The sequence below is a fragment of the Haliotis rufescens genome, unplaced genomic scaffold (genome assembly GCF_023055435.1).
Source record: "Haliotis rufescens isolate VD_foot unplaced genomic scaffold, xgHalRufe1.0.p SCAF_1, whole genome shotgun sequence".
Classification (NCBI taxonomy): Eukaryota; Metazoa; Mollusca; class Gastropoda; order Lepetellida; family Haliotidae; genus Haliotis; species Haliotis rufescens.
This window is the reverse complement of record NW_025963779.1, coordinates 38,935,010-38,995,957: the sequence shown is the minus strand read 5'-3', so window position 1 is coordinate 38,995,957 and position 60,948 is coordinate 38,935,010. Positions and strand designations below refer to the sequence as shown.

Sequence of the window (60,948 nt, the reverse complement as noted above, 5' to 3'; positions counted from 1 at the left end):
GACACTACTATTTTTTTGTTTTCCTGAATACAGAATATTTGCCTTTGATAAACATGGGTTGATCCACTTTTGGAGTTATTTTCTTGAGAATTTGCCCGTTTCTGCCGGCATCTGTCACCACGCGCGTTGTCCTGAAAGACAAAACGTCGACTCACAAAGGGTGTCAGTGTGTTGTCCCGATAGTACTGTCCAGTGACCCTTCCTTGCGTAAATGGAATGAGGTTCGTTCAGCCATAGTGGCTCCATAACCGATCCACTGCCAAATCTGTCATGAGGTCTGAGGTTGACATTGGCTTGACGTCCATTTCGAAGTCGCAAGACACGACCAAGCCTCTCAAGAAAGTGCAAAGTGATCGAGAGTCATCTAAAAAAATGACGTGAACATTTTCCTCAGTTTCGACATTGTGTACACAATTGACGTCTGTTGGCAATATGACGATTTGTAAGGGGTGGCAAAACGTGGCCGTCGAGCATGGAGATGAGCTGCATGTAGACGATTTCTAATCGTCTGACCCGTAACTCGCACTCCAGTAGCCTGATGGAAGTTTGCAGCAATTTATTCGCCGTTTGAGCTCAATTTCGTTGATCTCGGTTGCACTCTTGACGTTGACATGGGACGCCCGAACGGGGTCGATCGTCAACATGTTGGGTTTGTTAGTACCTGTTCCATAGGATGCTAATCACATTGTGACTGTAAAACATTGAACAATTCCCTGAGCCCACACTGCCGAGAACACAGAGTGTTAGTGAGTGTTGTTTTTCTAGTTTAAACAATATGCCAGCTATATCACGCCGGGGGACACCAAAAATACAGGCTCCGTACTGTGTATTTATACGGGATTCGATACCGGGTCTTCTTGTGACGAGCGAATGCTTAACCACTTGACTACCCCATCACCCCTATGCCACGGTTCGGAACTTGCTCATATAATTCGGGATAGATAAACCGTAATTCCCCATAGCTCTCAGCTTAGTAACAGTAATACCGTCCCGATTACCAAGTTGTGTATAATAAACACATCAGGCAAATGCAAATTGCGGTAGTTGTCATCTGTGAGCACAGATGTTCTACCACATACAAAATCGCATCAAAACACGGGGCTGTGTACTCGCGGGCAGATGACCATGGAGTACGCTGATCACCGTGTCGGATTAACGAGACTGATTAATGAGTGATTTCAGCAAATCGTTGCAAATTAGGTGTGTCTGAGTCGGAGTGCGTGACTGTCGGATTAACGGGTCTAAACAGCACTGATTTAATCGGTTCCCATCATTTGTGTCGGATAAAGCCGATTGTCGGATAAACGAGACTTGACTGTATATCTGCGACTGCCGGCGTGACATACTGCCGGTTAGTCAGATAACTATTGACTCCCGTAATCAGATATATTAAATTACCGACGATGTATTACCCTATAGTACTCCTTCCATCCTTCAGTGGCTTCACCCTAGTGAGGCTTGTAGGCAGTTATGTGAACCCTGCAATATTAGAATCACAGAGGATATGGAAATATTTATTTACCCGGTGACATTTAACAAATCATTCCTCAAAGGGAAATTGAACTGTATCTAAGGCAACCATCTCAAATCAGGTCTAATGCCTTGCAGACATATATAACCCAAATACTTATACCAGTCACCTAAACCACGTTGTTTTTAACATAGGATACGATTTTAAAATAAATAAATTTTAAAATGATAATACAATTAGCTTAAGACACATTCGTTATATAAACTTTGATTTTGTAAATTCTCATTGTCGCTCAGAGCACCTTTCAAACACGACTTATTTAATATATGTAAACATCAACAAGTACGATTAACGATCGATTTGTTCTGTCTGCAGGAAATCTGATCTCACTCTCTACACAGATGTTAATTAAATGTCATGTGTGTATCTTATGAAAATGAACTCTGAATATAAGAATACACATTTGCTAGAGTTATCAAATAAATGTCATGAGAAAGTTAGGTGTATTAAAGTCAGCCTGAGCGGACAAGGCATGTTGGCGAGCACACTCTATGAACAACGACAATACTCAGTGCATGCTGGCTCAGATCGATACGGGGATGTTCTGAGTCGACTGATTAACCTCACATCACACCTGTCATCGCACACAATTGTTTAATAAACCCTTACCAGATAACCGAACGTTAACAATTTGCCCGCTCTTTTATCCTCCTCCCCGAATCATAAACCCAGGAACCACTTGGTTGTTATACTAGTAGACTTCAAGACAACCAGGAGAGATTGCATCGATTTTTCATTGACAAGTTTAGAGAGGCGTCATCTCCGATTGGCCGTTGCCAGAGCAACGGGTTGCGTCAAATATTCATTAATTCCGTGTGGCTCTTCCTTCATAGGGCGGAACCCTGGGGTTGTACGACTGTGACACAGTGGACGAAGCACGCTAACCTGCACGTAGCTGGGACTATATAATCTCGTGTTGTGTTGGAAACATCTGTTTGTCAGTTAAAGTCAGGAGATTACCTTTATCGCGGATTATTATCTAGGCCAATCAGTTGCAAGTCACTTCCAAAAGACAGGTGAGTGTATGGCAAATCTATGTGGTAAATAATACAATGGTGGTGAGGTTGTTTGTGTTGATTTCCTAACTCATGTTATTGAATTGACTCTGTGTATTATGAGAAATTGAACACCACATAGTGGCAGATAACCCTAGCTGTGTACGAGGGCTGGGACAGAGGGCGATAGAGTCGATGTTGCCACCATATGGGATCTTTTCTGACGTCTGTTGCTATATTGACACTGTCAGTTGACTGTTTCCATAAGGGGTAGTCACTGACATAGACGTTCATTCTGCACAAAAAATTGCCTGATAAGGACAGTTTTTTTATGATGATGTCAAATCAAAACAGTACGTTAGTTGGTTTTTCTTGTCATAATTTTGATTTCCTAGTCTACTTTCGCCTGACGTGTTACCGAGTAGAAGACATTTATAATGATGTCAAATCAAAACAATACGTTAGTTGATTGTTCTTGTCATAATTTCGATTTCCTAGTTTAAGTTTACTTAATATGTTCCTGAATAAGACAAGTGGTATTGTTATTATTCAGTTCAAGATTATGTCAATTGAAACTTTTAAAATTTTGATTTCACAGTAAATTAAGTGAAAAAACCTTGTCATCGTGTGTGTTGGGGGCGGTGGGGGTATAGTCACTCCACGTTTTTTGTTAGTATTCCATTATAACCCCAAAGACTAAAATTACACTGCAATTTCACTGAAATGTAAAATAAAGAAAGAAGGTCCCAGTGTATAGGCATTTAAATGTACAACTTAAAATATAACCTCAAGATGGTATGGGACAGATTTCCACAACCCGACCAGCCCCACCCCACGTGACGTTACTGTACAAACAGTTTAGTTTGAAAATGTCATTTCTTTCAAACATGCTGGAACAGTCTTACAGACTTTTGGGGCGATAATTTCAGTACACTGTTATCGTCGCATTGATTCGATTGTTTTCCTTCCTCGCATGATATACATTGAAACGTTCTTTATACATTTTACACACATTCTGTAGTCTATGTAATCTGAAGTGTATATATTGGAAGCATATCACCGCTACTCTTCAACAAACCTGGCTGAATATTTCCTCATCATGACGGCATACTTTAACATAAACTTATATTGGCTGTAAGTGGTGTTACGATGTGATAATCAAAACAATATCTTATACGTAAAAATACATTTTAGAACTATTAATTGGTGATGGCCCGGTAAAGAGGCTCATTTGTCGCGTAATACGAATTCGGGAAAATCCAATCGCTTTCCATCGCATCCTAAACCGAATGTTGCACACCCAGCTACTGTTCCATCAGTTGTTGCCAGGTACGCCATGTTGTACGGGTTTTAGTCAGGAAAGGTGTTAACACCAATATTGTATACATACCTTTTCACAATAATATATAACCTGCCACATTCCACCCCACAACTCCGGGCTTGGTTGATACCCAACCATCGCTTGATTGCAAGCTTGCAAACATATTGCAGATCTTTACAAGAATTTAGTCTCCGTACTTCAGCGCAATAAAACAATATAGGGTCGACTTTAGCAATACAAACCTTTAATAATCGTTAGTATGGAATGGGTTCAGGTTTCCCAAGAGGTTTTAATACACAGTACTGTGTTAGCGTAGCTTGCAATGCTGTATTGGTAGTGTGTCCAGGAAAAAGTCACATCCACGTATTTGTAAGATGTTACACGTAATACCATCATTCCTTAATGCCACAACAAATTGTAGTGTTTTTGCAAACGCATATAAAAAATCCATCCAGCATATCTACATTTTAAGTTAGAAGTGGCAGCGTACGACGTACAAGTAAGAAGCAATGTAACATCACCATGACACCAAGTCTCTGCAAACGTTATCTCTGACTGACATACTGTTACAGTTATTTGAAACCAATAAATGTCACGAACAACTCCACCCAACATTAAGAACATTAGAATTATGTTACCAGAGGCCCAACAACTGTATTGCCTTCAGCGTGAAATTATCATCTACTCGCCACACAAATAAACTGTGCACATAGGAAATCAATGTATAAGGTAATTTTTAATCATTAATGTCAAAAGAAGGATTTTAATTAACGGTGGTAACCATAATTTGTTCCAAGCACCTACGGTATTCGGTTATAACATCAACAGTTTAAATCATAAGTCCCAAGCACGAAAATCTGATGGTACACAAGTCATGTAGCGTGTATGGCCACCATGTGCGTTGACAACTGCCACACAACGCCTCCACATGGACCTTGTGATGCTTGTGAACACATGATTGGGAAGACGACGCCATTGTTGCTGCAAAATGGTGCCAAGATCTTGCAAATTCTGTGGTCGGTTCTGGAGAGTGCGCAGACTTCTGCCAAGAGCATCCCAGACGTGTTCGATGGGATTGAGATCGGGAGACCTTGACGGCCAGTCCATGACGTTGACTCCCGCATTCTGAAAGAAATTCCTTTGTCAAAATTGCTGTGTGGGGTCTGGCATTGTCGTGTTGGAAGATCAAACCGGGTCCGTGTGCTGCCATAAAAGGCAGAAGTTCTGGTGCCAGTACCTGGTCGCGGTAAGCAGCAGCGTTGAGGTTGCCACGGATGACAAGAAGCCTGGAACGTGCATTGCCACCCCACACTATGACACTTCCGCCTCGAAATCTGTCAACTTCCTGTACACAACACTGGGCGTAACGTTCATGACGGCGCCTCCACACCCTCGCCCTACCATCAGCAAATCGAAGATTAAATCGGGATTCATCACTGAAGACGACTTGATTCCAATTCCTCTGAGTCCATCGTAAGTGTCGCTGTGCCCACAATTGACGTTGACGTCTGTGTAATTGAGTCAGAATCGGCCCGCAGTATGGCCGTCGTGCTTGAAGGTGAGCAGTTCTCAGACGGTTTCGAACAGTTTGCACACTCATTCTACCCCTAAACAGTTCATTTCTGGTTGATGTAGCCGTCAAAAATCGGTTACGGAGGTGACGTAAGACAATCTGACGATCCTCTGCATGTGACGTCACACGTGGTCGACCTGGCCGAGGGCGATCAGCAGTGGTACCCGTTTGCTGTAGACGCGTCTGTAAATGATAAACAGTCCGTCGACTACAACCCATCGTCCTTGCGACTTCAGCTACGGACGTTCCCGTCTGCAACATGCCGATGGCACGTTCACGTTGCACAGTTGAAAGGCGTGGCATGACAAATGGCCGTAAAGACTTTTGTTTTCTTGTGTTTTTCTTTTTTTGTTAATGACTGCTTACAAGTATGGCTGAAAACACGTGCGGTATTATGGCCACGTGACCAGTTGCACGTGAAAAAACACTTTTGCAACTATAGTGCGGTGCACATGATTTTGATCGATTCACCTGCACAAAAACGGGTGTTATCTGAAGACAATACGTGGCCATTACTGTTTAAATACACAATAAGGGCCCACAATGATAAATGGTCAAAATGTTAAAATTTTATATATATATTGGAACTACACGTATACACAAATACAGATGTAAACACGGTAATTAGTGACATGAACTGAACAAATATGCGTGTGTTACGTTTTGTGACGTCAGTGGTTTCCGTATGGGCACGTGCAACACGTTTGTGTATGTGCATCTCGATACACTGCGTGGAGCACATGCATGTCAAAAACTGCTGTCGATTTGGGAAGCTTACTTGTTTGACGTTTGATCGTTCAAAAACCTAAATGAACCGCACATCATGCCACGACTCACGACTGCACAACGTCACGAGATTGTCCGTGGGGGAATGTCCCAACGTCAGGTAGGAGCGCTTTTCTATTGCCACCGAAACACCAATTCAGCACTCCTGAGACGTTAGCAGAACAATAATGAAGTTGCCGATCGCCCATGTGCAGGACGTACCAACGCCAAGACAGGACATGTGCACACGGATGACCCATCTCCGGCACAGGTTCCAGGCTCCTGCCCAGACCATTCCAGGACTTCGGTCTATCCACCCCAACACTGCCAGGAACCGCTTACGTCATTACGGGATAAGACCTTTCCTGACGCAACGTCATCAACAAAACCGTCAAAGATGGTGCCGAAATCGTTATGCTCAAGCCTTTATCATGGAGAGAAACCGCTTTAGGGGTGGTTCCATGGTGATTTGGGGTGGGAAAAGTGCACGTCAGAGAACCCCTTTAGTTGTTGAGTTTGGTTGTTTGTTGTTTTACGCCACACACAGCAATATTCCATCTATATGACGACGGTCTGTAAATAATCGAGTCTGGACCAGACAATCATGAGCATCGATCCACGCAATTGGGATCAACCAAGTCAGCGAGCCTGACCACCCGATCCCGTTAGTCGCCTCTTACGACAAGCATATTCGCATTTTACGGCAAGCATGGTTTGCTGTAGACCTATTCTACCCCGGATCTTCACGGGTCAATTGTTGTTCTGGGCAATTTGACAGGTGTGGGCTGAGATCAGATTCTCAGACCAGTGGCAATTCTGTTTCTTCAACGTCATGTCCCAGGATTGCCATTCCAACAGGATAATGCCCACACGGCAAGTGTTGCTATGGCCTGAAAATTCAAAGGATCTTTCCCTTAAGAGCATGTGTGGGATGAAATGGAGCGACGTCTACCCCGTGTACCAAATCCGCCTGATAACGTTCGTTATTTGGCAGCAGAGTTTCAGGTAATATGGCAAGCCATACTACAAGCCCTTAATGCCCATTTGTGTCGACGATGCAGTGCTGATATCGCTGCTCACGGTGGGCATACCAGTCACTGAGTTTGTGACATTGTTGTTTGATACCTGCCCCTCCATTTGTACTCGTAACGTCAACGTCATGGACATTATACATGTTGTTTTGCCGTCTTCTTATGATCTCAATATCCACCTATTAAGGTTTACATGGAAACTTTCCATTGTTGTTATATTTTCACATTTAGAAAGAATTCTAACAAAGCACAGTTTATGCTATTCCAACCCTAGGTTTATTGGCATAACGTAATTATGCTGGAGAGAAACTCGCATGTCAGGTATGATCAGGCTGCTAATAATTATTGCATCCAAGAGTAGAGTCGTGATAACCCCTGCAGGAGTTTATTAGTTGTTCGTCCTTCATTGTTTCCTTGGCCATGGATTGTGACTGTCAGTTAATATCCTATTTTGGAAAATATACAGACTTGCATGTATTGCTGCGTAGCTCTATCAAAGCCAGGACGATACTTCAATGACTGTTTATGATGTTAAGATCAATGTGAGATCAAACATTAATCTCAATCATGTTTAATCAGGTTTCATTATAAAGGTGTATCTGGAATCGCTATTTTTCATTCCCCTGCCCGCCGTCATCAGTTGGGGTCTCGCTATTGTGTTTGTGTATTCTATCCGAGTGTTCCATCCATAGGTTCTATCTTTATTTCCGTTATTGTGAGTGTGTTTGTTTGTTTGTTTCAGCCCAATGGCCTTGGTGGTCATCAGTCTGGTGTTGGGACTCTGTGTGGGGGCCTTTTCAGCTCCTGCCCCCGACACGCCCAAGCAAATCGACCTGCTCATGCCCCACGTACAGCCTAAAGTTGTAAGTAGAACATACACACAGTACACACACGCCTGGAACAATCCAAGTCACTTTAAACATGTACTATGCTAAGAAAGATTGTGTAAGAACCAAGAACATTTAATTGTTTTAGCTCATACAATATTCTTATTACGACAATAATTAGGAGATAAGGGGCAAGTAGTAACTCACACACACTATTCCCGCATGTGAACAATAATTGGGAAGATTGTCCAAAGTGGTGTAACAATCATATCACTTATCCGTTTTGCTAGACGCTATTGGAACTACAATGGTTACAATGCTTTACCGATGGCGTGTCTCCGCACCCAGACGTTGTGTAGTCAGTCACGGGATTACCTAGCCCAGAACTAATTGTGGAGGAAATAGTAAAGTAATACAAAATTCACTCGATAACTCACACTTACTCAACAAGGGTGAGATAAGAACCCTGTTTCCTTACACTCGGGTCAAAGATTGAGTCTTGGTATGACACATCCATATAATCCAAGTACATGCTAATCGGATATTAACACTGTCTCTGTCTCAGCCGGACACGTACCTCTGTCACGGGATGAAGCTGAATTCATCGGCGACATACATAAGTAAGTTGAAACATTTCCACTCCACCAAATCATTGCTTGTGGTCGGCATGATATCAATGTTCTAGCTTCGCACGACCAAAGGTCGATGTGAGCTTATGGTATGTCTGTGGACTGTCTGTCCGTCTTTTACTATGAAACTTTCAAAATGTATTATGATGAGTAGAAGGACAATGGAACCTTTCACAACAGTTAATAGGGAACAGGTTACTTAATCGTTCTCCAAAACCACATGACCCAGAGAACTGGCACGTCACGAGGATTTGTAGAACCCTAATGCGACCTGGATGAAACAATATTGTTCAAACTGTGGATAATCTTTAGGTTTCATAATCTCAGAAACCACAATGCCAGCTTTTTTCTTATTCAATTGCTACAGACTTCACTGCATGTGACGCATGTGACGCATGTCACCCATGTTGTGGAGAGCTACAGTGCCTTGGCACTTTGTTTAAATTTCTATTATTCGGTTTTCCCCAGCAGTATGTTATTACAACACGCTATGCGTTGTAACAGGGAAGAAATTCGATTAATTCATGCATTATATGTTTATTGTGTACCCAGTATTTTCAGAACCTCACATATGTAAGCCTCCCTACATTAATCTGCCCCCTCTCACCCCCAGCTGGCTTCATCCCCAACGCCAACATGAACATCGCCCACCACATGTTGCTGTACGGGTGTACCTCGCCAGGGATGAAGAAGCCGGTGTGGTAGGTATCTATATCTTCACGTTATATCAAACTGTAGACCGGTTCAGTTAAGTTTCTTTGTTGTCTAACGCCGCACTCAGCAATGTTCCAGGTACACAGTGGTGTAGTGAAGGATACACGGTGGTGTAGTGAAGGATACACTGTGATGTAGTGAAGGATACACTGTGATGTAGTGAAGGGTACACAGTGGTGTAGTGAAGGTTACACGTTGATGTAGTGAAGGGTACACAGTGGTGTAGTGAAGGGTACACGGTGGTGTAGTGAAGGGTACACAGTGGTGTAGTGAAGGGTACACGGTGATGTAGTGAAGGGTACACAGTGGTGTAGTGAAGGGTACACGGTGGTGTAGTGAAGGGTACACAGTGGTGTAGTGAAGGGTACACGGTGATGTAGTGAAGGGTACACAGTGGTGTAGTGAAGGGTACACGGTGGTGTAGTGAAGGGTACACAGTGGTGTAGTGAAGGGTACACGGTGATGTAGTGAAGGGTACACAGTGGTGTAGTGAAGGGTACACGGTGGTGTAGTGAAGGATACACTGTGATGTAGTGAAGGATACACTGTGATGTAGTGAAGGATACACTGTGATGTAGTGAAGGGTACACGGTGATGTAGTGAAGGGTACACAGTGGTGTAGTGAAGGATACACGGTGGTGTAGTGAAGGATACACTGTGATGTAGTGAAGGATACACTGTGATGTAGTGAAGGATACACTGTGATGTAGTGAAGGGTACACAGTGGTGTAGTGAAGGTTACACGTTGATGTAGTGAAGGGTACACAGTGGTGTAGTGAAGGGTACACGGTGGTGTAGTGAAGGGTACACAGTGGTGTAGTGAAGGGTACACGGTGATGTAGTGAAGGGTACACAGTGGTGTAGTGAAGGGTACACGGTGGTGTAGTGAAGGGTACACAGTGGTGTAGTGAAGGGTACACGGTGATGTAGTGAAGGGTACACGGTGGTGTAGTGAAGGATACACGGTGGTGTAGTAAAGGGTACACGGTGATGTAGTGAAGGGTACACGGTGGTGTAGTGAAGGGTACACAGTGGTGTAGTGAAGGGTACACAGTGGTGTAGTGAAGGGTACACAGTGGTGTAGTGAAGGGTACACGGTGATGTAGTGAAGGGTACACGGTGATGTAGTGAAGGGTACACGGTGGTGTAGTGAAGGGTACATGGTGGTGTAGTGAAGGGTACACAGTGATGTAGTGAAGGGTACACGGTGATGTAGTGAAGGGTACATGGTGGTGTAGTGAAGGATACACGGTGGTGTAGTGAAGGTTACACGGTGGTGTAGTGAAGAATACACGGTGGTGTAGTGAAGGGTACACGGTGATGTAGTGAAGGTTACACGTTGATGTAGTGAAGGTTACACGTTGATGTAGTGAAGGTTACACAGTGATGTAGTGAAGGGTACACAGTGGTGTAGTGAAGGGTACACGGTGATGTAGTGAAGGGTACACAGTGATGTAGTGAAGGTTACACGTTGATGTAGTGAAGGGTACACAGTGGTGTAGTGAAGGGTACACAGTGATGTAGTGAAGGGTACACGTTGATGTAGTGAAGGTTACACGTTGATGTAGTGAAGGGTACACAGTCATGTAGTGAAGGGTACACAGTCATGTAGTGAAGGTTACACGTTGATGTAGTGAAGGTTACACGTTGATGTAGTGAAGGTTACACGTTGATGTAGTGAAGGTTACACAGTGATGTAGTGAAGGGTACACAGTGATGTAGTGAAGGGTACACGTTGATGTAGTGAAGGGTACACAGTGGTGTAGTGAAGGTTACACAGTGATGTAGTGAAGGTTACACAGTGATGTAGTGAAGGGTACACAGTGGTGTCGTGAAGGGTACACCTTGGTGTAGTGAAGGGTACACAGTGGTGTAGTAAAGGGTACACGGTGATGTAGTGAAGGGTACACGGTGGTGTAGTAAAGGGTACACGGTGATGTAGTGAAGGGTACACGGTGGTGTAGTGAAGGGTACACAGTGGTGTAGTGAAGGGTACACAGTGGTGTAGTGAAGGGTACACAGTGGTGTAGTGAAGGGTACACAGTGATGTAGTGAAGGTTACACAGTGATGTAGTGAAGGGTACACAGTGATGTAGTGAAGGGTACACAGTGATGTAGTGAAGGTTACACAGTGATGTAGTGAAGGATACACGGTGATGTAGTGAAGGTTACACAGTGGTGTAGTGAAGGGTACACAGTGATGTAGTGAAGGGTACACAGTGATGTAGTGAAGGGTACACAGTGGTGTAGTGAAGGGTACACGGTGATGTAGTGAAGGGTACACAGTGATGTAGTGAAGGGTACACGGTGATGTAGTGAAGGGTACACAGTGATGTAGTGAAGGGTACACGGTGATGTAGTGAAGGGTACACAGTGATGTAGTGAAGGTTACACGGTGATGTAGTGAAGGTTACACAGTGATGTAGTGAGGGTTACACGGTGATGTAGTGAAGGGTACACGGTGATGTAGTGAAGGTTACACGGTGATGTAGTGAAGGGTACACAGTGATGTAGTGAAGGTTACACGTTGATGTAGTGAAGGTTACACGTTGATGTAGTGAAGGTTACACGGTGATGTAGTGAAGGTTACACGGTGATGTAGTGAAGGGTACACAGTGATGTAGTGAAGGTTACACGTTGATGTAGTGAAGGGTACATGTTGATGTAGTGAAGGGTACACAGTGATGTAGTGAAGGGTACACAGTGATGTAGTGAAAGGTACACGGTGGTGTAGTGAAGGGTACACGGTGATGTAGTGGAGGTTACACGTTGATGTAGTGAAGGTTACACGTTGATGTAGTGAAGGGTACACGTTGATGTAGTGAAAGGTACACAGTGATGTAGTGAAGGTTACACAGTGATGTAGTGAAGGGTACACGTTGATGTAGTGAAAGGTACACAGTGATGTAGTGAAGGGTACACGTTCATGTAGTGAAGGTTACACAGTGATGTAGTGAAGGTTACACGTTGATGTAGTGAAGGTTACACAGTGATGTAGTAAAGGGTACACGTTGATGTAGTGAAGGTTACACAGTGAAGTAGTGAAGGGTACACAGTGGTGTAGTGAAGGGTACACAGTGGTGTAGTGAAGGTTACACGGTGATGTAGTGAAGGGTACACAGTGATGTAGTGAAGGTTACACGGTGGTGTAGTGAAGGGTACACGTTGATGTAGTGAAGGTTACACGTTGATGTAGTGAAGGTTACACGTTGATGTAGTGAAGGGTACACAGTGATGTAGTGAAGGTTACACAGTGATGTAGTGAAGGTTACACAGTGATGTAGTGAAGGTTACACGTTGATGTAGTGAAGGTTACACGTTGATGTAGTGAAGGGTACACAGTGGTGTAGTGAAGGGTACACAGTGGTGTAGTGAAGGTTACACGGTGATGTAGTGAAGGGTACACAGTGATGTAGTGAAGGTTACACGGTGGTGTAGTGAAGGGTACACGTTGATGTAGTGAAGGTTACACGTTGATGTAGTGAAGGTTACACGTTGATGTAGTGAAGGGTACACAGTGATGTAGTGAAGGTTACACAGTGATGTAGTGAAGGTTACACGGTGGTGTAGTGAAGGGTACACGTTGATGTAGTGAAGGTTACACGTTGATGTAGTGAAGGGTACACGTTGATGTAGTGAAAGGTACACAGTGATGTAGTGAAGGTTACACAGTGATGTAGTGAAGGTTACACGTTGATGTAGTGAAAGGTACACAGTGATGTAGTGAAGGGTACACGTTGATGTAGTGAAAGGTACACAGTGATGTAGTGAAGGTTACACGGTGGTGTAGTGAAGGGTACACGTTGATGTAGTGAAGGTTACACGTTGATGTAGTGAAGGTTACACGTTGATGTAGTGAAGAGTACACAGTGATGTAGTAAAGGGTACACGTTGATGTAGTGAAGGTTACACAGTGAAGTAGTGAAGGGTACACAGTGGTGTAGTGAAGGGTACACAGTGATGTAGTGAAAGGTACACAGTGATGTAGTGAAAGGTACACAGTGATGTAGTGAAGGTTACACGTTGATGTAGTGAAGGGTACACAGTGGTGTAGTGAAGGGTACACAGTGATGTAGTGAAGGGTACACAGTGATGTAGTGAAGGTTACACAGTGATGTAGTGAAGGTTACACGTTGATGTAGTGAAGGGTACACAGTGGTGTAGTGAAGGGTACACAGTGATGTAGTGAAGGTTACACGTTGATGTAGTGAAGGTTACACAGTGGTGTAGTGAAGGTTACACAGTGATGTAGTGAAGGTTACACGGTGGTGTAGTGAAGAATACACGGTGGTGTAGTGAAGGTTACACAGTGATGTAGTGAAGAATACACGGTGATGTAGTGAAGGTTACACGGTGGTGTAGTGAAGGGTACACAGTGATGTAGTGAAGGTTACACAGTGGTGTAGTGAAGGTTACATGGTGATGTAGTGAAGGTTACACGGTGATGTAGTGAAGGTTACACAGTGATGTAGTGAAGGTTACATGGTGATGTAGTGAAGGTTACACGGTGATGTAGTGAAGGTTACACGGTGATGTAGTGAAAGGTTACATGGTGATGTAGTGAAGGTTACACGGTGATGTAGTGAAGGGTACACAGTGATGTAGTGAAGGTTACACGGTGATGTAGTGAAGGTTACACGGTGATGTAGTGAAGGTTACATGGTGATGTAGTGAAGGTTACACGGTGATGTAGTGAAAGGTTACATGGTGATGTAGTGAAGGTTACACGGTGATGTAGTGAAGGGTACACAGTGATGTAGTGAAGGTTACACGGTGATGTAGTGAAGGTTACACGGTGATGTAGTGAAGGTTACACGGTGATGTAGTGAAGGTTACATGGTGATGTAGTGAAGGTTACACGTTGATGTAGTGAAGGGTACACGGTGATGTAGTGAAGGGTACACAGTGATGTAGTGAAGGGTACACGGTGATGTAGTGAAGGTTACACGGTGATGTAGTGAAGGGTACACAGTGATGTAGTGAAGGTTACACGTTGATGTAGTGAAGGTTACACGTTGATGTAGTGAAGGTTACACAGTGATGTAGTGAAGGTTACACGGTGATGTAGTGAAGGTTACACGGTGATGTAGTGAAGGTTACACGGTGATGTAGTGAAGGTTACACAGTGATGTAGTGAAGGTTACACGGTGATGTAGTGAACGGTACACAGTGATGTAGTGAAGGGTACACGGTGGTGTAGTGAAGGTTACACAGTGATGTAGTGAAGGGTACACGTTGATGTAGTGAAGGGTTCACAGTGATGTAGTGAAGGGTACACAGTGGTGTAGTGAAGGGTACACAGTGATGTAGTGAAGGGTACACAGTGATGTAGTGAAGGTTACACAGTGATGTAGTGAAGGTTACACGGTGATGTAGTGAAGGGTACACGGTGGTGTAGTGAAGGTTACACAGTGATGTAGTGAAGGGTACACAGTGGTGTAGTGAAGGGTACACAGTGATGTAGTGAAGGTTACACAGTGATGTAGTGAAGGATACACGGTGATGTAGTGAAGGTTACACAGTGGTGTAGTGAAGGGTACACAGTGATGTAGTGAAGGGTACACAGTGATGTAGTGAAGGTTACACGGTGATGTAGTGAAGGGTACACAGTGATGTAGTGGAGGGTACACAGTGATGTAGTGAAGGGTACACAGTGGTGTAGTGAAGGGTACACGGTGATGTAGTGAAGGGTACACAGTGATGTAGTGAAGGGTACACGGTGATGTAGTGAAGGGTACACAGTGATGTAGTGAAGGGTACACGGTGATGTAGTGAAGGGTACACAGTGATGTAGTGAAGGTTACACGGTGATGTAGTGAAGGTTACACAGTGATGTAGTGAAGGTTACACGGTGATGTAGTGAAGGGTACACGGTGATGTAGTGAAGGTTACACGGTGATGTAGTGAAGGGTACACAGTGATGTAGTGAAGGTTACACGTTGATGTAGTGAAGGTTACACGTTGATGTAGTGAAGGTTACACGGTGATGTAGTGAAGGTTACACGGTGATGTAGTGAAGGGTACACAGTGATGTAGTGAAGGTTACACGTTGATGTAGTGAAGGGTACATGTTGATGTAGTGAAGGGTACACAGTGATGTAGTGAAGGGTACACAGTGATGTAGTGAAAGGTACACGGTGGTGTAGTGAAGGTTACACGGTGATGTAGTGAAGGTTACACGTTGATGTAGTGAAGGTTACACGTTGATGTAGTGAAGGTTACACGGTGATGTAGTGAAGGTTACACATTGATGTAGTGAAGGGTACACAGTGATGTAGTGAAAGGTACACGGTGGTGTAGTGAAGGGTACACGGTGATGTAGTGGAGGTTACACGTTGATGTAGTGAAGGTTACACGTTGATGTAGTGAAGGGTACACAGTGATGTAGTGAAAGGTACACGGTGGTGTAGTGAAGGGTACACGGTGATGTAGTGGAGGTTACACGTTGATGTAGTGAAGGTTACACGTTGATGTAGTGAAGGGTACACGTTGATGTAGTGAAAGGTACACAGTGATGTAGTGAAGGTTACACAGTGATGTAGTGAAGGTTACACGTTGATGTAGTGAAAGGTACACAGTGATGTAGTGAAGGTTACACAGTGATGTAGTGAAGGTTACACGTTGATGTAGTGAAAGGTACACAGTGATGTAGTGAAGGTTACACGTTGATGTAGTGAAGGTTACACGTTGATGTAGTGAAGGGTACACGTTGATGTAGTGAAAGGTACACAGTGATGTAGTGAAGGTTACACAGTGATGTAGTGAAGGTTACACAGTGATGTAGTGAAGGTTACACGTTGATGTAGTGAAAGGTACACAGTGATGTAGTGAAGGTTACACAGTGATGTAGTGAAGGTTACACGTTGATGTAGTGAAGGGTACACAGTGATGTAGTGAAAGGTACACAGTGATGTAGTGAAGGTTACACAGTGATGTAGTGAAAGGTACACAGTGATGTAGTGAAGGGTACACAGTGATGTAGTGAAGGTTACACAGTGGTGTAGTGAAGGTTACACAGTGGTGTAGTGAAGGTTACACAGTGATGTAGTGAAAGGTACACAGTGGTGTAGTGAAGGGTACACAGTGATGTAGTGAAGGTTACACAGTGATGTAGTGAAGGTTACACGTTGATGTAGTGAAGGGTACACAGTGATGTAGTGAAAGGTACACAGTGATGTAGTGAAGGGTACACAGTGATGTAGTGAAAGGTACACAGTGATGTAGTGAAGGTTACACAGTGATGTAGTGAAGGTTACACAGTGGTGTAGTGAAGGTTACACGTTGATGTAGTGAAGGGTACACAGTGATGTAGTGAAAGGTACACAGTGATGTAGTGAAGGTTACACAGTGATGTAGTGAAGGTTACACGTTGATGTAGTGAAGGGTACACAGTGATGTAGTGAAAGGTACACAGTGATGTAGTGAAGGGTACACAGTGATGTAGTGAAAGGTACACAGTGATGTAGTGAAGGTTACACAGTGATGTAGTGAAGGTTACACAGTGGTGTAGTGAAGGTTACACGTTGATGTAGTGAAGGGTACACAGTGATGTAGTGAAAGGTACACAGTGATGTAGTGAAGGTTACACGGTGATGTAGTGAAGGTTACACGTTGATGTAGTGAAGGGTACACAGTGATGTAGTGAAAGGTACACAGTGATGTAGTGAAGGTTACACAGTGATGTAGTGAAGGTTACACGTTGATGTAGTGAAAGGTACACAGTGATGTAGTGAAGGTTACACGTTGATGTAGTGAAGGTTACACGTTGATGTAGTGAAGGGTACACGTTGATGTAGTGAAAGGTACACAGTGATGTAGTGAAGGTTACACGTTGATGTAGTGAAGGTTACACGTTGATGTAGTGAAAGGTACACAGTGATGTAGTGAAGGTTACACAGTGATGTAGTGAAGGTTACACGTTGATGTAGTGAAGGGTACACGTTGATGTAGTGAAAGGTACACAGTGATGTAGTGAAGGGTACACGTTGATGTAGTGAAGGTTACACAGTGATGTAGTGAAGGTTACACGTTGATGTAGTGAAGGTTACACAGTGATGTAGTAAAGGGTACACGTTGATGTAGTGAAGGTTACACAGTGAAGTAGTGAAGGGTACACAGTGGTGTAGTGAAGGGTACACAGTGGTGTAGTGAAGGTTACACGGTGATGTAGTGAAGGGTACACAGTGATGTAGTGAAGGTTACACGGTGGTGTAGTGAAGGGTACACGTTGATGTAGTGAAGGTTACACGTTGATGTAGTGAAGGTTACACGTTGATGTAGTGAAGGGTACACAGTGATGTAGTGAAGGTTACACAGTGATGTAGTGAAGGTTACACAGTGATGTAGTGAAGGTTACACGTTGATGTAGTGAAGGTTACACGTTGATGTAGTGAAGGGTACACAGTGGTGTAGTGAAGGGTACACAGTGGTGTAGTGAAGGTTACACGGTGATGTAGTGAAGGGTACACAGTGATGTAGTGAAGGTTACACGGTGGTGTAGTGAAGGGTACACGTTGATGTAGTGAAGGTTACACGTTGATGTAGTGAAGGTTACACGTTGATGTAGTGAAGGGTACACAGTGATGTAGTGAAGGTTACACAGTGATGTAGTGAAGGTTACACAGTGGTGTAGTGAAGGTTACACGTTGATGTAGTGAAGGGTACACGTTGATGTAGTGAAGGGTACACGTTGATGTAGTGAAGGTTACACGTTGATGTAGTGAAGGGTACACGTTGATGTAGTGAAAGGTACACAGTGATGTAGTGAAGGTTACACAGTGATGTAGTGAAGGTTACACGTTGATGTAGTGAAAGGTACACAGTGATGTAGTGAAGGGTACACGTTGATGTAGTGAAAGGTACACAGTGATGTAGTGAAGGTTACACGGTGGTGTAGTGAAGGGTACACGTTGATGTAGTGAAGGTTACACGTTGATGTAGTGAAGGTTACACGTTGATGTAGTGAAGGGTACACAGTGATGTAGTAAAGGGTACACGTTGATGTAGTGAAGGTTACACAGTGAAGTAGTGAAGGGTACACAGTGGTGTAGTGAAGGGTACACAGTGATGTAGTGAAAGGTACACAGTGATGTAGTGAAGGGTACACGTTGATGTAGTGAAGGGTACACAGTGGTGTAGTGAAGGGTACACAGTGATGTAGTGAAGGGTACACAGTGATGTAGTGAAGGTTACACAGTGATGTAGTGAAGGTTACACGTTGATGTAGTGAAGGGTACACAGTGGTGTAGTGAAGGGTACACAGTGATGTAGTGAAGGTTACACGTTGATGTAGTGAAGGTTACACAGTGGTGTAGTGAAGGTTACACAGTGATGTAGTGAAGGTTACACGGTGGTGTAGTGAAGAATACACGGTGGTGTAGTGAAGGTTACACAGTGATGTAGTGAAGAATACACGGTGATGTAGTGAAGGTTACACGGTGGTGTAGTGAAGGGTACACAGTGATGTAGTGAAGGTTACACAGTGGTGTAGTGAAGGGTACACAGTGATGTAGTGAAGGTTACACGGTGATGTAGTGAAGGGTACACAGTGGTGTAGTGAAGGTTACACGGTGATGTAGTGAAGGGTACACGTTGATGTAGTGAAGGGTACACGTTGATGTAGTGAAGGGTACACAGTGGTGTAGTGAAGCATACACGGTGATGTAGTGAAGGTTACACAGTGGTGTAGTGAAGCATACACGGTGATGTAGTGAAGGTTACACGTTGGTGTAGTGAAGGGTACACGGTGGTGTAGTGAAGCATACACAGTGATGTAGTAAAGGGTACACGTTGGTGTAGTGAAGGGTACACGGTGGTGTAGTGAAGCATACACAGTGATGTAGTAAAGGGTACACAGTGGTGTAGTGAAGCATACACAGTGATGTAGTAAAGGGTACACAGTGATGTAGTAAAGGGTACACGTTGGTGTAGTGAAGGGTACACGGTGGTGTAGTGAAGCATACACAGTGATGTAGTAAAGGGTACACAGTGATGTAGTAAAGGGTACACGTTGGTGTAGTGAAGGGTACACGGTGGTGTAGTGAAGCATACACAGTGATGTAGTAAAGGGTACACAGTGGTGAAGTAAAGGGTACACGGTGGTGTAGTGAAAGGTACACGGTGATGTAGTGAAGGATACACAGTGATGTAGTGAAGGATACACGTTGATGTAGTGAGGGGTACACGGTGATGTAGTGAAGGGTACACAGTGGTGTAGTGAAGCATACACAGTGATGTAGTAAAGGGTACACAGTGGTGAAGTAAAGGGTACACGGTGGTGTAGTGAAAGGTACACGGTGATGTAGTGAAGGGTACACAGTGATGAAGTGAAGGATACACGTTGATGTAGTGAGGGGTACACGGTGATGTAGTGAAGGGTACACAGTGGTGTAGTGAAGGGTACACGTTGATGTAGTTAAGGATACACAGTGGTGTAGTGAAGGATACACGGTGATGTCTTGAAGGATACACGGTGATGTCGTGAAGGATACACGGTGATGTAGTGAAGGATACACAGTGATGTAGTGAAGGGTACACGTTGATGTAGTTAAGGGTACAAGGGTACACGTTGATGCAGTTAAGGGTGCAAGGGTACACGTTGATGTAGTTAAGGGTGCAAGGGTACACGTAGACGTAGTTAAGGGTTCAAGGGTACACGTTGATGTAGTTAAGGGTGCAAGGGTACACGTTGATGTAGTTAAGGGTGCAAGGGTACACGTAGATGTAGTTAAGGGTTCAAGGGTACACGTTGATCTAGTTAAGGGTGCAAGGGTACACGTTGATGTAGTTAAGGGTACACGTTGATGTAGTTAAGGGTACACGTTGATGTAGTTAAGGGTACACGTTGATGTAGTTAAGGGTACACGTTGATGTAGTTAAGGGTTCAAGGGTACACATTGATGTAGTTAAGGGTGCAAGGGTACACATTGATGTAGTTAAGGATGCAAGGGTGCACGTTGATGTAGTTAAGGGTACAAGGGTGCACGTTGATGTAGTTAAGAGTATTGTGGTAACACATTGAAGGTTTTCAGGGAATACCCGGGAACCCAGTTATTGATACTGATTTAAAGTAGAATGTGAACCACATTCTCAATGTTTTTTAAATCCAGCTACGATTATTATGGCTCTCCCGCCATCACATCTAGCATGAAGACCAACTGTAGATTGGTTCAGACTTACACTCCTGTGTGTGAGGAGAAACACGCGGCCACCACCATGGTGTCCGAGATCAATACAGACTACCACTTGTCAAGTGTGCAATATTGGGTTATTTATTCATGAGAATAGATGTATGCCAGAGAGTCTCTCCAGGGGTAATTACCCCATTCTCCGGCTAATATAGTTAGGTATATGTCATCATTACTGTACTAGTTGTATAAAGACCAGTCGATCTTTGTTTTGCCCTGAGATACGTGGAAGCTGAAATATTACAGCAGCATCCGACATTGTCTTGCATACGTTTCCCATTTTTCTGACTACACTGTCTTCTTCATCAAGACTGATATCTTACCTTCAGTGTATAAACGGCATGGCACCATAAACATGTTCAAACAATATGCTCTACCCAGTTATAACCCTTCATGTGTTGGCACCACACAAGTGGTCATGCAGGCCATTAGTCAATGTCAATGTCTACGACCTTCGTCACATTGTGCTTGGCGCCTCCATGAAGGTGACACGCCATGGCTGTCGGCTCTGTGCAAGAATAGCGAAATTTAGACTACATTGACCTTTCCTGAAAATGTTAGGTTAGTCTTCTGCAACGCCGTGTCATTTGTGTAGTTCCCGTCTAAAACAATTATAAATAGACACAATATCGTACGAATAGAAAACAGCAGCAAACTAATTTCTTTATTGCTAATTTTATATTAGGTGGCAGTTATAAAACTCAGGAACCAGAGCCTTTGTAGCGCCTACAACTACATTTTCCCCATTCAGCACTATTGCAGCTATATGACGGCAGTCTGTACATACAATTTTATGTTAAATTGGCACTAGTCCTGTAGTCCTTGTCAAACTGACCAATAGCTAAGGTATCATAAGGACTGGTAGATTTACCTTTTTAAAGGGTTTTGCTATATATTATCATTATCAAGGACTAGAGGACAAAAAATGTTAGTTTCTACCGCTGAAACATCCAATCAAGTTAGTCGCCTTTTATGGCAAGCATGGGTTGCTGAAGAGCTACAGTACCCCGGATCTTCACGAGTATACTGTTCAGGCAGTTGTTACCAGGACCGCTGTTGTTATATCAATTCTAAGTATAAACACCAATGTGCATATTGTTTCAGTTATATGAAGCTGTCAGCACAAGCGTTATTGTTGTCTTTTGATATCATCACCAATGTCTCGGGCAATTGTTCGCCAATACGTCACCCGAAATATTTCTACATCGATTAATATAAGTGTCTAAATAAGTATACGGGATCTGACTATTTCAGGAACTGTGGCGAGATGGCCTCCGACTCCTCGATGTTTGATACGGCTCCCACCTGTGCATCTGGAGCCAAGATCCTGTACGCCTGGGCCATGGACGCTCCCAGCCTGTCTCTACCTAAAGGTAGGCAATGTGTAGATGCATGTTACAATAATTGCGGTTGCAGTTCATATCTTCGTGTCGTGTCCAGTGCAGTGGAGATTGTACTTGAGACTCGTCTCGCAGATAGATACAAGACAGATCCTCGACAGTCTGACTACTTTCGTCACAAAGACGTTTATCATCCATAATATCTTTTCATTACAACTGCCGAATACTTCAATTACTCTGAGTTAAGAGAGACGTTACCATCTCAATTGCCTTTGTCCTTGGAATACACGATAGTCTACTCTAGTAAATGATGAACGGACAATTACATGGGATACACGATAGTCTACTCTAGTAAATGATGAGCGGACAATTACATGGGATACACGATAGTTTACACTAGTAAATGATGAACGGACAATTACATGGGATACACGATAGTTTACACTAGTAAATGATGAACGGACAATTACATGGGATACACGATATCTACTCTAGTAAATGATGAACGGACAGTTACATGGGATACACGATAGTCTTCTCTAGTAAATGATGAACGGACAGTTACATGGTATACACGATAGTCTACTCTTGTAAATGATGAACTGACAATTACATGGGATACACGATAGTCTACTCTAGTAAATGATGAACGGACAATTACATGGGATACACGATAGTCTACTCTAGTAAATGATGAACGGACAGCAACATTTGGTCACCTCGTTATCACACTTGGACAGACATTCGTCAAACCCCATCAACAATTACTTGAATCAAATCAACCATACTCACAACCAGCTACATGGGAATATAAAATCTATGTATTGCAATATCCCTAAGCTCATCGGTGGATGTTTTGTGTGTGATAACGATGTCCCAGTGTCTGCCTCCGTACCATTATCCCCATGAAAACACCGATGTTTGCACAGCAATCTCACGGCCGCACGACTTCGCTGACTGGATGTTCTGAACTCTGGCTCCCAAACTCGGCGTATTCATCTGGCACAATTTCAATCCTATCAAGTAGAAAGAACCATGTGTCTATCAAGGACTTTTCACCCTCCGGGGAACTCCCAGAGCTATCATCGCCAAGCCTAATGTCTTATGTTCGTGTGTTCAATCGTTCTGAATATTTCATTTAGCCATTTTTGTTATATTCTAGACCCATGAGGATATTGAAATGAAACAGAAAAAGTTGAAAGGGTTAATGACCAAATGTCGCACTGTGTTTGTGGGCATCTGAATAGTAGGATACTATGGTATACATAGGACATCATTCTCTGACCAGACGGGTTTTACAATGGAATGTCAAAGGTGTTCTATTTGTCATTTGCGAAATATGAGAAAATAATGACGCTTTTGCATACTTGGCGTTGTATTTTCATAAAATATTTATCAAGGGAAGACGGGTGAACTAAAACAGCTGCGTGTGGATGTCCTGAAGGCGAAGGCATTCAGGAACGATGTGGCCACTGACAGGCCCAGTTAGTGAAAATAAGAAATGTGTTTGAAGAAATTATGAAAAAACCCACGAGAATTGTAAATCCGAATGATTCTGTAAAGAGATATGAAAATGAAACGACACATGAAACAATTATAACGTATGATTACTCGAAAGATAAAAATAAACCTTACGATGATTTAATTAGAATATGAATGTGTAAATATGTGCAATCAACGTTGCCGACGGCATGACTAGATTGTATGTATTATGTATTATCGACTGGCTATGGATGTACTGTTCAATCATGTGTATATATTAACACGTTGTAAGACTGGAAGCAGCTGGTCGTCAAGTAATGAACTGATATTTATTTCGACGTTAGTCAGTTAAGCGTCATGCTTCTGGACAAAGTGGGTCTTGTTCTGACCTATCAGCAGAGATGTCTTATGCTTTTATTGCATTTCAACACACGGTCACTGGTCAGCCCTCTGTACGTAACTCTCCGGCGCTAATTAGCGTTAATGAGTTGCTGGAACCTGTTACGAGATACACAGTCTGCAGGGTAACCATGATTGGCTTTATTCCAATTTCGATTAAGTGTGATATTATTATCGTGATTACAGATTTGGTAATATCACCAACTGAGCGGGGCCTGATCAAACAGACACCCCCAATATGTGACTTACACAAAATAAGTATTCATTTTGCCATCTGCTCTTGTCACTAATCATGTAATAAGTCCAGTGCGTGTCCCGTCCAACGTCATATCCGCAGATAATGTTAATCTCGTGTTGTCCTTTCCTCATTTATATGTGGCCCTATTCTAGTTTGTTTTTTTTGCCAAAGCGTCAACGGCCAAAAGATTCATACCTGGAGTTCGTTAAAATAGGAATACTGTTCACACCAGAACCTAACATCAGTTCCGAATGGAAAGCTGATAAGAAAACTAATTGGTTATCTTCCATATGAATCTATCTGTCAGTGTATTGGTGTGGTTTTTACAAACCAATTACACCGATTTAGTAAATCTACATGGTTTTTCCGGATTCCCTCTATGCTCGATACTTAGAGAATTAAGTGTTCAAAAGGTGGGGCCAGGAAGCTTCAAACATTGTCTAATTGCTGCAGACCAATGAAGAGGCGACAAACGGGATCGGATGGTCAGGCTCGCTGACTTGGTTGGTGCATGTCATCAATCCCAATTGCGTGGGTCGATGCTCATGTTATCAATTACTGGATTGTCTGGTCCAGACTCGATTATTTATAGACCCCCGTCATATAGCTGGAATATTGCTGAGTGCGGCGTTAAACAACAAAACAACCAACCAAAAACTAATAGCTGCATGTGATGGTGCACGTATTGGAAGCTGCATGTGTCAAGGTTGCCTCCCCCACGCGTATCAGACCTTGGCATCACATCGTGTATACATACAACACTTAACTTAAATGTAGTGCACATATACACAATTAGTTGTCTCACATCAACTACCGCCATCCTTCTAACTTGATTGGCAGCAAACCTCTATGTCCGGTAGTACCAACTGCCTCGACTCTGGGGACGGGCTACTGTTTCTCCTCACAGACGTTAATGGTATAACTCGCTTGAAATCGATGTGAGTTTTCCTCTTTGAACACCCCCGCATGTTTGCGTAGAATCCGTTGCTCAGATCAATAGATACAGCTTTGTGTAATCTCGATGTGGGCGATATGAGAAATGATACTAGCCCTCATCAAGGAATAGGACTGGCTGTAAGTGTTCTGTTATCCGAGTGCTGAGTCCACGTCCGAAAATTCAGATTGATCTAATCCGGACAGTTGGGAATAGTTAGGACTACTTTGTCAGAATGTTTCGTTACCATGGTTACGTATGCGTGGGAGTCTCCAGCAAAGATTGGCGCGGCCCCAGTCGTGTATTAGAGCTGGCCTTATAACTAGTGTGTTATGTGAACTGGAGATGTAGTTTAAAGTGATTAAATGACACAATGTTTGCCTGCACGTGAGATGAAGCATAAGATAACAATGCCAGTAGGTTAGTTAGATTTATGAGATTACGTTGATAGTTTCATACCGTGAAACACGGTGCAGGTGAATACTATATACACCTATAAACGTATTATCTTTGCACAAGAACAATATGGGGAGCCGATTTACCAATACATTGCAATACGCGAATATATATTCTAGTGAGTATGGCTTTACGCCATATTCAATAGCATTATTCAATTGAGCAATATCACGGTGGGAGACACCACAAATGTATCTTTTTTTTACATGCACCTCCTCATTACATTGTGTTGTAAAATTGTAAAAGAAATATAGAATGAGAAGTAGAATCAGGTTTTATCAAATAGAGTGAAGGTATAAAAATGTAGGTAATCGCGAGTCTCTAATTTAGATTATATTCTACGAGGTACAAGGAATAGCGACGTATCTGTCCCCATTGCATTAAGTTTGTAAGTTCCCGAGGTTATCCGTTATTCCGAGTTGAGAGTCACACCACGGAACAGTCCTACCATGAACCTCAGTCATACCATGGGACAGTCCTACCATGAACCTCAGTCACACCATGGAACAGTCCTACCATGAACCTCAGTCATACCATGGAACAGTACTCCATGAACCTCAGTTATACCATGGAACAGTCCTACCATGAACCTCAGTTATACCATGGAACATTCCTACCATGAACCTAAGTCATACCATGGAACAGTCCTACCACGAACCTCAGTCATACCATGTTGCAGCCCTACCATGAACCTCAGTCATACCATGGAACAGTCCTACCATGAACCTCAGTCACACCATGGAACAGTCCTACCATGAACCTCAGTCATACCATGGAACAGTCCTCCATGAACCTAAGTCATACCATGGAACAGTCCTACCATGAACCTCAGTTATACCATGGAACATTCCTACCATGAACCTAAGTCATACCATGGAACAGTCCTACCATGAACCTCAGTCATACCATGTTGCAGTCCTACCATGAACCTCAGTAATACCATGTAGCAGTCCTTCCATGAACCTCAGTCATTCCATGGAACAGTCCTACCATGAACCTCAGTCATACCATGGAACAGTCCTACCACGAACCTCAGTCATACCATGGAACAGTCCTACCATGAACTTCAGTCATACCATGCAGCAGTCCTACCATGAACCTCAGTCATACCATGGAACAGTCCTATCATGAACCTCAGTCATACCATGGAACAGTCCTCAATGAACCTCAGTCACACCATGGAACAGTCCTACGATGAACCTCAGTCATACCATGTGGCAGTCCTACCATGAACCTCAGTCATACCACGGAACAGTCCTACCATGAACCTCAGTCATATCATGAAACAGTCCTACCATGAACCTCAGTCATACCATGGAACAGTCCTACCACGAACCTCAGTCATACCATGTAGCAGTCCTACTATGAACCTCAGTCATACCATGGAACAGTCCTACCATGAACCTCAGTCATACCATGGAACATTCCTACCATGAACCTCAGTCATACCATGGAACAGTCCTACCACGAACCTCAGTCATACCATGGAACAGTCCTACCATGAACCTCAGTCATACCACGGATCCGAGTCCCGTCATCGAACAGTCCAGTCCAGCAATGATTCCTACCATGTATCTGATGCTTGGTGCAGGTCAACCTGTGTCAAATGAGCAAGAATATTTGCTGTTTGCAAACGGCGTTTATCACGGGAGCCATAGCAACAGTTCACGCTTAATTACATGTGTGAAATAGACTATCCTTTTTTAGAAGTTGTTCTGTATGTGACCATCGAAATATTATTTAAACTTCAGTCATGCCCCTTGCAGAAACAGTGCACTCCCTCTCAATATATACTACCAAGCATGGTGTGTCGGGGATGTTTACTGTTATGACCAGGCATTAATGTCAGTGAAGCTGTCCACGTCTAATCCAGTGATACAGGACATAGAAACTAATGTAACTCGTCTGGACCACCGATAATTAAATGTTCCTTCACCAATAAACCTCCACGATAAAGTCAATCCAGTAGATTTGTTCCGATGCCACCTCCTATTTGCCAGTAATACTAGTGGTAGTCTATTTATATGTCATTGTACACGTATTAGAATATTCTTGGCGTGTAAAGTTAATCGCCTTTTGCATTGTATTGATAAGTTCCTTGTCGGGTGATGAGGACGTGTCATTATGTCACGCATTTGCCTACCGACTGCCCTTCGAAGTAGACAAAGGACACTTTGTTATCCCCAATATAACATTTGTTACATTTGACCACTTTCTAAATGGCATTGTGTGTTCATAGCTTTCGGCCATGGGATCCGTGCCAATTTACACTCGTCAGAGGGGTACACAAAGTACGTGATCTAGACTACCAGTTGTCGATTAGGTGCCTCACTCGGGCAGTGTAAGTTCGAATCCTATATGGGACTCAACCCCCAAAAGTACTAGAATCTGTACTTTACTAACTTAGTGTTCCCCTAAATATAACATTTGTTACAAACTCGTTAAAATTCACCATAATGTCATTTTGATACTGTAAGTGTGAATTTAAAGTTGGAGGAAAGCCCGAAAGGACGCAGGTCACCCATGAATACTGGTGCGACAAACTGAAGGCCATACTCAAGGCACGCATTTCTGAAAATTGTATAAATCATATGTATACTAGATAGGCTTCAAATAGGCATTATGGCTGTTAAACACTCCAGGTTTTCATTCATGGGAATAAAATGTTGTTGAAACTATTCTAAAGGCGGATAGAAATCATCCTGACATGAGAACCTCCTATGTTTCCCAGAGTCATAACTGGGATTGTTGACGAACTGATATTGATGATCCTTGAGAAACATGATACAAACACTGGGCATATACAAGTCAGGAAGCACCCCCAATAAATGTACTTATTCCGGATGGAACTCAGTGTCATTGGTCTGGGGTCGATGAATAGACTTCTCTACCCTTATCTACATTATGCCTCAAATGTAGAGTCCCAATGGTTGTTCTAAACAAAATAATAGTGTGTCAGCCCCTTTCGACAAAGGTATCCCTGGATTCCAGCCGTCACGGCATTCAAAACACTGACTGCTGATGTAGATCCTTTATTACTCCGGACCAACACAGGCGACGGTGATCTACAGAAGCCTGAAGAATATATGGGGTTTTCATGTAAGCTTCAATTCCCTACACTTGGGTTGAAGGTTGCGGCACAAATAAGCCAGCTTCAGAATAGGGCAAAGAAGACCAAAAAATGTAGACAACAACTTCTTTATTATACTGGAATTGCGACGTTTCGGTATATACTTGTATCCTTATACCATTGTCAATACCGAAATGTCGCAATTACGGTTTAATAAAGAAGTTGTTGTCCATAAATAAAAGGCGCTATATAAGTGCAATAATCTTGAACGCGACGTTAAACCCAATTTCACCTCACCTCACCTCCATAAATAAAGAAGTTGTTATCCATAAAAGACGTTTTTTTCCATATCTTTGGTCTTCTTTGCCATCCGTCAACTTCTAAGAAATGCCTATCAAACAATTCAGAATAGGGATTCGTTAATGTATAGCTTGCTTGTGGACATTTTATTATCAACAATGAAGTTGGAAGTCTTTGTGTATTTTCTTGTTTGCAAACAGTTTGTAGGCTAGTAGTTTTTCCGTAATACGATTATTATATTGGTGTCGTTGATCAAAGGTGTGATTTTGATAACGTCCCAGTACAGGTTTTAGCATTACTGTTTTCTTAACATATGCGCCCCTCACTTGTGGATGTCGAGATCCCCCGAGCTCGCACGCTCAAATATTGATTTGTAGGACGGAGTACGTATAGGTTAGCACGACCCTAATAGAAGCATCCAGTAACGTCTCATTCTTACAATATTCAAAATACATATAGCGATACAATATACCTACAAAAGGCCAATCGCTCAGAGATGTATGAAAGACGATTCGCTTTCAGATATACACTTGACATTTATAACATTATGTAAATACTTTGGCAGGTACGAGCGACATAAAAGGCAAGTTCGGAATTAAATACTCTGTTTTTCATAAGCTAACAAGGAATTAAGTTTGCCAATATTATAAGCACTCCTCAACGAGAATTCTTCTGATTATAGAGTATAACGGACAGCACAGCAGTAGATGTGTTATCCTCAACAACATTTATACAGTCAACACATTAACGAACATTAACGAGCTGGTCTATTTTCGGAACGTCCAGTTTCATCCGAATGCTAACATAGATCACACCATGGTGTCATACAACTTGGAATAAACCTTGAAAGGCATGCCTCCCGTACCTGTAACCCCGCTAGGACTCTGGGTTAGAATAGGTCCCGGGAACATGCTGATTGTATGGGATGACAAAACTGATCGTCTACCCTGACGGCGTGGGGTACAATATCAATCACTGGATTGTCTGGTCCAGACTCTATTATATACAGGCCGCCGTCATATATCTGGAATATATTAAACAGCAAACAAACAAATCCATAGCTTTAAATACCGATCAGCGGTACCCCTTATTGTTTGAAGGGTCTTTGATATGCTACGTATGTATCCATTGATGTATCCTTTAATACGGATATTTTTGAGAGGTAAACCGTACGAATTAGTGATTATCTTCAACGAACTGAGAGGGTTACGTATATTTCAGATACCTAATTTACGTGTACAGCTTATCTGCAGCTGGTGACAACTGTTGCAATATGTGTTATTGATTTGAACAGATAGCAGTTTTCAATTACACGCGTACTTCGTCAAACTGAAGAGTGCCAGCCGGCATGTAACGCTTGAGGGCTGCAGGTTGTGTCCGGCAGTGGAGTATACCCACGGAGTGATACGCATGGCGTGTAGTTGACACAGTAGCGGAAACAATTTGAGTTATCACCTGTAACATAATGGTCAAACGTTCTGGCTATGTACATATCTTTCTGATCACTGACCTGATGATATTGATTTGAAATGTACATCCGGTTATTTGATCACATTCGTAGAAATAAAGTGTTGTGTTTTTTTTAAAATGTATATGCTAAGTAATAATTGTGTATAAGGCAGTCAGCGCTGACCAACTACTGAATCGTATCTCATCCTTAACTAAGGCTTGCGTCACGGGAACATTTAATCGCAGGCAGGTATTGTGTTTCAACAAAAGACAGACGACCAATACAGTACACTGTATACAAGGTTTTCTGGAAGGTGGACATGGCCATTTGGAGGTTAGCATAGTAGGGGGCGATTTCCCTGTGTACCCGCTTGGCTTTTTAAGGACAGGTTTCACAAGGGATCTAAATAAGATACGGGTTTGTGATACCTACCTTCACTTTTATTATTAATTTTTTTTCTGGTTTTGTTTTTGCTTTGTTTTTTTCTTCATTTATTTCACATTAGGTTGGCATATTGGTACATACTCCCCTCCGTGTTTTCAAGCACACTAAACATATATTCGGAGATGTGCAGGTGATGAGGTAAACTGAAACAACAACACCAGGACTGATATATTATTGACACAATTACATGATTACTGAACGTGAATTGCTTTATCACAATATACACCCTTCGTACTTCCAAAAAGCTATATTCGCGCTTGGATCGCTGGCGTGAGACGCCACTCACGCCCTCTTCTTTGCGACAGCATCTTAGACTTATCTTCCTTTACTCTATCACACCTTGAATGGCTTGGTACCTACTCCACCACTGACTCCCTGAAGCTTCATCGTACAGGGCTGTGCTATCACTTCAGGCTAAGCATCGATTCAGTTTCCACGGCATGGCCATTGTGTTGCTATTTGAACTTTTGTACCACTGCTATCTGACGTCATCTTCTATGTTTCTATGACTTGATTCCCATCGAAACAGTGGTCGAATTGTACCTAATTATCTGCACATCGCAGGCTGGATTGATAGCAGTTACGTCCTTGACATTTCCAACATTTTATCGCAATGCTTGACGCTGCGTTACGTTTGATATACGACACACAAGCGTATGTATTTCTTCGTATGAGAGGGAAAATATTTCCTTTCAAATTCGGTTCGAAGTGACACATCAACGGTTAGATATATCTCCATTTGCCCTATTCCATTTCTAAACATGGGGTGGTGGGGTAGCCTTGTGGTAAAAGCGTTTGTTCGTCACGCCGAAGACCGGGTTCGATTTCCCACATAGGTACAATGTGTGAAGTCCATTTCAGGTGCTCCGCCGTGATATTGCTGGAATATTGCTAAAAGTGGCGTAAAACCATAATCACTGACTCACTCACTCATTTCCAAATGTACAACCAGACACGAGTGTTGGAGAAACCCAAATGGAAATGGCCGCGAGTCGCTAAAAGACGGAATCTTGTATAATGCCCGTGATACACATCCAGCAACTAACCACAATTCCTAACCACGAATAATAATCTAGTCATATTTCATATAATTATTTCTTTTCTTCATCAGAGGTTGTGTGGTGAAATATCAAGCTTCTTGCATAAAACAATATCCCTTTTAGGATAATATCCTTCCATGCCATGAAAACCAGCCACTGACATGTCTGTCAGAGTGTCTGTGAAACACCGACGTATCTACAGAGGGCCAAGCCTGACTACCAAATGATTTTCAATTGTCTCCGATTTCTGTGGTATGTTTGTTAATCTCTCAGAATCCCGCGACACAACGTGACCCTCGCCCACTTTGGTGGCTGCGTATTGATTCCTGCTACTCAAAAGAGAAGCAATGGTGCTTGCCTTGTCGCACATAGAGTACCAAGTCGCATAGTCACATGCTGTGCAAATACACTGTATGACGGCGGTAATGTAAAACACTCACTGCTGACACACTAGCCACTGGATGACTCTTATAGTATTGTTCTGAGTCATGAAAACATGTCCTGTTTCGATTCAAGCGAGAACGGTAATTTGGAATTCAGGCGCTTGCAGTTAATTAATTTAGTTATTGCAGCGAGAAGTTCACGAAAGAATGAGATGACATGGAGTGTATACTCCCAGGGAGATGATAATTCACAATGATCTGTTGATCCGGATATTATTATTGTAATTGTTATTATTATATACACATTAAAATAAGAAATGTATCAAAGAGGGTTTGGGTGATCCTTGCACAATCAGGCTGGTTAGGCTCATCAGCTCAGGGCCCTTGCCCCTCTACACGCAGCCCAGACAGCGAATAGGACTTCTCCTAGGAAGTGTTGCCTAGTCGAATCCACCCAGAATCTTTCGGAGAATGTGAGGACTCCCCAACACTGCAGCCCAGATTGTCAGAAGGGCTGTATTCCTGACAGTAAACCCAGTACTCTCCCGGTGTCAGTCAGCAGATTGGGAGGTACCAAACCTAAGGCACCGAGAACAACGGGAGTCGGACAACCGAAAACTTGGGATGCACGCGTGACATTTCGAGAGCGAGGTCAGCATATTTGCCATGTTTTTCCTGATTCATGTCAATCATATTAGTGTCAAAGGGGACAGAAACGTCAATCATATTAATGATTTCATTGGATTTATGAAAAAGGACAAGATCAGGTTTGTTTGCCTGGATAGGCCTGAGGCTGTGTACGGGCCAATTCCAAAGAATTTTGTATTTATCATTTTCCATGACGCCTTCCACATATGCTGTGTCGTAACATGGATGGACCTGTGTCAAAACCACAAACATGGCGAAGACGGTAATACAAGGATCGAACCGCTTCATCATGTCGCTTAAGATAGTTATTACTGTGTCTGTGCCAAAGCTGGGTATCCACTCACAATGTGTCGGACAGTCTCTTTAAATTCATTACATAATCTACATTTCATATTCACATTTTGATGCAAAATCACACATTGACGGTTTCGAGTTGGAAGTGACTGGTCATGAGCAGCAAACAGAAAACCTTCTTTTTCACTTTTCAGGCCAGACGACTTCATCTAAATGAAGGACTCTGCAGGATTGCTGATCTTCCCAACACACAGCACATAAACTCGATGCAGTGGTCGTTCAGAATGCCTCTCCTTGAAAAACTGAGTCTGGGCCGACTTGACATGGCACTTCGCGTGGTTGACACTCATTTCGGTACCGTCCAGTATTACAGAACCATCATCAACAAAATCAACACCGACATTGAGATTATGTCCCACATCCTTGGCTCGTTTTAGAAAACTGTGGAATGCCTTGTTTTCATCATGAATCTTGACATGCTTCACAAGAGGATCATCAGACAAATGAATGTGTACAGAAGTGTACAAAACAATTCCATCATGAAGAGCCTCCACATTAATCAAACCACGCCCTCCCATCATTAAATATAAGCGATTGAGGGAAGAGCGCGGATGTTGGGATCTATTGTCTGGCATGATTCTTCGTATGAGGGTGTCAATACCCTGAATTTCTTGTTTCGTCCAATCAACAACACCAAAAGAATACGAAAGGACGGGCACAGCATAAGTATTTGTGGCTTTGACTTTATTGCGAGCGTTCAGCTCTGAACTCCAGATTTTCTTTAGCCTACATTTGTACTCTGCCCGAAGTTTGCCCTTGATATGGGCATTCTGGAGTTTGTCCCTAATCTGCATCCCTAAATACGTATAGGCCTGACCATCCACAAGATGGTCAATAACTCCTCCTCAAAGTAAACTGACTGATCCTCCCTCTTCTGCATTGCCACGTTTCAAATGGGATGATGATGATGATGATGATGATTATTATTATCATTATTATTATTATCATTATTATTATTATTGTGTAAACAAGCAATAAATATATGTTAAGGTAGTTGCCGTCTTTGGCCTATTACGGGTATGAATCCACATCAGGGAGTCCATACAGATCTGTCTGTGTAGTCTCCCTGTCCACGTGAAGAACATGTTTATTAGATTCAGACTCTGAAGATAGCACATTGCACACAGGTTGCCTCGTGTCCTAAAACAATTCCCGCACTACGTTTCATGTTATTGTATCCTCTCAAGCAGACAGTTTGAAATTTGGTTCACATGTACATAGTTATGTGCAATTCTTCGGTAAGTTAACTAAACAACATGGTAAAGCGGCAGTGAGCTTATAGCCGATTCACATAACATCCCCTGCATTAAGAAAATAATGTTGAACTTCAAATCTTCGTTTTATTCATTTCAATCAATAACAGACGCACCTAGCTTAGATTATCCCGTGGTTGAAACCCTTGACCACGATTGAAAATAATAAATACTTCAGCGCTGGCTTCGTTGCAAAGCCACTCTAAACATACACCTCTCGGAGACGAAAGTTAGACACAAGTCATACAACCCGCATACATCACATCACCATCAAGGCTGTCCAGTTGCCCACAGTCGCGCCAAGAACAGTCAGGAAACGCCAATAGCCGGACATGTGTCGTGTTCATTCGCTCAGCCCAATGTTTGTATTCTTGTAGGGAACCCTCGTATTGTTTCTCAAAGCCAGGACTCAACACACTAAAAGAGATGCGTGTCTACCGATGGCGGTTGTGCATTGTGACGTATTGAAGTTCACAAATGTATATATTATACTCTTTCCTATTTGTTATTGAACACTGCGTCCCCAGAGAGATGCGCCCAATGCTGTCATGAACTATGTAAAATGTATGACTCACTTTGATGTGACTGCTCATCTACTTAGCAGATTTAAACACATTATCATGCAAGTAGCTTTACTACAAAATGGCCAGATTGAAAAAGCAGATTCTCCATTTTTCTGGCATTGTATATAATGAATGTGTTCGTGAAGCAGTGAAATGTTATGACTGTGTGTTCAACAGCGTACACGTGCAGGTTGACCTGCACTCCAACTTGCCGCTCCTGCCGGCACTGTACAATATCACTTATATTTCCAACAGAGTGTGTGTGCTATTTGCGCTGCTTACTCACATTCCCGATACCATAGGTAGTCTAAGCTAAGAATATTTCAAAAGGACTGGCTTTATATGAATATTTAGAATTGATTGTGTGCATGCGAAACAGTTCAACATTCATCTTTCTCAGAGCATCAAGCCTAACAAATCGCTGAGTGCAAAGCGAAAACAAATGTTTTCGTAAAATAAAAAAAAATGTATTAAAAGCTCTCTTGTTAAATGTAAGAATGTTGGCATCTGGAAGTCTACATAGATGAAACACATCTTGGAGGTTGTCGTGTAAATAATTGCATGGAGAGGCTTTTTGTAGCTCTCAGTAACACCACCTGTGGTCTGTCGATGATTGATGGCGACGAGAGGAGGTGAATCAATGTGTGCAACACACACGATATGACATTAGTAGAAATCTATACAGCACTTTTTTATGCTGATATATTTCCTTTTCTAGATGTGGCGTTTGCAGTTGGAGGCGATACAGACATCAAGTACCTGGTGCTGCAAGTCCATTACAAGAACGTCACCACCTTCCTCCCCCCACGTACGTTGACTTACTGTCAGTCGATGCTATTTCACATGTTCATGTCTCCTTTTATGCCATGCCTCAAAGTGAGATTGACCAATCAGAGGACAGAACTACTAACCCCATATGAGCCCGTATACCGTCAGTAAAATACAAGATGGTTGTTACTGACCTAATATGAGACCATATACCGTCAGTAACAGCTATCTTAGATTTTCCAACACCCACCTCACATATTACACATGGACATTCTGGTACAGAAATTCTTTATAAAATCATTAATTGTGATGTGCAAGGGCATTATTTTTTTCAAAAATCACATTCGTGACTATATTAATATAAATTATAGTTAAAAAATTTCAACAACGTTTGGCCTCCACGATTTGGACAGTAGTCTCCCTTTGACTCTTAACGTCAACGGTTGTGGGGGACCATTTCTTAATTTTGACATGACATGTGCGATTAAGATCGTGACAAGTTATCGGCATAATAAATTTGTTATGGCTGACGCCTCGCGCAATATTACTCTGCTAACCTGATATGACACCGCATACGGCAACTAAAGACACCAGAACTAATAATATGCTTGCTAAAATATTTATAGTAAACAGCCAGAAGTTCATTCCTGTTGTACTGTTCGATGCTAGTCATAGGTGTCATCCTTGATGGTAAGCAGTCGTTACGTAATCTTGCTCTCTTGGACTGTTTCAGAGAATGGCAACGACACATCTGGTTTGAATCTCATAACACAGAAAACCAAGTATGTATACACACTAATCATCATCATCATCATCATTAATTCACCGTGAAGATCTGGATTAGAATTAGTCTTCAGCAACCCTTGCTTGTAACAGGCGACAAACGGGATCGGGTGGTCAGACTCGCTGACTTGGTTGATGCATGTCATGGTTGATGAATTGCGTAGATAGATAGTCATGATTTTAATCACTGAAATGTCTGGTCCAGACTCGATTATTTACAGACCCCCGTCATATAGCTGGGATATTGCTGAGTACGACGTTAAACAACAAACAAACAAGTCATCATTAATTGATTTCTATGTCAGATTCCTCCAATGTACATGCAAATCCTGTGCTGCAGGTTACCAAGGCGTGCTGGGGTCTACTTGATGGGCACTGGGGGCAGGATCAAGCCCAAGTCTACAGGTAACATAGTTCTGCGACGCATTCATTTTACAGCAAACTCATTTTTCTATAAACAACGAGACTACATAACGGCAGGAACACTGTACTCCTTCATCGCAGCCACAAACGTCAGTATGCTATAGAACTACTAGGAAATGTCCTTACATGCTTTTAGAATGCAGGGCTTACAATATACCAAGTGATCTGAATATTGGAGTGTGCTGGACAACGGCTAATTTAGACATACCTGAGCTTGTACTGTTGACAGTAAACCTCGTTTCTATAATTTAAGCGCCTAAGCCTTTCCATAATCATATGAATGAGTCCATTGAACAATTCCGATTACATCATAGGAATTTGTTTTCGAATTGCTGTCAAATAGCGATATTACCAGGTGTTCGCGAACAGGTCAGCGTATCCTGCCCATCGGTGGCACCCGTCAGAAATACATGCAAAGACAAGTCAATCGCTCACCTGTAAAAAAACGGGAACATATGGTACAAGTCAAAATGTGGAATCAATTTTTCCACTGATGCGTCAAATCTTGAAATGTCCTCCGCATGCCTAGCATAAAACGTTTTAAAAGCGTTATGGAGGCCCAGAATATTGTAACTCTGAGCAAAAAGCTTGATAATAAGTCGTATGACGCTTTTTGAAATCTTGTGGAAAGAGCATGCTCGAATGTATATCAAAAGTTGTGAAATGTAGATACCAAAGGCTGGAGCTGCTGGCATATAGCTCGACATGAAGTACATAAGTTGACTATTGGAAAGCTGAAGTCACCCCTCCCGTCATACTGTCTTGTGGAGAGATTATTGTCAGACTGAACCTTCATGTATTAGGCCGTTATTGAATGATATCAGATAATCGATATACCTGAATCTTATCAATTATACGTTCAACTTCTTAACCTAATCCATTTGTTTGATGTTGCCAACCCGAGCAGAAGTTCCGATGTATTGGTGCCAATGGGGATACCTACTTGTTTTATCCAAAGATTTTACATAAATGAGCAAGTCCAGCATACTGTTTTCTCCTGTAAACTTCAGACCCCCTGAAGATAGATATATAACTGTATCTATGGTCACGAGGTTTTGTAACAAATGCCCCATGGATCATGGAATGATCGTTTCATGTTTCTTTATGTAAAATAAGTCTTAAGCGTCTGCTATACAAATTTCTAAACTATTTCAGCTAGTAAATTCAATAGACATAACGCGCACGTACTAATATTTCGAAAGTTCAAATCACAAAATGATTCATGAACATATCTGAATGTCAGTGCCTGTGTGCGTGCGTGCGTGCGTGCGTGCGTGCGCGCGCGCGCGCGCGTGTGTGTGTGTGTGTGTGTGTGTGTGTGTGTGTGTGTGTGTGTGGAGGGGTGCGCGAAGGGGTCACATCCTCGTGATCTGATCTGATTGCAACATTTGAATCTTTATGTAAAGCGTATGTCAGATGATGTTATATTGCACTAGTATTTGTGAATGAATAAAGAGGCGACACGGGCAAGGAAAACACCACGCTATGTTAAAGTAATGGTAATCTAGGCATATGGCTTCATCATCTGTATACACGACTTTGGAACCTCACGCTTGGTATCCCTTACCGTTGACGTCTTTGTTTTACAGTGTTCATGGAGACTGCATGCAAGTTCGAGAGCAATCTCGAAATCCACCCCTTCGCCTTCAGGACCCATACTCATACGCTTGGTAGGACAAACCTCCGTATTTCAGTGCATCATTTGAACTCTCGTTCTTTCTTGATCGTGTACAGGATATTCACATTCAACGTTTCAGTTTTATTTGTCTTGTAATTACCGAGTTGACGCCACGTGCTGTTGGGAGAGTACGTAGACTAATCCAAGTAATCTAGTTTTCCTGAAGTAGAATGTATAATCCACACCGCCGTGTGTAATCCATCAGACTTATCTCACCTAGGGAGACACACCTAAGATTAAAACAAGTATTACATTTACAGAAGACAGCACGTCAACCGTCTGTATCGCGACACTAACACATTGATATTTATGCATAGATCTGTAACCGTATATCGCAATGTTCGTTTGAATGGCCTGGATTCTGTTTAACTGAAAGTTTTGTACAATGGTTTTGTTTTAATGAAGACCATTCTAATTTCTGTCTAAAACATGTGTTCCAGGACGGGTAGTGTCCGGTTACAGAATCCGCGACGGCAAGTGGACTGAAATTGGCAGAATGAATCCCCAAAAACCACAGGTTCGCGTTTCAAAGATCTCAGCCGTTTAATGATATTTATTTGTTTTTAAACTGTACACAAACAATATGTTATTTCATCTATACAATCAACAAATACAGGACCACAGTTTACCGTTTTGTGGTCGATGAGTGGTTGAAACATTGGCAAGTCGTATTTTGGATTATTATAAATCACATGTAGGTTAAATATACCTTTGTCGAGCAAAAAGACAATGACACAAGATGCCAGTAAACTTGAAAGTTGCGTTCACCCATGTGTAACGTTTGAACCTAAAAAGGACGTATGTCGTGTGTCGTGCGCAGACTTATTAAATGTCATAAATCTTCGTTCATTATGGGTATTTTCCAGATGTTTTACAACGTAACCACGCCCAACCTGACCGTCAAGCCGGGCGATATTCTTGTAAGTTCTTATTCTACTCCAATAGAATGACATTTAAGTCAATATTACCTTTAGTTATGTAACAGTTTTATTTGTGTTAAGAGTTAATTGATATACCAAGCTTAAGTCAGTAAGTTTCTGGATGTAATCCTCATTGTCTGTCTTCAGGCTGCCAGATGTACAATGTTGAATGACCGGGACACCACTGTGAAAATAGGGTAAGTTTCTCACAAACGAATTTTCTGTTTGATCCGATAAGATATAACGACACTAGCATGTAACTAGAATACGCCTCCGTTGTGGAACTCGAAAATGAGCTATTCCAATCCCTAGTGTAATTCAGACTTGACTTGACGTCGAAGATATTAACAGTTATTTCACGTCAGGTTCAATCTTGTGAACGTATATGAAGCGATTGATGTATGGTCGTGGTCCGATGAAGTAGTAAAGGATGTGTATAGTTCGCCGGCCTCAGTGTTCACGGAGGCTGTTGACGAGGACTGAGCTCGCGCATGGCGGTATCTGGAAGCTGACCCACAGTTTTGATGGGATTACTAGAAGACGAACTTAGAAAGGGTAAATCCTGACTGATTTCATGTCTTGTGTGACATTGTGGTGTCTGTTTTCGTCGTCACGTCTGTGGTCGAGATGCTTGGCATTTCATTTCCTGGATTTTCTTGTTTTTTCATATTGTTTCGCCGTATTTCACTTTCTCTGCTTCCTGTCCATGTCGTCATACCCTCTTGTCGAATACAAGTACATCTTTCTTCCTTTTCTGTATTCTGTGGTGTATGCGTTCAGTGTATCGCTTGCTTATTATAATTTATTTTCCTACCTACCTGCCACTAGCCCTCTGCTGTTCCATGTGATGTATGTTTCTTTCTGACCCCAGTCTAACACAGCAGCTTAATACAATGAAAGTTGAAGTTGTAGTAGTAGCAGCAGCAGCAGTAGTAGTAGTAGTAGCAGCAGTAGTAGTAGTAGCAGCAGTAGTAGTAGTAGCAGTAGTAGTAGTAGCAGTAGTAGCCAGTGTAGTAGTAACATAACGTTTCTTTTAAGTATGTTCTTTAAAGACAAATATATCCTTAGTTTTCTGACAACAAAATTGAAGTAATCACAAACTACCAGTGGAAAACAAATACAAATATAATCAAATAGTACGATATTAGCACATCTTATACCATTTGCACGTACATTTAAGATGAACCTTTGATCACTACCTTTTTACATGTATCCATATATTAACATATTATCCTACGTTTTCCAGGAACACACAGAATGATGAGATGTGTAACTTCTATATCATGTACTACATCAACACTACCAAACTTGTCCAAGACAGCGTGTGTTCCAGCCGTGGAGCCCCTTCCTGGTCCTGGGCTGACTTCCGGGACGGGGACATGAACCTGGAGGCCATGCCCAACACCGTCAGCGTCATTCCAGGAACTACAACTGCTTTGAATGAAACAGTTGACACCAGATCAGTGCACCCTGTTGGCATGGTGTGGAGTTCCTACTTTGAACAGCTTGTAGAGGATAATATCATAACTAAAGAGCTTAGTGAATACTACCTTGACCTTACCTTGTCGGTAAACCCTTAGGGAGGAGCAAGGTCATATTTGAAACGGAAACATTATATCGTTTTGGCCTATTGTCTTAAAATATTCAAAGAAAGCAATTTTTTTTATAAGTAGACCATTTTTAATGAAGACAAGCAGGTTTATTTTAACTCGCATATCTATATCAATTAATGCAAAATACTTTAAGTGACGTCGGGTTTTATGGCCCTGAATATCTCCAGGCTCCACACACTGATATTGTAAATAATGAGAGCGCAGTGCAGGCGTCACCCGCCGCGTTGACCCTGTTCATAAAGACTAGTTCCCGAATGACTGTGCGCGAACCCATTATTATATGTAGAAACATGGTTAGTTTCCCGATTTGTTCAGATCAATGGCTTTAGACAATTTGCTGGTAAGGCTCTTTGTTCAACTGTCGATATCTTCGCGCAGTGTGGGTGACAAATATTGAAATGCATTTTACTTTCAAATTAAGCATCACTTCAGATTATTTATAATGATATAATTTCAAATTGACGCACGTTCAATGCTCCTTTACAGATTATAATGTCTTGTGAACTGGATAGATGTGCAGGTGCACAGACATTGTAAAAAGACGTCTTAGTAAATAAACTTTTTTGAAATTGCTGATTGTCTGAAGTTTTCTTTTGCTTCATGTTTGTAATTATATGTTGAATTAAATTTGTCATTGTGCAAGCAGGCGTGTCATATTGTATATGGGCGTTCTATTTTGAAAGGAACAATTCTGGTTTCTTTTCTATAGCCTGTTTGCTGTTAAGAGAGTTCGTACTTAAGAACATCACACCTACACGTGTTTCATGAATGCAGGATGCGAAGCTTTTGAATATGAATCATTCGGTGATATTGTTGTGATTCGAACAAAGAATAATGGATTCTACGGTAATATTCTATATAAGGCATATATAGGGCGTGAACTATTCTGTACTAAGCAGCCCGTCTTTGACTATGTGTGATTGCAGAGCCACCCAGAACGATGAAATGTGCAACTTCTACATCATGTACTACGTGGACGGGAAGACGATCATGGACGACAACTACTGTTTTACTTCTGGTCCACCAAACTGGTCATGGGAAAAGTTCGGGCAAGGTGACCTTGCGCTTGAGGACATGCCGAACACCGTTAGCTGGCCCCCAGGGTCCTCGGAACCGCTAGAAGAAGGCAAGGATGACGTGGCGAGAGATGATGAATCTCTGGAGTCCATCTTGGATAATCTCCAGCCCCGTGAGTTGGAGGAGTTGTACGAAGAGCTGGCGGAGGAGGGGAAAGACAAGGATCAGAACGGCTATTATTATGGGGGCTATTAGAGAGACGTTGGGGATTGCCCACATGGGAAAGGGGAGATAATCGGGAATACAATTGTATTACCTCCCTTTACATAAGTTTGTATCTGTAAAAACATACATGGAAAATATACAATGGGGTAAGCAATTTCAACATTTTAAAGAAATTTGAGGCAATGCACATATGGAGAGGGAGGTATTGTATTGTGTTTTGTCAGTGACAGACTGTGGTATCAATATAAGGTTACACTTGAAGGGCAATGGGTTTCTTGTGGTAGAGCATATGAAGTAGTCCAATCAGTTGTTATTGTGTACATCGTAGATAAATAGATATATACACTTCTATGACCTTGCTGGTATGTCGTTATATACACACCGATATCTGGTTATCTTTCAATCTGTGTTTCTCCGAATGGTAGATGTTCTATATTTTACCAAATATCTGGACAGCCAACACATTTTCCTCACAAATGAAATGAAGAATGTCTTCTCTCATGATAACCCTCCAAGAATGGCTTAGTGAGTCCTTTAGATTTTCTCAAAAGCTGCCTTAGTTTCACGACCGACAAAATGATGTCTACTTAATTACTAATTTATTTCGATGTTTCTGTTTCTTCTATGGTATAGTTGCATGATTTTCTGAAGCAACTTGCGGCTCCTATCCACCTATGTACTTGTGGTAGTTTAGTAATGCGAGTTGTTGTTTCTGACGCACACCTGTGCTGTTCTTGTAGGTATCTAGTTGACACATCAGTGTACATTCTCCAGTGATACATTCAGAAATAATCAAATTGAGATGAACTGTTCGGCCACTGTCCCCGTTGTACCTCTACAGAAGTCATCAGCAATTTGTAAATATGTTGTTATCGCTTGATATTCTGACACCTCGGAAATAGTGTGTTTTGTTGTCACACAATCTATATTGCTCAATATGTGCCATTCGTAGGTTTCTGAGTTGTGTGAAGTCCTGTATAGTTGTGTCATGGTGCTGTAGATATATATCAAATCACGATTATTTACTTAATTCAAAGAAATGCACAGAGAAATATATTTATTTTGGAAAAAAACGACGGGTTTGTCAATATGAATGTACAGCATTGATTTAATGATTATTGTTATTCCAAGGTTAAATAACACAGTAAAACCTCGTTGATCTGGATACCGTTAAACCAGCTTTCCAGACCATTACTGTGTGGAACGTCTACATGCCGTTAAAGGGACATTCCCCCTTACCAGTACGTTAATCCGGACGATTGCATTGGATCCGCTCCGATTAACGAGGTTTTATTATTCATTGCAAAACTTAATAGGTGTGTTCTGAATGTTGCATTTCACATGTTTCGCATTTCGTCATCAATAAATATACTTAACGAATAGATGTTTTTGGCGAGTGAAAATACTAATTTTGAGAAAGAAGCTACATCAGTTTTGAAATGCAATAGTCAGAGAAAATATAATTCATAATTTTCGAATAAATAATTTCGGCCATTGAATATGCGTTGTGTTTGAACTGTTCTGAGATTTCCTCTAAGGCAACATGCTTGCCTCAGGTAATGACATCAAACAGAAAGTGACATGGAACAAGTCGCCATATTGTTTCAATGCCGGGAGTTATGAATCTTCCCGAGGCAAGAGAGTTAACTGACTTCTAAAGTCCAGTTTCCACCCTTGCCGAACTAGGCTGGAATTCCTGGGCTCGATCGTAGCGCCACCAGTGGCTATTACGAGTTATGTCCTTTCTATGCCTCTCCTATTGACCAATCAGATTCAACCTCTCGTATCACTTGCATTTGCTTCAATCAAAACGGTGGCGCCCAGTCAAGACGGTCTGATCGATAATGAAGATCTATTGTGATAAAACGAGTCTTACAACGCGAAGTGCATCAAATCACGTGAGCACCTTGATTAAAAACATGAAAAGATTTAGAAAATATCTATTGACAACGATTTAGCGGTGCACATGCTTTGCAAATCCTGCAGTCGACCGAAATCTGCACGACACTTTACGAACCGGATTTCGATTTCGGTGCGCGATTTTGATTGGACTATGCATAGACTCGTTAGTCCAGCCAAAATGTAACTCCATAATACCAGCCTAGTTCTGCAAGGGTGGAAACTGGACTTTTATAGTCAGTTAACTCACTTGCCTCGGGAAGATGGGAGTTATGATCCGAATCAAAGAAGTGATTACAGGCAGCTTTACGCCCATGACGGCACTATTCCAGTTCTATGAAGGCGGCCCGGAAATACTCGAGTCTGGGGCCCCAATTCAGTGGTTGAAATTATGAGCAACGCTCACGCCGTGGAGTTAGTGAGTAAGTTGGGTTTAACGCCGCTTTTAACAGTATTGTAGTTATATCACGGCGTGTCAGCTTAATGTGAGAGGAAAGCCCGAAGTGCAGGTCTCAGGCGTTTACCACCATAATCGGGGCGAACCGGGATTCGAACCCCCAATCATAGGTTTCTGGCGTGCCCAAGGGGCGCAACTCTGCACAGCGAATCGCGGCGCCTCAGACGACTGGGGCACCCGTGCCCCCCGCCGTCGAGTTAAGACCACACGTAATCCATCAAATTACCAAGCCCGACCCCCCGATCCTATTTAGCCGCCTCGCCACTGACGGGTGACTTGTGACATCACGATGCAAGGGTTAGTTGATTTTAACAGATTCACACACACGCGCACACACACACGTAGTCATTATAAAGCCTATCCAGTCAATTCAATCGCCAAAGTTGATGGCGATGAAGTCATACCTTCAACCAAGACGTGATAGAAACCCCTCCTAATTGTCTTTTCCTGTTGTCATGGCTATGTGGAATAGTCACATCATGCCGACAGCGGGGGCTTTTAGCCATTCACTCAAATGCCGACCCGACCGTCGTATAAAGTGACATCATTCGGCTTTTCACCCTTGAATGCACTCAGAAGACAAGGAAACAGGTGGCCCATTCGTCCGGGGGAAAATGAGCTGTTAAGAGTTGGCCCCCTTAGGCTTGTCAGAAACCTATGATAGTGGCATAAATTTCCAGATACGCCCTGATTATCTTCCTTGGTGTGTCAGAAAAGTACCGATAATATTCATATTAACAAACAGCCATAAACACGTGTTTTCAAATTCGCAAGTGTTCTTTGTTATTTGTTTCCAAGAGCGTATGGTTTTGCCCGCGGATGGTAGCTCAGGGTGATGGCGGAAGACACTCAGGGGTGAAGTATAAGAAGACAGCAGCCATGTTTATTGTTGCAGGCTGAAATGGTACAGGTTGATAATAACGTGACAGAACGCACACTGGGACCTAGTGGCCAATGTTCCCGGGTGGAGACTCGCTCTGTCACAGCAAAAAGTTGGGCGGCGATTTTTTTTTTGTCGACGGCCTTGGCAGACGCGACGGCTAGCCGTACAATCCGTCCGCCTTTGTCGATGACCTGGGACCGTCTCCTGGTTGACCATGTCAGTCTGGCTTTGTAGATAAAGGAACAAGTAACGTAGCGCAAACGAGGTTAGTGACTCACGTGTATGTACATACGTAACGTCCGGCGACGTGAGGAGGTGTTAATTGACATTTGTAGACAGCGTCGGGGGTTGACGGTCCTGCCCGAAGGGGGCATATGATTAGAGGGGATTCGCCGAATGTTTGCTGTATACAAAGGGCACAGAATTTCGGTGCACTTTGGAAGCATATTAAAACAATTAGATATTTCAGATAAATGAAGTTTAGAATAAAAGTATTAAACTCTTTTGCTCTATAACATTTGCATTAGATGATGTTCCGATTGCTGGGGTACTTGTCCGCTTCTCACCGTCCTTTATCATAGCAACGTATTATTCCCCTATTTAGAAATTGCGCACATATTTGGAAGGGCTAAATTCTAAATTGGGATTGGATCTACTTTTTTTATATCAGCCAAATTTGACTGATCTATCAATTCCTGTAAATTGACAACGCATTTAACGCATATGTACTTCTGCATGCACTGTGATAAATATGTCGACACTGGTTCAGTTTAAGTGTACTTGAACTCCTGTGATCGAGAATTACTGGCCATGAATACGAGGGTTTTTTTTTTTTTCTTTTTGGTAACTGCTGATGCGTGCGTATCTATGTACACTTGGAGGTAAAAAGATCGATAATGCAAAATCAAAATCCTCAAAGTCACAAATCTTTTTCACATGGAGAGAAAACCTATAATTTTATGTATACTGATATAAGGCAAATAATAGATTATTCTTTTGAGAAAACACAGTGTTCATAGGTTTACCAAAGTTTATGTACCATCATGATGTAATTCACACACCAACCATCCATTGGTCATTCTAAATCGGGTGAATAAATGCTACAGCCATGTGACATGTCCCTCCATCACGTCTCCGGAGTCTCGGCCAAGTTAGCACCTGGGTTCGCGGTTTCGTTTAGGCGTTTGATAACGTACACGCAGAACGTCTACGAGAGCATGCTTCTTCCAGGACACAACGGCATCTTAGCCCCTGAATCACCTAGTTGTTATCATGCGAATGTTCCGCGTGGATGCAGTGATTCTTTGTATGAGTGCATTGTTAGGTCGCTGTATTTTCACCTTCTTTAAAACTCGGTATTCACACAGAGACAATTATGAATAGATCACTGTCGATATGTTTTTCAAAAGAGAAAGCGAAGACCTGTTTATTTCCAAAAATGGTACTAGGAGTTAGGTCTGCTTTCGCCTGCAGTACAGTTCGCCTACTACCACTTTGCCTACAGTGCAGTTCGCCTACTGTCACTTTGCCTACAGTACAGTTCGCCTACTGTCACTTTGCCTACAGTGGAGTTCTCCTACAGCCACTTTGCCTACAGTGCAGTTTGCCTACTGTTACCCTGCCTACAGTGCAGCTCGCCTACTGTCACCTGGACGACAGTGCAGTTCGCCTACTGTCACCTTGACGACAGTGCAGTTCGCCTACTGACACCTTGACGACAGCCAATATGCCTACGGTGCAGTTCGCCTACAGTCACTTTGCCTCCAGTGCAGTTCGCCTACAATGCCGTTCGCCTACTGAAATGATGATATGGTGTGGTGTTTCGCCTACTAATTACCCCTTTGTTGGTAATGGATCAGTCTCAACACCAGCCTGTGTACAGGTGGCAGCGACACAGTGCTGGTGGTATGTACTGTGATCGAACCGGAAGAATGGATATTTTCTTATTTAACATCAAGTAGAGGATAAGTAAGATAACGTTCTTGATAAGATAATGATTGATACATGCAACTGATCTAAAACACATGTACACCTGGAATTAATTAAGCACTTGGTCAAATCAGGTGTCATGTGACAAGAGGAGGGTTTCACTGTTATGTCACGTAAACAAGTCGGACATGCTATGCAAGGATATGATAGTTGGTATGTCTATCCGCATATTTGTCTATATGCGGAGATATTGTTGCTGATTTGGAGTAACACTGAAACTGTAACATCTGCATATGCGAGGGCTGGTGAAAAAGTTCTAAGTCTAACAAACAAAATGAACAATTGTGAAAGTGTTTTTAATTTTATTTTTCTACATAATCTCCCTGCTTTTCAATATATACTGAGTCAAATTAAAAACTTCACATTTTAAAAAGTTATCCCATATATGATATACAACGGACAGATGTATCAGAGAAGGTAATTTGTAATCATTAATGTCCAAAGAAGGATTTTAATTAACGGTGGTAACCATAATTTGTTCCAAGCACCTACGGTTTTCGGTAATAGCATCAACAGTTTAAATCATAAGTCCCAAGCACGAGAATCTAATGGCACACAAGTTCAGTAGCGTGTACATCTTCCCGAGGCAAGTGAGTTAACTGACTATAAAAGTCCAGTTTCCACCCTTGCAGAACTAGGCTGGTATTATGGAGTTACATTTTGGCTGGACTAACGAGTCTATGCATAGTCCAATCAAAATCGCGCACCGAAATCGAAATCCGGTTCGTAAAGTGTCGTGCAGATTTCGGTCGACTGCAGGATTTGCAAAGCATGTGCACCGCTAACTCGTTGTCAACAGATATTTTCTAATCTTTTCATGTTTTTAATCAAGGTGCTCACGTGATTTGATGCACTTCGCGTTGTAAGACTCGTTTTATCACAATATAGATCTTCATTATCGATCAGACCGTCTTGACTGGGCGCCACCGTTTTGATTGAAGCAAATGCAAGTGATACGAGAGGTTGAATCTGATTGGTCAATAGGAGAGGCATAGAAAGGACATAACTCGTAATAGCCACTGGTGGCGCTACGATCGAGCCTAGGAATTCCAGCCTAGTTCGGCAAGGGTGGAAACTGGACTTTTAAAGTCAGTTAACTCTCTTGCCTCGGGAAGATGTAGCGTGTATGGCCACCAGGTGCGTTGACAACTGCCACACAACGCCTCCGCATGGACCATGTGATGCTTGTGAACATATGATTGGGAAGACGACGCCATTGTTGCTGCAGAATGGTGCCAAGATCTTGCAAATTCTGTGGTTGGTTCTGGCGCAGACTTCTGCCAAGAGCATCCCAGACGTGTTCGATGGGATTGAGGTCGGGAGACCTTGACGGCCAGTCCATGACGTTGACTCCCGCAGTCTGAAGGAAATTCCTTGTCAAAATGTCCCCAAAGTGTTGTGTGGGGTCTGGCATTGTCGTGTTGGAAGATCAAACCGGGTCCGTGTGCTGCCATAAAAGGCAGAAGTTCTGGTGCCAGTACCTGGTCGCGGTAAGCAGCAGCGTTGAGGTTGCCACGGATGACAAGAAGCCTGGAACGTGCATTGCCACAGAAAGCACCCCACACCATGACACTTCCGCCTCGAAATCTGTCAACTTCCTGTACACAACACTGGGCGTAACGTTCATGACGGCGCCTCCACACCCTCGCCCTACCATCAGCAAATCGAAGATTAAATCGGGATTCATCACTGAAGACGACTTGATTCCAAAAATTCTCTGAGTCCATCGTAAGTGTCGCTGTGCCCACAATTGACGTTGACGTCTGTGTAATTGAGTCAGAATCGGCCCGCAGTATGGCCGTCGTACTTGAAGGTGAGCAGTTCTCAGACGGTTTCGAACAGTTTGCGCCCTCAGTCTAGCCCTAAACAGTTCATTTCTGGTTGATGTAGCCGTCAAAAATCGGTTACGGAGGTGACGTAAGACAATCTGACGATCCTCTGCATGTGACGTCACACGTGGTCGACCTGGCCGAGGGCGATCAGCGGTGGTACCTGTTTGCTGTAGACGCGTCTGTAAATCATAAACAGTCCGTCGACTACAACCCATTGTCCTTGCGACTTCAGCTACGGACGTTCCCGTCTGCAGCATGCCGATGGCACGTTCACGTTGCACATTTGAAAAGCGTGGCATGACAAATGGCCGTAAAGACTTTTGTTTTCTTGTGTTTTTCTTTTTTTGTTAATGTCTGCTAACAAGTATGGCTGAAAACACGTGCGGTATTATGGCCACGTGACCAGTTGCACGTGAAAAAACACTTTTGCCACTATAGTGCTGTGCACATGATTTTGATAGATTCACCTGCACAAAAACGGGTGTTATCTGAAGACAATACGTGGCCATTACTGTTTAAATACACAATAAGGGCCCACAATAATAACTGGTCAAAATGTTAAAATTGTAGGATTGTGAAGTTTTTAATTTGGTTCAGTATAATAATATCAATAGTGAAGCAATTGCAATTTTCTGAAGCCACCCAGATAAACCCATTCATGGCAGCTTTGAGGTCATTGTTGTCGTCATAACGCTTTCCACAAAGGTGTTCTTTCAGTTCAAGAAACAGGTGCAAAACATTTGGTGCCAAGTCTGGCGAGTATAGAGGGTGAGGGAGCTCTTCGAACCCACATTGTCGCACAGCAGCCTTTGCAAGTCGAGAGGTATTTGAATTTTTTTTGTCATGAAATAGAAGAGTGAGTGAGTGAGTTGGGTTTAACGCCGCTTTTCACAGTATTCCAGTTACATCACGGAGTGTCAGCTTAATGTGGGAGGAAAGCCCGAAGTGATGCAGGTCTCAGACGTTTACCTCTTCGGTGAAACCCACGAGCACGGGTATGGTGCTGACAAGCCTAGAAACATAATCGGGGCGAACCGGGATTCGAACCCACAATAATAGGTTTCTGGCGTGCCCAAGGGACGCAACATTGCACAGAGAATCGCCACGTCTTAGACGACTGAGCTACTCGTGCCCCCTGAAATAGAAGAACTCCAGCAGTCAGCAATCCCCGCCGCTTTTCTTTGAGAGAATATTTCAGGCGATGAAGCAAATCAGCATAGGAGGCACCGATAATCGCCTTTCTTCACCGATCATGAAGACATGAATTTCTTTGGTGTCGGAAAAGTGAAATGGTGCCATTTCATGGATTGACGTTTTGACTCGGGATCATAGTGGAAGACTCATGTTTCATCACCCGTTACTAATCTCTTTTTGAATTTGGCGAATTTCTCCTCAATTAGCTCCAAATTTTCTCTTTTTAGTTTTTTTCCCTTAAGATCAGAATTTAGAAATTTACCAACCAACAGATATCTTATCAGATATGTAAATGTTCATGAACAATAGTTTCAATGGATCCATGACTTAGACCTGTGTCTTCCTCAAGTTCAGCAATGGTAATACGTCTATCTGACAATATAAGTTTTTCTGTCTCCTTGATTGACTCTTCATTGATGGAAGTTGAGGGACGTCCAGACCTACGGTCATCATCAAGGCTTGTTCCCTCAGCCTTAACCAGAGCTGCCCAACGTTTAACAGTGGAATAGCTTGGGCACTTGTGACATTCGGTCGTGAATCTTTTTGGAGTACTTTTCTCTGAAGTCAAGAACTTGATGACTGCTTTGGACTCTTTTCCAAGTCTGTGTCCATTTGGACCCCTACCACGTTCAACTGGCTGTCGCTAATATACAAACGGCCTCAACAGACCACATACACTGGCAATGAACTACTAAATAAATGTACCACATTGACTAGTTCACTTTGTTTAAGGCCCATAGTTGAGCGTTAGTCAGGCTTAGAACTTTTTGTTTTGACCAGCCCTCGTATCATTAGTCCTCACTATTGTTATTTACTGTTGTATATATTGTACATATAGATCATTTTCAACGTGGACACAAGGACATATTATATGTAGCAAGTTGAGTATGACCGACCCAACGAAGATGGCACAAAGGCATGAGTAAATCATGTTGATAGCTGGGACCATTACATACCCGGTAGCTTCATTTATCTTTCGTGATTTCTTGCACAGGAACGTATTCTTTAATGCCATGGTATTAGTATTTGGCTCTAGCTAAATTCTCGAAATATTTATAGCAATATCATCGCGCCGATAAACAATCGAGCATTTACCTGACCGACCAATAGTTGGCCAACGACCCGATCCGTCTGACCACTCGACCCCCTTATCGAGGTCCAGGCGGCCGAGCGGACTCAAGTAAGCGTCTGCAAATCGTGGTACAAAATATTTCCAAGATCAGCTCGTCGCGCGTTCGAACACCATACTCGCCCTGATTACGACCTTTGATCTGACAGTACATTTGCCGTACTCACGTGGTCAACGTCTATGATATACGAATATTAGGGTTTTCTTCACGCGGGTCGCAAAATCACTCTAATACTGTTCATGGGGTCAAAACACACCCACATATTCAATGCACACATTATAAGGCTATATTTTAGAGGTGGTTATCTCAGTGGCGTTTGTCTCGTATATTCATAGTGCAGATTTTGCATATCTCATAGATATTCTTTCTCGTAATAAATTACACTATGGATATATATCACTGTGCAATATTATATCCTATGATAATCTAATGTCTGTTTGAAAACGTTATCAGATAAGAAAGTGAAAAACATTGTACCTTGTGCTTTATTTCTCACCAGTAAAGATTAGATGAAAATCTAAGTGCAAAATGTTGTATTTCCTTTGGAGAGTAATATTCATTCTTGAATTTCATTTTATTTATCGGATAAACTGAAACTGAATATATAAGGACAGAATAATTTATAATTTGTGAATTAAATAAATATGCACAAATAACGGAGGATTATGTTTATAGAGCTGTTTTTGGTCGATTGACTCAAGTAATGCAGGTGTGCGTTTAGTCACAAACGATTTACAAATAATCGTCTCGTTGGTATAATCTAACCACATTTCACAATTTTTTAATTAGTAAATTTACTGGATATTTAACTGTTTACTTTATTTTCATAAGAATTGTATATATATATTTGAGTATTTGATTTATGTAAATTTGACGCCTCATAACTTGCGTCATGTCCAGAAAACGTGAACGAACACCTTCCATTTGTTTCTCTTTTCTCGTACCATTTACATGATAGAAATACTTATTTTATTTTGTGTGGAAAAAGCGTTAACTGTGTTATATATCCTTTAATTCATAACATTAATGATACGAATAGTACTGCATTAATAATGGCGCAACGAGAGTTGAGTTACCCAAGTGAATGTGAGACTATATATGCTAATTTATTGGTTGCATGGGGTTATTAGTTTATTTGATATGTAATACGGTTCCATATTTACCTATACTAAAATGTATTTTGTTTCAATATCGATATTTGTTTTGGAATTTGTTGGTTAATAGTGAATAAAACAATACGGAAAAACGTTGGGTTAATCCCAAGCAAATTCTTAACAGAACATCTCAGCCACGATGGTCTAGCAGTAAGCATTGAGGAGTTATTGCCCTTTTTGTGTGCCTGTGTCTACCTCTATCGTCTTTTGACACCATGATGGAAAATCGATCTTCCCCGTGTATAGCAAATCATTTGTCGCGTACCGTGTAACGTTACACACAGGCAGACAAATCCATTTGATATATCACTGGGTCGTTTAGATATCAATCTCATAAAGATGTTCATCTCTTCAGTAAACTCTGAGACGACCATGATGGTTGTCAGAGAGTTGTCAGAACGTTGTTGTGCGGATATAGAAGCGTGACATATCATCGTACAGGCGACTATCCGGGGTTGCTGTTGCTTTTAGTTCACTAACCTAACGAGTGTTGATCTGGTATCGTTCCGACGTCCTGCAACGTTGGCAACAGGTCGATCCATTGCAAGCAAACAATATTTTTAGTAAATCAAAATGTGATTTTTCTCAAGCATTGTATTTACGTGTATGCGGCAAGTGTGAAACATATTTGTGAGAATGTGGCTGATAAGAAGTCCCTGGCAATTGAAACAATATGTACTGGAGATTCCTTATAACGGTGTATACAGATGCATACCGAATTTAATGAGCTCCTCAGTATAATACTGAGTGTTATTTCACTAAAGACTGTATTGTAATTATGGTAAGGGCAGCAATGAATTACGTCTCCTGAAGCATCTCTGTTTACAAATCATTCTATATGTACGCATGCAAAATGCAAAAGAATTAATCATAAAATGGACTGACTATTTTCATGCAACTTCCTTGAAGTTTGGAAGGGGGCAGTCCTGAATACAGAGATTAAATTCTATTGAAACAATTGGGCTTAAATTATATATATATATGTGTGTGTGAATAATGGTGTGCACGAAAATGAACTATTTTCATGCAGACTTCCTTGAAGTTTGGAAGGGGGCAGTTCTGAATACAGAGATTAAATTCTATTGAAACAACTGGGCTTAAATTATATATATATGTGTGTGTGTGGGTGAATAATGGTGTGCACGATTCAATTTGTCAAGAACATCAATGTTTGATATTGTGGGTAATGGTGAGGAGCATATCACTCCTCGTATTTTCTGGTTGGAATTTTAACCTTTTAAAAAAATATATATACACGTGTCACCTGTCCTTTTCACTTGGCTGTATCATGTTTGGTTGTGTACAATTACTCCTCAGAAAAATGTGTTTGATTCATCATCGACATACTGTTTTCACTGCTTTGAAGAATTTGTCTGTTGAAAGCATTCTGTTGTGTTACAATTCTGTATAGTATACAGGTTTGTAAACTCATCAGAATTAGAATGAGACTAGAGTCTTTTGTTTATTGCCCTTTAACTCAATCGTGTGTAAGAATCATACATGATTTAAGGGGATGTAGGTGTTCTTGCGACGTTGGAAAACTTCTTGCTAACAACGAGAGTCTTGTGCCAGAAAAGCATTTGTTCTTTGTCAAGACGTCTTCCAAACTAACATATACATTTTTGGAGTCTCGTTGGAAACTCCGAAATGACGCGAGAGGAAGCAACATGAAAACTGGAAAACACTTTGGAAAGTACAAGTAGAAATGAATGGACATGTAATGCCATGAAAAGAAATATTTGTTGTGTATTATTACATCACAGCAGTTTCATTATAGTGTTGAAAATCGACTACCTTTCACGCGAAACATATCGACGTTTAGGAAAATCATTAACTTATCAAAGTTGCAGATACTGTCACAATGAACAAAAAAACACAAAAATCATTTGTTTTGTTTGATAGGCTTCCTTAGAAGTTGTCGTTAAAGACGATGTTTTGGCATAGATCCTTATACCGTTGTACCTTATACCCTGACAATGGTATAAGGATCTGTACCGAAACGTCGCCTCTCTCCGTTCATCGTGAAATGTATGTCAAGTGGGTTTTCCCAATCATTGTGTAGCGGGATATTTTTATATCCTTTGGTTGGATGATTTCTGAGACCATCAAAACTTGATCCATAGCAAACTTAGAGTAGTATAATTAAACTTACTATTCTAAGTGACGTTAAAACCATCTTACTATATTTTAAAAAAATTACCGGCACACATCAATCACCGTTAGTTGGCCAGCCACAATCAAGTCGAAGAAGTCCCAATGACAGACACACCTCGGTTGATTCTCTTACCTTTCACCTGACAATAAAAGAACTCAGAGATTTATTTACTAGCTTTGCAAAGTTTAGCTTGTCAAATTGATGCAAAAGAAAGAGTAACACCTTCTATTCTATCAACAACCTCGCATGAATCAAGCTATTTCTGTTAATACTCGGAAACATGGAGGTAAAGGCCAATAGTGGTGGTTGCAGGTCGCCCCAGTTCATCCAAGATGTACTCTATTGGAATGTCATCTGGTGAACAGGGTAGTCAGGACAACAAATTTTCACTGTTCTGTGCAAGGACGTCGCTACACACTAAGGCAACCTGAGGCAATGAGCTATGACGCTGAAAATGCCTTCCTGGTTTGACACCACACATCACGATCTCGTCTGGACAGCGGAATTCTCGTCAGGTTCCCGAGCCAAGATGGAATCGTGATGTGTGGTGTTAAACCAGGAAGGCATTTTCAGCGCCATGTGTGTCCAGAGAATCCTCTTTCGTCAGAACATGTTGTAAGCCGAGACAATGAGCAACTCTTATTACAGGTGGTAGATAAAAGGACAACACGAGGCTGTAATGATATGAGAGATCAATATATATTTTATGACAGTGATAAGTAATAATTGGTTAAAAGTGTATTCATAATGTATTACGTAAGTAGACCTTCTTTTTTTTGTGACAATGTAAATTATATATATAAGAAATTCACAATGGTGGTTCCAATGGTGTATTTCATAAGAAATATACTTGATATGGTCAAAATATGAATTTGCAATCTATGTGCCTCTAAGTTGTCAGTTTAGTGTCTGAGGAGAAACTTAAGTTTGAATACTTCATCCCTTTCATAAGGGTAAATACGTGGTTATGTGACCATGTTGTAATATATATGGAATTATGTATGCAGGAAGGGGTTTACATTCATAATAACAATACATTTGAATAGAATAACTCCATTTTGACGTGATAATTCTGAATGTGCAACTTATTAAAGTTATGGATTTAAATCGATTTTTATTATTAAATTACAAAATCAACACATAATAATCAAAAGCATATGATTGAAATATTAAATTTGGCATTAATAATTCACGCAAAAGGTTATTGGCACTATGCTTCAACACATAATTGAATGAGGAAATATGTCCTGAATTAGCGCCTACCATTAATTGTAATGAATATAACCATGTACATAATAAACTAGTATTAACAAACTACATTAGTTATTGGAAGAGATATACATGAGCTAGAAGAAGTTCAAGTGCAAGTGACAAAAGTGCAATACCAGAATCTGTAAGAGAATCTTTCATGAGATATCTCGTGAACAAACGTGAGTACACGAAATGCAGCTACTAGGATTTGCCAGTAAGACTCACAAAACATAAGCATCATGGCCATCAGGTGATAGAACTTACACGTTGTAAGTGTTGTCTCTACCTACCTCTCTTGGCCTAACCTTTTACATTAATTCCGAAATAAATTTCATACAAAATATCAAATGACTAGCCTTCTAAAGTTTTTACAACAGAGCAGCATAACAATGTCAACAACAATTCTGTTGATTCTTGCAATAACATCATAAGGAGTAATAATTATTTGGGTGATTGATGCCATGTCCAGTCATAGAGAGTCCAGTCAAATTAGAACCCTTACAAGAACACTGGCTCTGATGTGGTCTGGTCTGAATGAAGAGGATGCATTGAACTGCCTAGATAAAATTATATCCCATATTCCACAATTGAAATCAGTAATTCAAATGTGATATTCCTCAGGTATTTTATATCTGTGAAGTGTAGTGGTGGCACGGGTTAAGCTTTATTAGCTAGGCTAAGGGTGAGACATTTCTGATTTTCATCTGACTGACTGACGTTAGGGATTTAACGTGCGCTTTCCGACTATAAGCGTATTTCGCAAACGGGCCCGCCAGGCCATTTAATGTAAACTTATTTGCCGAAATGAAAGAAGGGATTTGTGCAACCCAGGCGGTGGTTTTAGGGGTTGCTTATATAGGAGTTTTGAAATTTGGAGAGTTGGAATGGATGCCAGAAGGGGGAGAGACTAAGGGAGTTGTATGTGGTTTTTTGAGTTGTTGGTTTATTTATTTATTAGGATATTTGAGGATAAGATGCGGTTTATTAGATCAGTTTTAATGAGGTATATGCCTGGGGCTTTAAAGTTTTGTGTGTTGATAAGTGGGCTTAGGATTTTGTCTAGTGTAAACCCGGAGTTTAAGTTCAGTGTGGTTGTGAGTGCTGTTCTGTGTATTTGGTAGTGCGTGCAGTGTATGAGTGCGTGCTCGATGGTTTCTTCTTGGTTGCAATGTAATTTGCCTGTTGCCTGTATTTTAGATGTTTTTAGATGGTTGTTTAGTTTGGTGTGACCTGTTTGTAGTTTTGTTATGGCCCTGTCGATTTTTTGTTGATGGGTGTAGGACTTTGGGTTTAATTAGAGGTTTTTAAGTATTTTCCTAAGCTGACAGTTTGATTTTTTGTATTTATTTTGCCATTTTTTGGTGATCTTTTGTTTGGTTATGCTTTTAATTTCTGATTTTGAGATTGGTAGACATAGGCTTACTTCTGTGAGTTTTAGGGATAGTTTGGCTGCTTGGTCTGCATGTTCGTTGTCATAGATTCCTACATGCGCGGGTATCCAAACGAATTCTATCTGTTTGTTTGCTTTAGTTAGTTCATTTGAGCTTTTTAGTATTTGGTTAATTAATTTGGGGCGATTTTTAGTGTTTTTTTTTGTTTTTTAGGGCCTGGAGTCCACTGAGGGAGTCGGTGATGATGAAGATGTTTTGGTGGATTTTTAGTTGGGGGTTGTGTAGGACTGTGGCCATGACAAACTTTAAAACACCTACATATGACTAGTAGACGATTACTGAAACCTTACAAATCTGACAGATTAAAAAGACTTCATCAACCCCTACATGGCTGACAACATATCACCTGTACTAAGGGATACTAAAATGTCTCTTGCACTGCATGCCCCGACTGGCTTCCCTGTCACCGACGGTCAAACACACGTGTCATATTTCACATCCAGGACGTTAGATAGCAGCAACACAGAGTTCATTTCCGTTATAAAGGTTATCCTCGGTAGCCTCTCAACAATGGCGGCGCCCACTGTTTACCGAACTGACTTGGACATCCCATCCCCCCTGCACCCAATGATGTAAAGTCAGGTCACTGTCTTGAGAACCATTGTTTCAATAAAAAAAATTCAAGTTCATTGTTTCTGTGAAGGAAGCTCAAGCTCAACCCATTAGAATCTGATACTAAACTTGTGTATTTACAAATGTCGACTGTGAGCAGCCTGTCTTTTTGTCTATTCGTGATAGTTATCTCTGTTTGAGAAGTCAGTGACATTTGAAGCAATGCGTGCGTGCTATTTCTTATATATCTGTAGGCGTACGAGTGTATGAAGGATAAGAATTTCTTTGCTAAGACCATGTATGTTTTTAGATTTAGTACCCTGGATTCGCAAATAAACTGGAACTAAGTTATTGTGTGCGCAATTCAATTTGCGAAAAAGTGTCAATAATTAATACTGACCGAATTTTTCTGTGTTCCTAAAATATATACTTTTCCTTTTCATTTGGCTATTTCATGTTTGGTTGTGCACAATTCTGCCTCAGAAAAGATTGTTTGATTCATCGCCGACATACTGTTTACACAGCTTTGAAGAATGTTTCTGCAGAATACAATCATTTGTGTTACAATTTTACATAGTTTACAAGTTGTTTATCTCAGCAGAACGAGAATGAAACTAGACTGTTTTGTTTATTGCCCTTTAACTCAATCGTGTATAAGGATCTCACATGATTTAAGGGGACATAGGGGATGTATCTGTTCTTACAACGATGGTACACTTCTTGCTAACAACGAGAGTCTTGTGCCAGAAAAGCATTTGTTCTTTGTCAAGACGTCTTCCAAACTAACATATACATTTTTGGAGTCTCGTTGGAAACTCCGAAATGACGCGAGAGGAAGCAACATGAAAACTGGAAAACCCCTAGAATGTACAAGAAGAAATGAATGGACATGTAATACCAAACATGGGACCATAAACATTTCCACACACCACATCGTCATCGCCAGAAAGAAGAGTATGAAATGGTTCATCGATGTTTATGATACAAGTAAGAACGACCTGCAACTGGCATCACTGTTTGTTTATCCAAAGGACATCGCGTTCCTTTTTGTAGATCCCTCCGAATGCATGCTTTATGCATGGCTTGAAACGTCTAGTCTTGAAAGTAATCACTTTGATGGTTCAAAGTGGACAAGTATTGCTAGTGGAAAGGGGTTTGATGCCATCTATGTTCACTGGAAACGAAATCGTATTTATGTCTGTTATACAGATAATACAGATAAGTATTCTGTGCAGTTTGGAATAGTGACACATGGCAACGAGATCATTGGTCTGGCCCGTTTGGAATGGCCCACGAGTGCCTATTGTTTCGTTGGACATCAACTGTCAGATGTGTTACTGTATTGCACCTATCGGCCACTGAGTGATAACATGTACTCCTTTCAGTTGTTCATGATACATCATGGTAATGCAGATACCATCAGTGTCAGGGAGTTTCTAAGACTAAATGCAGGAGAAATAAAACTGGCCTTTGTTACACAAGAAGTGATAGCAATAACATTTGAAAACAAGACACTCTCCTTCTTCGACACTCAAAGGAATTTCATGAGATACATTTACACCTGTGATTCAAGATTTACATTTCACCCTGAGGTAGATGTCTGGAATGGCGAACTCTACGTCCTATGTGGAAATGAAAATGAACGTGAGATAACTGTATTCAGTCCTGATGGCGACATACGGCGACAGATTGTTATTCCTCTTGTCGGAAATGTCTATTTACCGCAAGTCAAGAAAGGGGCGCACGACTAATATGTACAGCTACTAAACATGTTTTTTCTCTATTGGTGAGATTACCTTACCATATTCTGTGCATGTTCCAGTGTTCTCAGTCATGTATAGTATGATGACCTCGAATGGTTATTATTAGTAAAACACTGCACTAGCAGCAGGAGTGTTCCATTACTGACCAATATTTAGTGTGGTGTTTCATTGCTTAAACCGTGTTTAATATTTATCTACAACCTGAATCCTCTACATTGTAATACACGATCAAGACGATAATTTTGCAAAAGACGCATCTGATCACATGTATTTAATGTTAAGTTGATTTATATACGTGTATATATATGTAATGGGAATGAAATGTACTGAAAAGAAATATTTGTTCTGTCTTATTACGTTTCAGAACAGCGTTACTGTCACAATGAAAACAGGAACACAAATAACCAAGCAATATAACCATATGAATAATCATCACAATCGGATGTTTAATTTTCTTGTTGTTTTTCACAAATATAGTTTGATTAATTATGACAGCTTTAAATGTACGACAATATCCAAAAATGCGGTTACATGTATAAAAATTCATACAAAATCCATTTGACATTACTCATCATTATGGTGTTGAGGATGACTACTGTATGGAAGATTGTTTGTACCTTGTATGCAACATTTGGAATTTAGTATTTAGAAAGCAGACACCAGTGCACATATTGCCGAAGCACATTGAAGTACCTTTCAGGGAAATTAATTATATTCATGACTGGCAATGTGGGAGATAGCCAATCTTCCGCATTGATATAGTTCGTGATAGTCCCGGAATGACAATGTTCATGATTATTATCCCCCGCCACGAAGTGGAAGGGGGATATAGGAATGGGTGCCGTCCGTCCGTCCGTCCGTCCGTCACATTTCGTTTCCGGAGCA

General features: G+C 41.7%; 1 protein-coding gene across 2 annotated transcripts; it reads left to right on the top strand.

The window, feature by feature from the left end:
- The first annotated feature begins 2,380 nt into the window (after positions 1 to 2,380).
- On the top strand, positions 2,381 to 43,852 carry LOC124135744 (probable peptidylglycine alpha-hydroxylating monooxygenase 1). 2 transcript variants are annotated; one of them, XM_046501265.2, is made up of 13 exons: positions 2,381 to 2,547; positions 7,959 to 8,079; positions 8,609 to 8,663; positions 9,286 to 9,373; positions 21,827 to 21,945; positions 35,645 to 35,734; positions 36,428 to 36,476; positions 36,818 to 36,882; positions 38,490 to 38,570; positions 39,019 to 39,095; positions 39,445 to 39,498; positions 39,646 to 39,695; positions 40,745 to 41,684. In XM_046501265.2, exons 2-13 carry the CDS (start codon positions 7,963 to 7,965, stop codon positions 41,076 to 41,078), a joined length of 1,179 nt encoding a protein of 392 aa, XP_046357221.1. In that variant the 5' UTR covers positions 2,381 to 2,547; positions 7,959 to 7,962; the 3' UTR covers positions 41,079 to 41,684. The 2 variants fall into 2 exon arrangements, with proteins under 2 accessions (XP_046357221.1, XP_046357220.1); XM_046501264.2 differs by lacking the exon at positions 40,745 to 41,684 and adding an exon at positions 42,038 to 43,852 and having other exon boundaries at positions 2,388 to 2,547.
- The last annotated feature ends 17,096 nt before the right edge of the window (positions 43,853 to 60,948 follow it).

What these genes read in the sequence shown, in the direction of transcription:
- LOC124135744 (XM_046501264.2), top strand. Translation starts at nt 7,963, where the DNA reads ATGGCCTTGGTGGTCATCAGTCTGGTGTTGGGACTCTGTGTGGGGGCC. An exon ending in TGAATCCCCAAAAACCACAG is followed by an intron (nt 39,096 to 39,444) that starts GTTCGCGTTTCA and finishes GGTATTTTCCAG; the next exon opens with ATGTTTTACAACGTAACCAC. An exon ending in GACACCACTGTGAAAATAGG is followed by an intron (nt 39,696 to 42,037) that starts GTAAGTTTCTCA and finishes GTGTGATTGCAG; the next exon opens with AGCCACCCAGAACGATGAAA.